At 45.6% G+C, this 71,286-nt stretch overlaps 1 protein-coding gene across 1 annotated transcript; it reads right to left on the bottom strand.

Moving 5' to 3' along the window:
- Window positions 1-11,450: 11,450 nt before the first annotated feature.
- Window positions 11,451-56,295, bottom strand: WNT10A (Wnt family member 10A). Its single transcript, XM_033160666.1, has 4 exons — window positions 55,758-56,295; window positions 41,299-41,561; window positions 25,734-26,110; window positions 11,451-11,986 (listed from the first exon to the last, which is right to left on the bottom strand). Exons 1-4 carry the CDS (start codon window positions 55,817-55,819, stop codon window positions 11,519-11,521), a joined length of 1,170 nt encoding a protein of 389 aa, XP_033016557.1. The 5' UTR covers window positions 55,820-56,295; the 3' UTR covers window positions 11,451-11,518.
- Between the last annotated feature and the right edge of the window lie 14,991 nt (window positions 56,296-71,286).

Raw genomic sequence — 71,286 nt, 5'->3', positions numbered from 1 at the left:
ATAACAACAATAAATTATGTTAGCGGCTGGATTTTTATTGTACCAACAATAAATCGCTTCCCCTGGGCTTTTAAAGGTTAAACACCTACTTTGCCATAGATAAATGTTCAACCCAGTAAAATGTTCAATGCATTAAGAATGTGCCCATACCACAGACAACGCCTTTCAGATGCAGGTCAGATGTTTTACATCTCCTGATATACAGTTGTTGTTAACCTGCCCTGGGACTGGCTTGCTATAAATACAAATAAATACATACATAAAACACAAGCAGGGCAGGTCGGATATGCTTTATAGGCACCTCAAATCAGCACTGAATAGCACTAACAACCAGTATGGAAATGCTCTCACGTTTTAGTAGTTGAATAAAATAAGTCAATATTCTTATCGCCGAATGAATTGAGCTGGTCCTTTAAAAAGAAAAAGAAAAATTCTGATTGGGGCCATAAACCCCAAGCTAAGAACATAAGGAGATCCAGCAGGATAAGGCAGTGGGCCATTTGGCAGCGGCCCATTTAGCATTTTGTTCTTATGATGCCAGCCAGATGCCCGCAGGAAGCACACAAGCAGGATTCGAGCACAACAGCACTCTTCCCTCCTGTGGGTTCCAGTAATTGGCAATCAGAAGCAGACTGTCTCCAACATTGGAAGGAGCTTTCAGGTTGCTATAGTGCAGCATGGTCTTGCTGCAGTAGTTTTCAGTTATGTCAGGGGTGGGGAGCGTGTGGTTCTCAACATCTGGTGGGTCACAGGTTCCCCACACCTGACTTAAGCAGTGAGAATCATAGAGCTGGAGAGGCCTAGTCAACAATCTTGAAAGGTCAACAACCCTGAAAGGCAGCCCAGTATTAGTGTTCCATTCAGCAGATGAGGGCCAAGAAAAGAATGGCTTGCTTAAGGTGACCTAGTGAGTCTCTGGCTGAGACAATAGTTGAACCATAGATTGTCCATCTCGAGGCCTACACTCTCATCCACTATGTTATACCAGCAATCCACAAGTACAAATATAACTTGCCAGGAATCAAGGTTGTCTCTGCCAGCTCATAACATCCTCAAGGCATCTCAACTTGCACTGACCTTCAGCCAGGTCTCAGATTAAGGAATTACAAATACTATTTCAGTTGGGCAGGAGCAAAGCAGAAGAGGCAAATCCTGGAAAAGGCAAGATGTCGCTGAGATGCTGGATGCTTCAAAGAGAAGGAAGTCACAGGGTCCATCTTTTCCAGCTTTCTGTGTGTTTTCAGAGTAGCCTGGCCCACTGGGCCCCCCATCCCCTCACCCAGCACAGAATTGGGCTGAGCTCTCAGAAGCTCAGAGCAGCAGGACATCCACCATCAAAGAGGATTCCTCCCTGGCCAGTTCCAACCTGTTTTCTGCCAGCCCTGCAGTACAGGGGAACTGAAATGGGCTGGGCTCTTCCAAGCCCAATGCAAGGCTTGGTCCAAGGCTACCTGGAAGAGCCTGTTGTTTGGGGGGCAGCACAAACACTCACATGCTCAGAGCAAACTGCCCTGTTTGCACTTTATTATTCCTATTAATCATGTACTTGGCATTTGCACACACTTTGAAGTACTATATTATTATCCCTATCATACAAGGAGAAGAAGGAGGCAATTACTAGGCCCGCTTTACAAAAGGGTAATTGAAGCCTCATCCAACTCCCCCCACCCCCCGTCGCAACCCCCATCCACTAAGTCTGCAGCTCAGGTGAGTTTTGAATCCAAACCCAGCATGCAATGCAGAGCACCACACTTTCTCCCTTGAGGAGAGGAGGAAAGTTGCTCTGTGCAGGTGGGAAAGTTATCTCATCCAGGGCAGCACACCATACATTGGAATATTGTTGTTGTTTATTAAATTTCTATACTGCCTTTCATCCAAATTGCGGTTTGCTCCAAGTGAGCACTAAAGAGTGGTATTCCTTGGGGGAAAGCAGCTGGACAAGAGGAAGTGTTGATAAGCCCTACCTTCTCTCTCATAAAGAATTTGGAATTTGTCTTTTTGAAAATGAAGCTTGCCACCTCGATTTTTGTTTTAAGTCTTTGTTTTTATAAGTCATTTAAAAAGAATTCAGATCTGCTACATTTTGAAAGTCTGTGGGTAAATGTTTAAAGCTGATTTGTCTTATTAAGAAATGACCTGGCATTGCAGCCCTACACTGCACCTGCAGTTTTGGATCTATGAGGCTCTACTTGTAAATGTCCCAATAGCAGACCACTAGCTTACTGATGTTAGGTGTCGTGGAAGGGCAGCAGATTGCTGGTTTACCCCATACACTCAAAGTATTTTTGTTGTATTTTTACTCCCAGGCAGTCATTTGTAGAATTTGTTACCTCAGATGTGAAAAAGGTGTATGATCAGTCTTGGGTACTACACACTTTGATTTGGGAGGAGGTGTGCAACTTGCTCCTCCACCTAAGGCAGCAGAATGTTTTGGTCTAGGTCTGGGAAGAAGGTCCCAGGTTCATTCCCTGACATCTCCTGGTAAAAGTGGGCAAGACTCTTATCCGATATCCTGTAGTGCTGCTACCCGTCAATATAGACAAGACTAAGCTGGATAGGTAGACCAAAAACTCTGGTAAAAAGCAGCTTACTATAATCTTATGCAAAGCCTATGCAAATAATGCCATCAGAGATGGGATCATCTGTCTCTAGACCCTGCTAGATTAACCTTTTAAATATGTTTTAGGGAAAGGGTTATTGGTTTGCTTTGTTTTTGCTATTATTATGTACTTTGTGGTTTTATGGTGTATTTTTATGCCGTGAACTGCCCTGAGATCTTCAGACGAAGGGTGATATACAAATTAATTAAATAAATAAATAAGATATGCATAGCCCTATTTAGTGGGCCTTTCAAGATAAAAATGCCTATACATTTTCTTGTGAGTAGGTCTCATTGATTCAACTGGTCTTACCTGCTCCATCCATCTGTGCCATGCAGGAGTATGTCCCAGGTGACCTGCAGACTTCCACATGCCATTATTATTGTTACTGATATTATTCATTTGATTTCTATGTTGCCTTTCTTCCCAACCGGGAACTGTGAAATATTTGTCTCTCCTGTGTCAGTCTGTACAGCCACAGTGGGCTTCCAACAGACTGACTTCACTCCCAAAGGCACACGCTTCTATTTTCTCCTAAGATGGACACCAACAACAGTCTGGCCCTCAGCTCTAGCACTCCATCAGAGAACGCTTTCCTTGTTAACTTGCCTGCCAATGATCCCCCTTGCACGATTCTGGGATGTGTTCTTCATCATCTGCAGAGTTCACACAAACTTCTAGTCAGACCTAGGAGTTTTGCCTTGATTCTTCCCAAGCTGGCTCTTTAGCTCTTGTTCAGTGAGCGCCAATATCTTGGCACCTCTTAGGCTGCATGGATGGGCCTGGACGGCATCCCACCTTGTTCCAGGCAGGCAACACTGTAAGGATCTCTGGGCCACGAGAGTCGAGAAGCCCCAAACCCAGCCACTGTGGACCACCCCCACCAAACACCCAACCTTGCCTCTGCATACTCTCCATCCCTTGGGCTGTAATTAAACTGCAGCTGGAAAGCCCCAGCACCCAAGAGCTGGGGATGGGGCCAACCGCAGGCAGATGCAGGCACCCACATGAGAGGGTGGATTAGAGAGTGAGGCCCCACCCGGCCCATTGATCTCCTCCAAGCTGATCAGCCAGAGCAGGCAGAGGCGGTAGCTTTTGACACACACTGCTGCCCCTCCTCTGCCCTAGTTTCCACGGCAACTACAGACACAGTGGCTTTGCTGCCCAGTCAGGCCCAAAGGCTTCTAGGCCGAACTTAAATAGGCAAGGCCTGATTCAAACCAGCTGTGGGAGCTGCTTTGCAGCACCAGAACTTCAGCCTGATTCCACAGCTGAGTGAATGGCACTGGGCATGAATCCATCCATATAGGTATCTCCTGCTCAGCACCGGCAATCTCATGATTCCTTCCAGTGACTCCTTCAGAAATCGCCACTCCTAGGTTATACGGGCAAGGAGCGGAGTAGAGACAAATGCATTTTTATTTTAAGTCTAATTTTAATTGAAATCAGATTTTTGTAATTAAAAATTGAGTATATGTGCCTTGTTCAAAAATAACCAGATTTAAGCAAAATTCTTAGTAGCAATAAGCATGTTGAAGACTGCTTTCCACTGTAAAAGAGAGGGGGTGGAGTGGGGGTATCGGATTTTGGAGGTTAAGTGCGGTAAATGCATTCATTTGCCATAAGAATGACTCTTAGGAGAAAGTTATAAGAACACCTAAAGTAAAAGGCATTTTCACCTTGGGCCAGTCACTGTCTCTCAGTCTAACCTACCTCACAGGGTTGTTGTGAGGAGAAAATGGGGAGGAAGGAACCATGTACACCACCACCCTGAGCTCCCTGGAAGAAATGTTGGAATATAAATGCAATAAATAAACAGAACTGAATCAATTTCACTTGCAATCATGACTCACAAATATGCAAATGCTTAACTGGAGCAGGGAGAAGTTTGGCACAAGACTTACTGGATCACCATTTGGACACCTTTGCATTAAAAAAAACCTAGGGAAACGTGATGAAAATTATGAGTAAAATGTGCACCCTGCAAAGATGTGGAATTCTGCTTGGAATGTTCCTCTCACTTTCATCTTCTTCTTCCAAGACTTCTCACTGTCCCCTTTGTATCTTTTTGTTTTCCAGAGTAGCTCTCCAGCCATGTTAGAACCTCCTTTGTTACCAAGAGCAGATTTAATCATTATGCTGAGTATGCCGCAAACAGCTAAATTAAGGACCTCGCTATGATACAAAGCACAGCTGGTCTACTCTCTTTGCCGAGCAATTTTAAAAATCCCCATATAGGGTGGGATTTTAGGGGGCTCTGGGGAGAATCACAGGCATGGATTTTTATTCACGCCCAGCTGTTCTCCAAGTACAAAGCCATTCCATGAATTATGTGAGAGAAAGACCCTTCCCACCCACTTTCCCTCTATCCTGTCCACTTTTGGTATGACAGGCATGCCAACTTTACCTTGCACTTTGCAGCTTTAGGGTCTTCAAAAGAGAAAGTGGAGTCAAAGACTGAGATCAGGTTAGCAGGGTAAGAAATAGAAGGTGAGGCTGGACAATAGTTATCCACTTTGAATGAAGACATTAGGAAGTAGAAGTGGGGAACCACAAGTTGGGGCTGGGTGATCCAAGGACTCAGAACATCAAAACTTTGTGCAGGGTCAGCCGTTAAACATTAGGCAGAGCAAGGCAGCCTCATGATTTTGAATGTCATGAAAGAGCAGTGCATTCCTAGGTTTTCATTTATTGTTACAGTACTTTACAGTATTGTACTTTACAGAATGTACTTTACAGTATTGTACTTTTATTGCCAGGGAGAGACATTTGTGGGATTTTCTGCCTTAAGTGCCAAAATAACACTATTATCCCAGAGCTACTATGCACCTTGACTTGGGGCTGGGGTGCTATTTGCTGCTATAACTCAGACAGCAAAACGTATTGGGCCTTGTGAAACAATAATGGAAGGTCTTTCTTTGAGCTACTGATTTATAGCCCTTCTTTTGGAAACGCTATTTTCTTCACCTGAGCAATAGAAGAGAAAGGGTGTCACTGGCCTTCTGGAAGACCTGGGGGACCTTCTTCCTTAGCGCTAGCTTTGCCTGTAACCTCCGACACCAGGAGCAGAGTTGGTTGGGGTGCTGCTGTGATTGCTCCCCCACCTTGTTTCAGATTCCTTTTCAAGCAAGAATGGAATATGTCTGCAGCTGGGCGTTCCCTGTGCATCGCCAGTGCCCCTGGGGGAATACCTCTCCTCTGATGGGTGTTCTGAGCAGGGAATAAATACCAAAAGCCTTACTCAGAGAGAGGGAGGGAGGGAGAGCTCTTACAATTGCTCACTACCTTCCTCCAGGAGATGCAGTGATCTCCAGCAAGGGAAAATCCCAGTGTGATATAAAAATATTTGCTGATCAGTGCTAGAACTTTCCAGAAACTGAAAGGAATTTGGAGTTCAGAAAAATTAGGCCAACAGGAGTTTGGGCTAAGTTTTAAAACTCATAAAGATGTCTGGGGAAAAGAACGGACTAATTGATTATACTTGCAATTTCTGAAGCACACAGACAACCCCTCATAATGAGTTTCAGCAAAGTGTGGTTTGTTCCACTGCTGCAGCACTAGACTGAAAGAAGCTGCACCTGTCAAAATTCACCCTGGACTCTTGCATTATCAACTAGAACTTGGTCTGCCCATATGCAAGAGATTTCCTCTCACCCACTGTAAAAAAGGATAGCGTTAACTCATGTGCATGTGTGTGTGCCACCAGTTTGGTGCTGTCGGATGCAACCAGATGCATGCCTGGTGTCTCCCCACTGTTACCAGTCCAACTAAGTTGTGCCTCCTGCCACATCCCAGCAAAGGTGATGTCAGGGAGATCATAGCATTGCATGCAAGACCCTTCTGTGTCATGCAGTTACTCCAGTGTGCATGATATAAAGTAGTCTAACACTGTGCTAAAACCTCTCATGTGCCCTTCCCAAAGAAGCAGACGTTTGGATTTTGCTTGCTGTCTGTTCTGCTCCCACGGCATGTGGCCACTCGCTTCCCTAGGCGGGTGTTTGTTCAAACTTGGGCTTATTGGTAAACACCATCAAATGGGAAATGGCTTCATTGGAACGCAGAGCTCTTTTTAAACGTGATCAGAAAGCAGCTTTGTTAATGGTTTTGCTGTAAGGTTGCCAGATTGCAACATGGAGGTGCCACTTTTACCTTCCTGGGTTCTGTCCCTCACCTTCTTCCCATTGACAAAACTAGAATGCTACTGGCTTTGGCACACAGAGGAGGAAGAGAAAGGAGAAGGAACAGGCCTTCCCACTGTACTGCTAAAGGTAAAATAAACCTCTCCAGTTTACAGCCCAGCAATCTTACTGATGACTTTTCTGACTAACAGCCTCAGACACATCAAAAGACTGCATTGGAGATTGGTCCACTGGGGCAAAAGGGCCATTGCCGTCTACCTGCAGCCAGCTCCCACCTGCCTGCTGTCACAGTTACAGCGGGTGGCTCTGCCTGTCACTGGCTCTACCTCTACCACCTAGAGAAGCTTGTATGACAAGCTAGGATGCAAGAACTTAGTTTACTGGCCCTTATGTAAGATATGTGTCATGTTCCAGTCTTTAAAATTAAATTGTTCAAAAGAAAAAAGGCAGGCAGTTCACCCAGTGTTTTGTGGGATATGGTGAGATCAGATGGGAGATTTGATCCATTTTGCAGCATTTATTTTGATTTAAGTTGGGGTTCTGATGTTTCATCAGATGAGCCTTTGGTCTGATCCAGCAAGGCTCTTCTCGTGATGTATGTCTGTGCATGTGTTGGCGGGAGGGATTAGTAGAATGCCTGCTGCTGTCCCTCCTCACAAGCTATATCAAGCACCCTCTGGTGTATGTTCCTTGCTGGACAGGTGAGCACTGTGCAGCTGTTGCAGGGGGTGAGCGCTGCGGGATTAGTAGCTTGAGCTAGGGGCAGGGCTGCTTTGGGAACGTGCATTATCATCAGCGGTGGCCAAGCGAGATCACAGGCTCCCAGCCAAACCCCCTTGCTTTGAGCTTGCCAACGGATGCCGAGTTCAAAGGGCTGAGGTGTGATTGATGTGTGAAGATAATTCTCTCCCCCCTGCTTTCCCCAGGAGCGCGCGCACACACACACACTCACTCCTCCTTTCCCCAGCCTGCAAAGTTGTTGTGGAGACTGCTGATGGGAACAGAGGGATCCAACATGGGTTTAGGAAGAGGCCAGAGCATTTAAGGATTGGGGCAGGCAGGATGAAGTGTGTGAGGGCACTGAGCTTAGACCCTACCATGAGGCAACTCTGGCCAACTGGGCTAGATCAGCCCTTCTGAAGAAGGCAAAACCGCATGTTTGCTTCAGCATACCCTCCAACATTTCTCAGATGAAAATAGGGACGTCCTAAGGAAAAGCGGGACATTCCAGGATCAAATCAGAAACCGGGACGGCTTCTGTAAATCCCAGACTTTCTCTGGAAAATAGGGACACTTGGAGGGTCTGCTTCAGGACTGAGAGGATCAGACAGATTTCGCCCCTGATACAGATACAAATGAGAAGGAAACATGGATGGGCTGTTGCTATCAGGATACATGTCGTGGCAGTGCCAGGAACTGATGAGACTTACATCTCATGGATCAGGCGTGGAAGCAGCAGCCACACATTGAGACCCAGGGGCCAAGGCTCAGTTTAAAAAGCACATTGAGAGACTAGTAGGGGTAGTCATTTGACAGGGTCAAGGGAGAAAAAACTGAGTTAGAGTGCATGTAAGGGAGAAAAGAAGAGAGAGGAATTAGAATGCCAGCAATGGCACAGGATCTAGCCAGAAGTGTGAGGAGGACCCAGGAGAACTAGAGGCAGTAGCAAGTGGTGGTAGGAGTCATCTTCATGGTTTGCACAGGACACAAAATGTTTTTAAAGTTGCTCCTGAACAGAGTATTCTAGACTCTCTCTGGCAGATCAGATGTAAGCTTTCATATCCAACTCACAACTTAACTGTGACACAGCACCAGTGGTCAGTATAGTCAGTATGGTCGGCAAGAGTCCTCCATCAACAGTTGTTTCAAGACTGAAAAGGGAATTCTCTGCACTCATATGGAACAGATTAGCAGAACAGATTAATCCATACCCAGTGGAGGCCGGCCCATGAGGATGAATGAGCCAGTGCCCTACCAGCCTCGGTCTGCCGTCAGCCAGCTCCCACCTGCCTGCCTTCTAACTTCCACCCCGTCCAGGGGGTGGCATTGCCTGCCAATTTCCTCTTCCTTAGTCTTTCCTATGTGGAACTCAAACAGAGAGACTAGAATAACTTGGCTCTGCCTGTCATTGGCTATGGATCCACCTATTGTTGGCCTTCCTCCTTACCAGCCACCACCACTATGCAGACCCATAAGCAGAGAGTTGAAGGAACTTGAGGCACCGGGCCAAGACAAGCAAGCTCACAGGGCTAAAGGATGAGCTACACTACATAAGACTTTGTAGAGGCATGGAAAACAAAGACGGCCAGCCTATGCAGATGTCTCTGTGTGTACATGCACATGCACGTATGTTTCTTCCGGACAGAACAGCAATAAGACCCAGGTGAAGGCAAAACTATTCCTGAGGTTGACATCTTTTTTATTGACAGAAGCTCTGGGCACTTCCACACAACACTTTATTGTGGCCTCTGTTCAGCATCCACATCCACATGATGGCGGCCTCACCAAAGTGCTACCCCATATTTTCTTGCTATTAGATTAGGATTTACCGTTTCGGTGGAAAATCTGATAAGTAAAACAAACAAAATTTAACAGGCACTCTGCTCCCGAGTTCCCCTTGCAGCCTAAGCACATCTTGAGCACATTGAGAGCTTGTAGGAGGAGGGGTTGGCAAGGTAAGCTTCCAGAGGTGCCAATATTGTAGTGAGCATTGTGGTAGACTTTTCTGCCCTCCCCAATTCATCCATCTAGAGGCCCTAGAGAATCTCGTGTGCCCCCTCCATAGACAGAAAGGCCTTCCAGGTGCTGAGGTTCCTCCCACAACCTTTGGCTGAGTGCAAATTAAATGAATAAATAAATAAATAAAAGCTGACAGCTCCAGAATGTGAAACCAAGATACCACCCACCACCAACCAACCTGTAGCGCTTTGGAGCCTTATGAAACAAGGTTGCAGGGAGCTCCTCCCTGGCGAGGCTGGTGCACCCTGCCCACTCTTCCCTTCCCTTCCCGTCTGGTGTTCCTTTTGCAGAGCCTCAGGGCCAACATTATAGGCAGGGTGGGGATTTATCAGACAGCACCAGATACCAATAGGGTGACTCATCGTTACCCAGCCCATGCAGGGCAAAGCGGGCAACAAGGGCTGTTTAGGATGCAACAGCTTGCTTCTCACCAGAATCGCCACCACACAAGCACAGACCCCGAATCCTTTGCACATTCTGCCTGTACATTGGGACCCCAGGCTGCCCACCTAAAAGGGTCGTTGGGCATTCGTAGCCAGCAAGCAAGAGCACCCAGTCTCAAATCATTTCTGTCTTGGAAAGATGTAACTTGGGACTCTTCCAGAGCCTTGCTACTGCCCCATTGATGCATGGGAAGCCTTTCCCTCCCGTTACTAAATGATCATTCTGCTCCTCTTGTGCTTTTCCAGATTAGGAAATGTTGAGGTCCCCCCCCCCAGTGTCACCCCTGCTCCCCTTTCCTAAGTACAGCAGGTTCTTGGACAGGATTAGAGACAGCACTGCAGCCTTGATCCAGCAAACATTTTCCGGCTGTGGCAGCAGTCCTCAGAATTTGCAAGTATCATGGCAAATGCCCCACAAAAATAAGCTCAGCAGTCCATGCATGTTGAGACCATAAATACAACATTCCCAGTGTGAAGGCTGCCTGATGGATCACCCATCAGAATGAGTGCCATGGAGCTCAACTGCTGAGCTTTGGATGGAGAGACTGGCATGTTTCTTTCCAGGGGGCCCCATGTGCTCTCTTTCCTGCAGTTCCATTTTGCAGATTTGGCATTAACCAAAGCACGCACGTGTGAGCTATTGTGAGATGCCATGCAAAGTAGACATCCCCTAGGCTTCACCCAACAACAAATCTCATGTTTCCATCATTACACCCTCAGACACACACCATCTCCGATTCACTTTTATTCTCACAATAATAAAATAATTTACCAACCACAGTTACCATCATACTACATGCCTGCAGTGCCTGTAATGGACACTGGAGTCAGAGGTCTCTGTGCCCCCACCCTTCAATCTCTTGTTAGGAACATTTATTTTAAACAAACTCAGCATTTTTAATTTCTCTCTCTCTGTGTCTCCTGAATAACAACGATACTAACGACAACCAAAACAGGTCTTGAATTGGTCCAACGTGAAATGTGGCAGCTGGTATAGCTCAGTTGGTAGAGCACAAAGCTCTTAGTCTTAGTGTCGTGGGTTTGAGCCCCATGTTGGGTGAAAGATTCCTGCATTGCAGGGCGTAAGACTAGATGACCCTCATGGTTCCTTCCAACTCTACAATTCTATGATTTCAACCCAGGATTTAAAAAAGAAAAAACAGGTATTTTGTTCTGTAAGGGCTGCCTGCCACCTGAATGATCCCAGTGTGGGATTTGTAAGATACATCATGGGGGGAGGACTGAGTGAGGTTCTGCAGAAGGAACCTAGGTAGGTGTCTCCTGGGCCTTCGAACCACAGCTGGAGATGCCAGTGGCCAGAAGCAGCTGGAGTTAATGTCAGGGATTCCAGCTAAGCCCACTGGTGTGCAGCTCTTTGTGCTTCAGAGGTGCCAGGCTCACGACTAACGCCCATGTACAACCGAACCCCTTGAGTGCTCATGCACAAGTCAGAAAGGAGGAGAGGAAGTGCCAGGGAGATGATGTGAAACACAAACGTGCCAGGCTGCCCAAGCCGTGCCTCCTGCTTCTTGCAGGGCTCCACTGTACCCAGTAGAAACCACAGAGTCTCTGGAGCGTCCAGCAGGGGCCACTGTCTTCATTTGCAGACGCTGACCCACTCCGTGAGCCGGCACTCCTCGCAGGCCACGAAGCAGCACCAATGGAACTTGCAGTTGCATCGCTCGCTGCGCGTCTGCCGCAGGATGTTGTGTCCCCGCCCACAGCACAGGCTCTCGCAGTTGTCCATGCCCGGGCTGGTCTTGTTGCATAAGCGCCCTTGCGTCCCCATGGAGTCCAGTGCCGGCTCCCGCTCGCAGAAGTCCGGTGACTTCTCAAAGTAGATCAGGTCGCTGATGCCGGCCCGGCGCCTCTGGCGGGCATGGCTCAGCTCCATCTGCCCTGTGTTCCTGTTGTGGGGCCGGATCAGCATGGCCCCATAGAAGCGCTCCTTGAGCAGGGAGCCTACAAGACGGAACTCAGGGGTCACCTGCCAGCACGTCTTCAGTTGGCAGCTCCCCGAGGTGCCGTGGCACTTGCATTTCCTCCGCATGTTCTCCATCACCACCTGCCAGGGGCACAAGCAGACAGTGGTTAGCAGAATTCAGCTAAGGCTTTGCCTTGCACCGCAGTTTCGTATTCCCCTCTAGCACACCTTGTTCCCAATGGGCAGCTTGGCTTTGCCATCTCTTGGAACCAGTGCATGCTGCTGGGGCAAAGGGCTCTCTATGCAGTTTTGCCCAGTTGAAACAAGTGGCCACACAAAGGGTTCTCCAATGGCTTGCTTCATCTTGCAGGGCCAAAGAGAGCCACCAGAGCTCAAACTGCTACTTTCACGAAGCCGGATAGCACAAATCTTGAATACAGCAGCAGCCCAACTTTCCAGGTTGAAAGAACAGCACTAAAATTGTATATAAAACATGGCTAACATGCAAACTAACTAAAAACATATATAAACAAAAGCATCATTACATACAGTGTTAGCATCAATAACTGTTTAACACAAATGTAACTGCGGGCTCGTCCACACTTCCGCTTGTACCGTCCCTAGAAAACACAGGTCCCAGCAGTTTTCCACTTGACCCACTCCTTTCCAAGGAAAAACACGCTCTTTAGCAATAGAATGGAACAAATGGCAATCTGGGGGAAACCCAAATTTCCATTTGCTCCGACTGAGCGCTAAAGAGCAGTTTTCCCTAGTGGAAAGCAGCAGAACAAGAGGAAGTGTGGATTAGCCCTAAATCATGTGTCTGGATGGGCTTGCCAAAACATTCATATCCACACTTCCCTTAATCCCTTAACCTTTACTCTTTCCAGGCACACTGTGATTTAAAGCTCCAAGTGCCCTTTCCCCTGTCCCCTCTGGAGCTTTCCCTGTGAAAACCTGCTCTTTAAAGCTCAATTGGAGCAAACATCAATCTGTGGAAAACCCGAATTGATGTTTGCACTGGTTCAACTTTAAACAGTGGGGTTTCATGGGGAAAGCTCTGGGCAAAACAAAAAGAAAAAACTGCTCGGACAGAGTGCCTCTGCCTGGAAAGAGCAGGGCAAAATGTAAGTGTGGATAAGCCCTTCGGCAGTATAGTAGAGACACCTGCCTAACGTCAATAGGAAGAGAGTTCCAGAGTCACACTGACACAGCCACCACATCAAAGTGCAGAATTAACATTCTACGGCACTTGTAAAAAGTGCAAGTTAACACAGATCAAAGTGATCCAGTAGGCACGTAGAAGGAAAGGTTTAGGAAAATTAGTCCCAAGTTGTTAAGGGCTGTAACAGCTTGAACTCAGCCTGGTACATCTGAATTTCAATAATGTGATTAATCATTGTCACCTATAACGGAGGGAGCTGAGGTCCTTCCGCATGTGGGATGTAGGTGCGAGCGGCATTTGCCCTTCCCAGGATTCCATATAAATAGATCCAAACTGTTCCCAGTTGCTATGGTGTTCATTAAGAGGTGGGATGAGGATAGTTTGTTCAACCCTGTATGGGTGCAGCTGTTGTACCTGGTTACATGCAGCGACGTGCGGTCAGGGATTACACGGCTGCAAGAGGGTAGGGCTGTTTGCAGAGTGAGAATGAAAGATGAATCTGATGCTCTAAAATTATGCATCAGTAACTCAGATTTAGACAACATTCGTATCACAGGACCTTTTCATTTAAAAAGAAAGAGAAAAAAGCTGGCTTTTTTAAAAGGTACTTCTCTCCCCCTCCTTTATTTTAGAGTCTTGCTGTGAAGTACACAGGGCACTAAGATTCTTCTGTAACTATAAAAGCAAGAAGTGTAAAAGCTGCCTTTCGTGATTTCTGCAGGAAAAAACTGAAGCTAAAATGCAATTTTAAAAAATTTAAGCTGCAAATATGAACAGCACAATGTGTAATCACCCCTCCCTCTCAAATGGAAAGGTGTGTGTGTATACTACAGTACTTCCAAGTATTGAGCAACTGCATAGACAAAGGCCACAGAAGAGACATTTGAGTTTTGTTTTGGATTCCAAATTTCTGGTTCTGCGAGAAGAAATGTAACTTTCAACATCCTGATTTGGTTTCCCAAGCCCTAGCTATTGCAACTGTGTTTATTCTGAGTTTTACTTGATCTGAAGCTCCATCTGGGACTCTGGAATGAAATGATTATTGTTATTAAAGTGGGCCCTGCCCAAGTTTATCATCTGAAGATCAAAACGAGACACATTAGGGAGGAAAGAAAAAGAAAAAGGGGAAGGAGCAGGGTCAATCAAGACTCTTCAGAGTGAAAACAGAGAAAATGAGTTGTTTGCCAGGTGGAAGGGCGAGAAATGGGATCCATGCAGGGAACAGAGAGTGCAAGTTTAGGACTGATTAAAGGACTGGAAACTGTAGAAAGAAGGGTCTAAGCAGCAATGCAGAGAGAAAGAAGAAAGGATTGATACAGAGGAGGAGAACATTGAGATATCTGAAAATTCTCACAAGAGGCTTAAAGCTAAAACAGGGAGAAAGAAAGACTGCTGCAAACTCATCGGGATAACCAGCATAAATGATCTCCCTCCAGTACAGGGAAGAGCAGCCTACTTAATGTATGACCAACCATCTCCAGGGTCTTGAGGGAGCATGCTTTTGCCCACCTACTTGGTACCTATACTGAATGTTCAAGTGTGTTCTCGGTACTAGAGAAAAAGTCCCAAAGCTGAGATTCACCGGGGGGTGGGGGGTGGGAGTGGAATCACCAACTAAAGAAGGGATGGGGGAAACTGTGGTTCTCCTGCTGCTGCTGAATTGCAACGTCCATCATCCTTGACCATTGGCCATAGTGACTGGGGCTATCAGGAGTTCAATAACATCTGAAGGGCCAGAGATTCCCTGCCTCTGAGCTAGAGGATCCGGCCATAGCATCTATCTCATATTATGTTTGGATCCAGCTAAGATGACTGGTTTGGCACTGGGATGCAGAAGACCTTGGGGCTAATAGAGAATTAGATGTATTGTACAACAGAAGCTTCCACTTGATTGGCATGTAATGAGGCCCTGAAGATTAAGTTAACTCTCTGTTTGACCTTCCATGTATGCTTGGAAGGCCTAGGTCAGGTGTGGGGTACCTTTGGCCCTCCAGGTGCTGCTGAACTACATCTCCCATCATCCTTGGCCACTGCTCACACATGCTGGGCTGACGGGAGTTGTAGTTCAGCAACATGTGGCAGGCCAAAGGCATCCCATCCCTGGTCCAAGTATATTAGGAGGAGAATGCCTGAAAAGAAAGCAACAGGGAGGGAGGGTCAACAGTGGCTTTGGTGTAAAGGGCAGGGGGCTAAGCCAACACTCATGAGTTCCTCTAGGCATAAAGATGGGCAACTTGGAAAGAAGCACCCAAGCTGTGATTCCCTGCATAAGATCATTTTAAATAAATGGAACAAGCCTCAGCCTGGGATGGCTTAATGCTGGATTCATCCTGGCTCAAGATGCGTGGGTGAAAAGACTCGTGAAGGATGTCCTTTTGCTGGCTTCCTGGGCGGAAGTGCACTTGTGTGAGGTTGCTTCTACCCAAGGAAAAGCCCATGTGCAAAGCTGGTGGGAGGTGCTATGGAGAGAGGGAATGATCTTTATCCAAGTTTGGATAGATTAGATAGGTGGCTAAGCAGAGAAGCCTACTTGCTGCTTGAATGCAGCTCGCCCATCACATGTTGTTCCCTCCCTCTAAGATCTGGAGGGAGCAGGATTATGGCCCCCTGCCTGTTATGTGTATACTGAGGCCTGGAGCAGTGGTGGAGTGTGCTTGTACCTCCCCGACCGTCAGGCAGGCATGTTCCAACCAGGGGAGAGGTGACTGCCTCCAGCCTGGGAAATCCCGTCTTCCTAATGGGTGGGCGAAGGCAGGAGAGAACTGGGACTGACTGAGTAAACTGATGCCACTTAGTCCAGACACCACTATTAAAGGGGCAAAAGCCCTGCCCTCTTTGGCATCTGGCTAACCTACACCTTATCTATAGACTTTGGGGCAGATCCTACAAATGGATCCACATAGTCTCTTTGCCTTTCCCTGCTGCTTGATGGCATGCAGGAACACAGCTCCACCTTATGAATTTCTGTCTAGCTCAAATGGCTATTCAAAGTACAACATCAGGAAACAACAATGACTGTTCTATCTTGTGTCTGTTCTTGGAACAACAGGCAAGAGTGGATAAGATGGAGGCCTTGGGAAGCCCAGCTGCAAGTCTGTGCCCAGCTATGTAACCCATTTGAGGGGCAATTGGCAACACACCATTTCTCAGCATGATATACCTCGCTGGGATGTGTAAGGAAAAATAGAACAAATGCTGTAAAGCTCTTTATACACTGTTCTTGCTACTGGCTTGGACTTACGGCAGTCTTTTCTGCTCTGTTTAAAAGCAGGAAACTATTAATATCAGTGCACCTGGGAGGCATTCCAATACATAGTAGATTCTACCACAAGCGAATTAAGAATGTTATCAGGAAAACTGCCAATGTCTGTAAGTAAGGAAGTAAGGAAGTAAGTAAGTAAGTGAGAGAGAGTGTGTATGAATGAATGAAACAGTTTGCTACCCACCGAGCCAAACTCAGTGTACCAGTGAGGTACATCTACCAGGTGTTTTGACAATCACCTTGCTCCTGCAGTCCCAGGTAGGGGCAAAAACAAGTGTTATCAGGCTCCTGGGAACCCATAGTACACTTTTTATGGCAAGTCACAAAGTGTGCAGACCTCCTCCATTTAGCTATATGCCACCTGGTCCTGCATGCATATTATAGTAATTGTCAGGCAAGTGCATGTGTAGAGGGAGAAAATGGGACTTTGTTTATTCTGTATATAATTGTGTACCAAAAGCCCTGTTTCCATTGGACACAACTTTCGGCATATTGGATTGTGCTATCTTGACTTCTGTTCACACAAGTTTAGCATAGAGCCCACACCCATTGTCTCCTACTCTTTGGCCAGATAGCCAGGCATTTGCCTGGTTTACTTCTTGCTTACTGTGAATTGGTTCAAATATCCAGAAACAGCATTGAGTGCAGCAGGACATAATAGCACATGGCTTTAAGTCTGAAGGGGGTAGGTGTGGGTCTGTGCAGCAGGTCACCTTCACTTACATCTAACAACCTGAGACAGCGGTGCTTTAAAAAATAAGACGCTCCATATTCCAGGGCAGTATAACCCTGATTAATGGGTGCTGGAAGCAAAGAATAGGGAGAGGCTAGAGCCTTTTTAGAAGCTTCCCAGGGTGACCTGGCTGGTGACAAGAGGACTGGACCAGATGGACTTTTGGTCTGATCCAACAAGGCAAGTTATGTCCTTCATGGGTGCAGCTCTAGCCTTGCTAGGTCAGAGTTTTCCTAATGCCACAGCAATGCCAGTTGCCACAGATCCATCCCTTAACCAAGCACAGCAGCAGCACAGACTACATTGCCAAGCAAGCTCCTCCGTGCCTCTTAGAGGGGCAAAAGGGGCCAGGGCAGGCACATGATACCAGCCTGCAGAGCAAGCCAGTGCCATCTCTCCACCAAGTGCTAGCCCCACTGCTTGCACAGATGGTAAGATGGCAAGATCAGCCACACACACCCCACACATGCTGAAAGCAGCAGGCACCACCCCCTGCTGTGCAGGAACACTGTAATAAAGGAAATTAGCACCAAATTACAGAGCACTAATAGGCTGGAGCCATTATCCCCCTTGCAACCCACCTAGTGGTTTGGAAACCATTTCCTGTGTGCTTCCCCTACTGGGGAAGGGTGCTGGGGAACAAAGTTCCCATCCTGCCCAAGGCAGGGGCTTCCCGAAGAAACGGCGGGAGGACAATGCTGCTCCCCCTCAGAGAAGCCCTCCAGAACCATATTTCCTAAATCAGAGCTCTATACCATGCAAAGGGAATAACAAAAGGTCATTCACAGCAACCAGGCAGGGGCATGTCTTCCTCTCCCCCACCTCCGCTCACTCTCCAGCCCATTATGCTGAGCTTGAAAGTACAACTGTTCAAAGGACACCTAATCTCAAAGAACAGCTGCACAGTACAATCCTATTGCATGTTTACTTGGATGAAAATCCCACCAAGTTCAATGAAACTTACTTCCAAGTAAGTGTATATATAGGATTGCAGCTGTAGTGGGTTCCCCCCCCCCTTTTTTTTTTTCTTTTTAAAGAAACAAACCATGAAGAGTCTTTTCTCTGGCAAGGGATCTACTGCAATTCTGTCAGCAAGGGACAGTTACTGCAAGTGGGTGGAACACCCACCAGCATGTTCCAGGAAAGGCTTTGCAGGAGAAGCCAGAATGTGGGTCTCCTTGAATAGTGCTGGTAGGAGCCAAGGTTTAGTTTCTTCACTCCCAATATTCTACCCTTTAGGTCACAAAGAAAGCATCTGGTGGAAAACTAGTCCCAGGAGGGAGAAGGGCAGAGGGAATCAAAATGCTTTTTTAAAGAAAAAGATGCTTAACATCAAGGGTCAGCAACCTTTTTCAGCCGTGGGCCGGTCCACCATCCCTCAGACCATGAGGTGGGCCGGACTATATGGGGGGGGATGAACAAATTTCTATGCCCCACAAATAACCCAGAGATGGATTTTAAATACTGTAAAAGCATACATTCTGCTCATGTAAAAACACCAGGCAGGCCCCACAAATAACCCAGAAATGCATTTTAAATAAAAGGACACATTCTACTCATGTAAAAACACACTGATTTCCGGACCGTCTGTGGGCCGGATTGAGAAGGCGATTGGACCGCATCCAGCCCACGGGCCTTAGGTTGCCTACCCCTGCTTAACATGGTAAGAAATTGGGGAGACAAGTATCCTGTCATCATGGGCCAGTTCTAAAAAAAATCCTATTAGGGCTCCTCAAAATATGCCTAGTTTGTTCATATTAAGGAGAACTGCCGCTTTATTAAATTAACTTGCAATTGAGAGATGTCCCATTCCTCCCTCCCAGGTCTCCCCTCTAAAACCCACCACAAGAACAAGCCCTTTCTATCACCTTGAGAGCCAGGCTACAGGTTTGAAAGGTCTTTTCTGAAGAATGCTCTCTTGTGGAGCATGTCCTATGCCAGTAAACTCCAGTGAGGGTAACTCAATGATCAGGGCCATCTTAAGCATATCCGGCGCTGTGGTTCAAAGAACCCTCCGCGCCCCCCGCCCCCCCATTTTCCAGAGTTGCTGACCTTTTTACAGCGCTGCCGGCAGCAGGCGGGCAACGGCTGGAGGGTGGCTCCTCCAACAGGGAAGAGGGGGAGGCTCTGGGCATGGCACTGCTTTGGGACAGCGGCTGAGGGCAGTGAGCTGATGCCTGGAGGTGCCGCGTCCAGCCTCCACCTCTTCCCAGGCACCCTCCAGAACTTGGCACCCTGCACCAATTGTCTCTATGGGCAAGACGCCCCTGCCAATGATAGCATAAGGCTGGCAGAGGTAGGCAGCAAAGCTCTGCGATCAGTGCCCACTGGCTAAGTCCGATACACCATTTCAATGCACTGTAGGAATACTACATTGGGGCACTGTGGGCAGCGCAGTCCCAGAACCCAGCATGGGGTACCTGGGTATTGATGTGATGCAAACTGTGCAGCTGCCATGTGTTATTGCCAGGCCCAATCACCATTCTTGGTTATATGCCTCTTTGACAGGGCCTTTTGTGGCTCCTGTGCTACCTGGATCTTACTCTGCTGTCTCCTGGCAGTGACCACCGTCTTCTCATTGCACGCCTATCAAACACATTGATATCATGTATACACAAACACACACACCATCATTCTCCTGCTTCAAAGCAATTTCATGTTAGTCCTAAGAGATGAAAGACAGCCACACATTTTGGCTGAATATAGCAGTCAAACACTGTTCTAGCAACAAGGTGAGCCTTTCTGCTCCACAGAAGTAAAATAAGTGCATTCTTTTTAACTGCCACTGTTCAAAAGAAGATCAATGGGCAAGGTGCATTTGTAGCCAGTGTTCAAAACTCCCATTGTTCTAGGCACATTTTGCAACAGAAAATTTCATTAGGGTGAGCAGTTTCTGGGCACGGTACTGTGCCTAAGATTAGAACTGCAGAGTGGAAGGAAAGGAAGACCTTTTTCTGCCTCTCCACTTCCAGCTTCTCTCTAAAGACTGGAGAAGAGACCCTCTTAAGAATATTAGGGGGTGGGCAGGGGAAGGACTAGACCATGTGAAAAATGAACATAGTATTTTAGTTTTAGTTCATTCATTTTCAGCTTTGTATTCTTGTTATAAAAAGGGCACCTAGACATTCTGTTTGTAGCAATCCCTCCCTCCCAGCTGTTGGACCTTCTTCGCCAACCGAGTTTACGCAGCGACTGGGGCGATGGAATAAAAACTTGCCCGCAATATCTTTGCTTACTTTATTTTTAAATAATAATCAAACAGCTGCAAAACACCCCTTACCACCACCATTCCTCATCAGTACTCAACAGCATTCTTTCAGTATTCTATAACAGTACACACTACACCACTTGACCAACTTACTGATAAATACAGTTTTCAAATAAACAATTACCCTATCACATTGCTGCATTTGGTGCAGTAGGTAAACTCCCCCTGCTAATTAGTTAAATTGTTAAAATACCTCAGGTGTGCTGAATTGTCAAAAGCTCACAGATGTGCTGCCATGCAGGTTATAATTACAAACACACACCTCTGAGTAGCACCACTGACCACATCAATATTAAGAAAACCCAACACCAGCTCCTAACACTGATACTGCATCCTAGTATGCGACTCACTCTAAAACCTCTTTTTTATAGAGACACTTTCCGCCTCCTTGTTTTGCTTCCAGTGTTTTGGAAAATGGGCAATCCTTTGATGAAACACACTCAAGGCTTTCCCTGCTGGTCACTAGAATTAAATTTCTGGCTGCCATTAGCAGTCAGATTTATCGACTCTTGGGGATCCAGCCCCTTTCCTCACTGAAAAATAGTATCTTTTACATCATAATATCTTATACGTCATGTATCCCCCTAAGATTTTTGATTATTATTTTTTTAAGGAGATTCCATTATCAGCCTGGGCATATTGTTCCATCCAAGTATCCCATACATAACCTAGATTTCCCTGGATTTCAAAAGTACTGATTCTTGTACCAACCTTGGTGGAACAATGGTTCTCCTAAATGCACAGATACAAAGAAGTGGCAGATTGGTCTGACTCTGATGGATTAGGCAAAGCGTGCAAGGGCTCCTTCCTCCTTGTCAAGGAGCCAAAAGGTCAGACTTAGGGCAGGCTTGTTTACAGGAGGAAGGCTTAACCTGTATTAGCAGTCATTAACCTGGATTAGATTTCTCCCATATCAACACAGCAAGGGCATTTGGACTGCAGATTTTACCATTCCATCTCAAAGGAATGACAGAGAGAAAGGAAAACACTTCAGGCCAGTGATTTTCAACCAGTATGTCATGGCACCCCGGGGTGCCTTGAATGATGGTTGGGGTGCCGCAGGCAATGCTGGCCTCTGTCCCTCTTTCCTTCATTCCCTGCCTCCTCTGAGGCCCTCTCGCGTCTCTGTCTCCCAAAGGCTTGTACAGCTGTTTGTTGCAGCAGCCCTTGGCAGTGCTTGCATGAAGCAGTCTTGTTTAACACATACGTGAGTTACCGGTAGTTCTCAGTGGTATATATCAGTGGGACAGTCACCTGCTTTTACTGAGGATTCTTAAAACAGTTGTACAGTATTGGACCAACTCCCTAACTCACTGCATACCTGCTGCTTATTGTGTGAGAGGACTCCTGCACTTTTTACGATTTACACAGAAGGCAAAGCTTCACCATGTATGGCTTTTCACATCAAAGTCATGCAGAGACAGAAAAGCCACCCATGACCTCTTGTAGACAATTCTTGTCAGGCACTGGAGCACTTTCAGGATCTGGATGTGCCAGCCTTCAATACTTGTAATTGATGAACTCATATAAATAGAAGTTGACCCTATAGGACTGGACATCTCTTTTGTACACCTTATTTTGAGATTATTTATAAGTAACATGACACAGTTCATGAGCTTCCTTCTATCCCAATGTGATGTATCTCAAGTACTGATGTTCACTGGGGCTGACTTTATAGTTAGCAATGGTGAATCCAAAATAGAGTTCAATTTACCATACATACATTGTGGCCACTTCAGGTAATTGGTAATTTAAACATATATCATAAAATAAGCTGATCAGCAAAAGACTGAAGGCTGTTATGATGTGCAACAATCCCAAATTACTGCAGATTGTCTTCTGAGTTCAATGACGCAATTTTTAGGAACATTTCTTTTTAGGAGAGGTAATAGAGGAAGTGAGTGTGCTGGGAGAAGTCATTTTAAGGTAACAAGCTTTTTTGTCTGCAGTCATGCACCTATATTATTTAATTTGCAATGTTAAGCACTGCTTAGTTTTCACTTGCATATACTATCCTTGAGGATGTCTGGGGCACTAAGCTATAATTAGAACACTATTCTCTTAAATTACAAAAAAATGCATTGTTAAGTAATCTTTCTCTCTAAAATATGGAACACATTATACTAATGCTTGAACTCCTGCACTGGCTTCCTGCTGCTTTCCAGGAACAATTCAAAGTGCTGGTTTTGAATTTTCACCTAAACAACTGAAGTTAAAATGAAATTAAGATGTCTCCAATGCCTACTTCTACACTTGCATAGAGTGGTCACAGAATACACACAGCTCTGTTCACAGGTAAATACACTCTTTATCAAGTGCAGCCAAAAGCTATTTTTGCTGAAGAACTTTGTCTAGCAATGATAGTAGCCTTAAGATGTCCTCCGATCAATCACCTTGCTGCATAAATTAATCCATCCAAATGCTTGCCTAACACTTCCAGACTGTTGCCATTTTCAGGTGAGATTCAGGTAGGATTCATATACTATCAAATTGGGTTGTGCAATTATAGTTGATTGGAAAGTCAGCTAACAAACCCACCTCCCAAAAGATAAGACTTTTGGAAATAAGGGAAGCGATGGGATAATGCACTGAAAAGTGTGGGAGGTTAGGTGACACTGCATCAAAGCAAGTGTGGGATAACACTTGCTTTGATGCAATGTCATCTAACCTCCCTGAAAACAAATCAGAATGAATGCTCAATAAACCTATCACCTGGAAGCACCCTGCCTCTAAGGGGCTTCCCCATTCTCTTCAAGGGAGTGGGCAAGTCCATGCAGACATCCCTCTTTTTTCTGTTTGCATGTTATTAGAAATGGGTGCATCAGATCAGATAGGTGTACCTATACAATGCAGGTGAGCAATTTGCAACTTCGTGTGAGTGGCAAATGGGAAAAACAGGTGGAAAAGGACAAGGGGGGGAGGAAGTGGGTGGCAAAAACACAGAAAGGGAGTAACTGCACCCACTTCTGACTCTACTGCTGTCTGACAAATTACTCGCATGGGAATGTGACCCTCAAATGTGTCCATCAATAGAAAAAAGTTGGCCTCCCCAGCTGTACAACTTAGAGGTGACTGCACAATTTTTGTTAGGCTTACTTCCACTGAAAATGTTCATTGCCATTTTCTTCCCTTAGCAATTAACTTCTTCATCCATCTTTTGTTATTATAAAACCACTTTCTAGTTGCAAGTAATGAATTAGTAATAGTAACTCTCACTGGATTTTCCTGTAGAACTATTACAGTGGTACCTCTGGTTATGTACTTAATTCGTTCTGGAGGTCCGTTCTTAACCTGAAACTGTACTTAACCTGAAGCAACACTTTAGCTAATGGGACCTCCTGCTGCCCCTGCACCACCAGAGCACAAATTCTGTTCTTATCCTGAAGCAAAGTTCTTAACCTGAAACATTATTTCTGGGTTAGCGGAATATGTAACCTGAAGCGTATGTAACCCGAGGTACCACTGTAGTTGTGGGGGAATAAAGAGGCTTGAACCTAGCTCAGATCATGGGTGGCCACCCACTCAAACTGTTCAGTATTTTAGCATTCAAACCTAAATCAGCAGAATGATGTGCTTGACTGAATCAAGCTTTTCTCGAAACCTCACAAATGCTCTTCTCCAAGATGGGGGTTAATGCAGGGGGAGGGAAGCTTCTTTGACACCTTAAAAACTAAAATATATTGTAGCGTAAGTTTTGATGGGCCAGAATCTACTTTGCAAGATGCATGTACAGATAGTATCTCTACTATCTGCAGCTCGATGGTTCCTCAGGGAACAACAAATATTCTGAATACAGAGCAATTTCAGAGATGTGCATGCAGAACATTAAGCAGATCAACAGCTTCAATAATCATGAGCTACTTTTGTGCAAGGAGATGGGACAGGATTTTAAAAGCATGTTGCAAAGAGCTGACTGTGGCAACACCAGCTGCCACTTTACAGGCTCCATTTCACAAGGCAGTTTACACCAGGAAAATACAGTGCTGGAACTGGTCATTGTACAGTTTGTGCATGTCAGATATGCATACATTTTAGCTAGTAAATTTTAGACCAATTCAGGGCTTCTAGACATGATGGAGGCTATGCTCTACCTCCAGTGTTAGAGGTCACATGCTTCTGAATACCAGTTGCTGGAAACTTCAGAAATGGAGTGTTTTTGTCCTCATGTCCTGTTTACAGGTTTCCCACAAGCATCTGGTCACCCACTGAGAGAACAGGTTGCTGGACCAGATGGGCCATTGGCCTGGTCCAGCAGGACTCTTCTTATGGCAAAAGTGAAAACATGGTCTTCTATATTTACTTTAAGAATTTGCTCCCTTGTGCCACTCATGAAGGTATCAAGGTATGAAAACCGTGCCTATGTTGGACAGGTTGCTGCTGCAGTTCTGGAGCCAGATCTATGCTCACTTCTTAGGGAAAGCAGAAATCTCCAGAGCAGTGTAAGAAAACAGAGGGTCCATCTCTTGCAGCATTCTCATGCACATTCTAGTCACGGTGGGATAAATAGTCAACAAATAGATGAATACAGTCCATGCCCTGCTTGCTCTAAGCATTCAGTGATTAGAAGTAAACTGCTTCTAATCATGGGTGTTCTATTTGCTTTCTAGTGAGCTTGGAATCAGACTTGAGTATGCGAAGCAATAGGGCCTTTGCTTATGGATTAAGTAGTTAAACAGAACAAGAAATCTCTTGCATTACCATAATTTTCTTGCACGTTCAATACACTTCTGCTTCATCTAAAATGCAAGTATGAGAAGCTGTGCATTGGGGAAGGAGAGATGAGGATGGCCCTACCATGCTATCATTTCTGCTGGTAAACAAACCACAATTGATGCTGTTGGTTTTCAGATTGCTCCAGGCAAGGATCAAGCACTGGCAGAATGCAAGCACAGTACACTATGGGAGGGCTTATCCACACTTACCTTTCCAGACATGGCCCACACTTTAAATCTTCATGTCCAAACACCATTTCTCCCCACCCTTCTGGAGTTTTCCCCATTGAAACCTGCTCTTTAAAGCTCAATCAGAGCAAACAGCAATATGCCAAAAACCCAACTGATGTTCATTCCCATTGAATGCTAAACTGTGGGTAAGGAAAAAGCTCCAGGGCAAAAAAAGAAAAAGAAAACAAATGCTCAGACACAGAGCTTTTAAGCACAGACTTGTGCCTGGAAAGAGCAGGGCAAAAGGTAAGTGTGGATAAGCCCTGACTCAAGTCTGCAACTGATTGCATCAGAAGTTGCCATCACATTAAATGCAGACAGCATTTCTCAGTTACGCCAGCCCTGTACAAACCATCTTGGACCAACCAGGTAGATGAGTGTCTCGAGCTGGAATGATCAGCCTCTTTTATTTCTATAGATCAGGAACTGTCTGGGTTATTGACTCCCTCCCAGAAACCTTTTCCCAAGCCTTGACTCCAAACTCCCCACCCAATCCGTCGCTGCGCTTTCAGCTTACCTGCCGGCCAACACGGTTGTTGTGCAGTCTCATGCGAGAGTGGATGTCTCGGTAGGTCTCCCGGGAATCTAAGAAGTCCTTGGAAAATTTCTCCCCATAGTCCACATCGGGGCTGCAGCCCCCCCACTCCCAGGAGTCTTGTAGGCCTGGGGCCTCAGCTGGCATGTGTTCCAAGTGCACTCCATGCATCATCCCCTTGCCTCGGTTCATGGCCTCCAGCTGGAGACGGTGCAGCTTGAGGCGGAAAGCTTCCTCATCCCCACGGCGCTTCTGGTCACAGCCACATGCCTGCAGCTTGCCCAGGGAGCATGCATTGGAGACAGCATGTACCACCCCTGCGGCTGCAATGGCATAGGCAAAAGCACTCTCACGGAAACCTGCAAGAAAGAGCACATTTCACTTAGTCACCATTGCAAAGCTCAGCACCCACATGAGATCCTCCATTGCACTTGCACAGTACAGTTGTGTGAAGGCTTAATGGCTTGCCCATGAGCTTATTCCAGGGATGGCGAAACCTGAAAGGGATGGCCCTTCAGATTTTGCTTGGCTACATCTCCCTTCATCCTACACTGGCTGGGGTTGATGGGAGTTGGAGTCCAACAACACCTGGAATGTGATTAAGATTCCCCAGTCCTTGTTGTGGCCCCCTGCTGTCAGACACATAGCAAGCATTCCAACAGGCATGGCCTTTTCAAGTCACAGCACTTTACACCTTTGGCAATCCTATCCCCTCAAGTAACAGAGGTTTCAGGCAAGGGATTTTGGGGGATAGGTAAAGGGTTAACCAGCCCCTCTTCAGTGCCACAGCCCTACCCTTCATCCAGCCCCACTCCCCAGCAGCTGCTTTTAACCAAAGAAAAAGGCATTTGGAGATCTGATCATAGATCTTCCATATCACACTGTCTTTTGGCCCATAGGAAAACAACAAACTATGTTCCTTGATAAAGATGAGGCGGCAGTTCTGATCCCAGCCCCTCAGGAGGACAGATAAGGGACTGGTGTCCTTTTATTTCAGACAGCTGCTCAGCTTCAAAGCTTAAGCACTGCCTGATTGTTCATACCCTTGTCTGATGGCCTAAGGCCTGTGAATGCTATCTTGTCAAACAGTCCCTGTCGCCTCCATGGGTGATTAGCTCCTAGACCTCTATATGTGCACATTGGGAGAGGAGTGTTCTTTGGCTCCTGTACCACAACTCTTGCTTCACAACACAATAGGCCACGCTTGTGAAATAGGTGAGTAGAGTTCACCTCCAGATGATTAAGGAAGAATGAGTTTGCAAACTGGAATAAATTTATTCCCCCACCCCCACCCCAAGCCCACTTCACTCGTGTGATCAAGTGAGCTATTACAATTTGTTCTGGCAGGGGCCGGGCTGGTGACTTTATAGACAGAGTCTGTACTAGGCAGCATGAGGACTATGGGAGAAGGAGATACAGGGAAAACAGGATCTTGCCTGTGTATTCTTGGCTTCCTCCTGACATGCTTATCTGAACATGGGGGTACAGGTGAGTCAGATCTGAACACAAGCTGTGGTAGCTCCACACTTTCACTGTCCAAATCTGTAGCAATTTCTTGCTCTTGTCACCCGCTTCAGTCTCTGTTGAATGATGTACAACTCCTACTATGCTGAGGCTACTGGTCAATAGTCCTGAGTTATGACTACCTCTTGGGTGTTAATGTTCTGGGGTGTACTGAGCCTCAGTCTCCACAACACAGTCCTCTTCCCTCTGCTACAAGAGGTTCTTCACTGACCAGCTGACCCAGATAGACAGAAACAGAAACATGGAGCAGTTACTGCTTTCCTCTCCTCCACCAGGATCCAAGGGGGCAAAAGGCAAGACCTTGCAGCTAAGGCTTCTTTGGCAGCCATGGTAGTTGCTGCCTTACACTTTCCAGAATGGAGTTCCATCCAGCATTCTGGGCTTTGAGCCCGGAAAGCCCTAGAGACGACCATGCCAGGGTGAGAAGATCCCACTAAGGCCCACTGCAGCAATGGACAAGGCAAAGAGCTTCCTGTTTAAACCAACCTTTGAAAACTAGGTGCAGAGTATGTTGACCACTAGACTGCTATCTGGGCAATCCATATTTTAATGCTGGTTCTAAATGTGTTTTGTTGTATTTTAACTATTGCTTTTGACTACTTTGTATTTTATAACAATTTGGGGGAAAGGTAGGATATTAATTATTTATTTAATATAACAGGCAGACTAGGCCTATGCTTACTTATTACCTTAAAGGTAAAGGTACCCCTGACCATTAGGTCCAGTCACGGACAACTCTGGGGTTGCGTGCTCATTTCGCTCTATAGGCCGAGGGAGCTGGCGTTTGTCCGAAGACAGCTTCCAGGTCGTGTGACCAGCATGACTAAGCTGCTTCTGGTGAACCAGAGCAGTACACGGAAACGGCGTTTACCTTCCCACCGGAGCAGCACCTATTTATCTACTTGCACTTGTCGTGCTTTCGAACTGCTAGGTGGGCAGGAGCTGGGACCGAACAACGGGAGCTCACCCCGCCACGGGGATTCGAACCGTCGCCCTTCTGATCAGTAAGCCCTAGGCTCTGTGGTTTAGACCACAGCACCACTCATGTCCCTTACTTATTACCTTACTTATTAGAAATTATTTCCCCTGTACACAATGGACCTCACTCCTAAGCTAAAAGAGTGCACAGGGGTGCAGTGTTAAGGTAGTTGTCCTTTAGTCCCCTGTGCTCTGGTGTCATACTGTTACTTGGATCTCAGGCTGCTGCCAGAGGCCAAACGTTGGGGCCAGGAGTTGTACTAGGTGACCTTGGAGATCCATTCAGACCCTCCAGTTACGAGCAATTAGAATGGGGAGGTGAGGATGGGAACTCTTAGGCACCATAGAGTCTCTCACCATTGCAAAGCTTGCCAGCTATAATTAGAGCACGTTTCTGGCTTTGGCTTTGTTTATACTCTCTGAGATGCGCTGGAGTCACGCAAGCTCCCACAGCAGAAGCTGCAGGCTGCAATCCCCATAGCCCAGCATTGTTTCACTGTGCAGAGGGGAATTTCCAGAACTGAGTTTATCAATGAGAGAAGACAAACTCTGCTCAAAAATGTGCTGCCAGGGAAGGTTTCATATTACAAGCACTAATACATGTGAGAGCGCGCACACACCCCATGACAAAATATCCTATGCACGCAGGATTAAGTATGTGTGTTTCATGAAGTATGCAAGTACACGTCAGATAGATAAGATTTGCGATTAAGTGTGTTTATGACGGGTTGGTGGTTTTTATTTAGGACAATAGAACCGGCCAATAAGCTGATTGCAATCTGGCCTAGTAAATCAGGCTAACCAGTTTCCCAACTATCCAGTATGTTGTTTTGGCTTAGACAGGCATTAATGAGAAGTCTTGGAATTTTAATTTGCAAACATTTAACTCTATTCATATATGCAAGTGAGCAATGACAGCTCATCTGCCAGGAGAGGTAGCAACCCTATAAACACCCCAGTTTTCTAAGCAAGACCCAGTGGAACCTGCCAAGAGAATTCCATAGGCCCCAATGACACCTGTTTGTTTAATGCAGGCTCCCCAACGTTTTGGGAAGTCGGGGACGCATACGGAAATCTAAGAAATCAAAATGGGCAACACAAAATACCCACTTCACAGAACAGGAACTGGCAATGCTTGGAAACACCCCCCCCAAAAAAAAACACCTATACCCTACCAAAACAGGCAACATCTTGCCAGCAGACAGCAACCATGCACCCTCACCAAATCTCCCAAAGTAAATATAAAAAGACACTCAATTAAAAAACAAGAAGAGCAGAAAGCTGTGGCAGGTTCCAAGAGAGGTGTCTGAGGGTACTGTGGTACCCTCAGACACTACATTAAGGGCCCCAGGTTTAATGTGTCAAAGTGGATTTTTGTGCCTGCAGCCTCTGCTCCCAGCTTTTCTCCCAGGTGGGCAACTGTGATTGCTAGTTTGGTATCATGACAGTCTCAAAGGCTGAGGAACCCATAGTGTTACCAAGGCAGCGCTGCGACCAAGCACCACCACTGAACCAGGGGTATCCTAGCATAAGATTCCAGAGATTCTGGGACCAAGAAGACAGAGATCCCTTAACTGGGAACTCCTGAGCTTGGACCAGAGACTGCATCACTGCCTAGGACCGGCATACTTACCTCCCAGGGGCCTCATACTATACACAGAGTTTGTGGGGAAACACGGGCAGCATGTCTGGCATAATCTCCCGTAGGGGCAGCAAAATGCAAGCCTCTAGGCCAAGAGCTGACCCTTTAAGGCCACCCACTTTTCAAGGCCGGGGTTGAACCCGGCATGGGGTTCCCCAACTGCCAAGGGATGAAAGGATTCATTATGGTCTCATGTTGGAACATGTTGCTCACTAGGAGCTCTCCTTGGTGCTGCTTTGCAACCTCCCCCTCCCCCCACCCCCACCCCATGGACTCTTCTTCATGACCTGAACAGGACACCAAAGAAGAAATAACCCAGAGGCCAGAAATGAGCACCAGGTTGCTTCCTCATTGAGCATTTAGTGTCAAATTGCCATTCGTCGTTCACTCACATTCTGGAATCCTCTCATGTTTTCTCTAGTGCTGCTTGTATTTTTTTTTCCTTCTTACTGCAGAAGGTCAGATACTTTTGAAAGCAGAAGAGAAGGCAAAATATCTACCAATGTAGATGCTCTTGCCACTACTCTTTTGCCTGTTTTTTGAGGCAGTATCTGATTATCAGGATGGTGAACCGATCACAGTTCAACACACATTCACTATAACCTTTGTAGCAGGTACCATTTTATAACCCCATTCTAGTGCTAAGACAACTTTCTGACTAATCCAGAACAAAGATCACCCTGCTTCAATTTTCATCATGGCTATCTCAATTAGAATTTCCAAACCTATGCAGGTAAGCTCCACCGAGTTTGATGGAGTTACTCACAAGGAAATATACTGAGGTGATGTTTATTTTTTCAGTAGTAAAACAGACCAGTGCAGTTTTTGGTTTTTTGGTTTTTGTTTGGAAAGCAAGTGAAAGTAATTGCAACAGCCTACCAACAAGTTTTTAGACAAGGGGGGGGGGAGGTTGCGTTCCTTCCCAAGCCAAACAACCAAGCGAAAAGTGAGTAAGTAATGACATTTAGTTTTAGCAAATAAAATAATGCTCTTTCTAATTGCTTTCGAACTATATAGAAAAGGGGAGAAACACTATAAAAAGCCAGGAAATGTAAGAAGGAACTGAAGTAGGACAGAAGACTGCGGCAACTTGGGGAGATATTGGGAGGCTAACAAAAATGAGGTTGGGGCCACATGTTGTCCACCTATGGTAGAGGGTGAGAACCCTTTCTGGTCACCACCATTTAGCAACATGCTTTCCTTCTTAGAAACTTCAAAACAATCCAAAACAAACACATTTCATGAATAGCAATGAGCAATCATGCTTAGATGAATGAACTGCTAGCATTCAATAAATTGATTTTATTTTAAAGCAAGGCTCACAACTTGTTTTCTAAGTGGCCACTCAGCAAATTTGACCTTCCTTTCCCCCATTATGGCAGCTATGCAATGCCCACTGTTATGGAACACTGCAGAATATACAAGAAAAACCTGTCTGGAAGCAGCCCTCATTCTGCATCCAAATATTCCTAGCTTCCACCATCATTCTCTCTCTCTCTCTCTCTCTCTCTCATTTCCCAGCTACAGCTTCCTAAATTTCTGGACCTCAGTTAATGTCCAAACTTCCTAATTTCAGCATTCACTGTCCTGCCTATTCCACCATCCTTGAGCTGTGAATTATTTTCCTTTCCTTTTGATTGAATTATCTGAACTAGGCATGTGACACAGTTCTCTACTGAAGCTATGCAGGTCTGGTCCTGTAAGCTGCCTGGATGGGAAACTTTCTCTGAACCATATGCAAGTCTTTCCCAAGAGCTCTGGAAAGATGAAATAAATATTTGCTATCAACAGTAGGCTAGGACCTCTCAGTCCCAGAAGCCCAAACACAACATTGTTATTTATTTAACTATTAAACCAGGATTTTCATCCCATCCAAAGAAAGGAAGTGCAGAAAGCAAGTGCTGTAGTTGTGGGATGATAGGTGCTCAGTATGTTGTTCAAAGGCTGCCACGGACAGTATTGCACAAATGATGATCAAAGAGGCCATGGGGTGGTTTGAACAAAAAACAAAAGGGAATATCAAAGTAAATGTGGAAGGGGGAGGTTTTGCATTCTCTCAGCAAAGGCAAGGTGAAAACCACCTGTCGAAACTCTGAGGAAGTTAACTGAAGGGTGGTGATCTTTATTAGCTTCTTTGGGAATACTTATTGCAATGCATACAGGATTGCTGTTATTTTATGTGCGACACATTCTGCTATTATTACTACTGAACATTGATACGCAATGATTATTGCAATGATTATTTGTTACTAAACAAACCCTATAAAAGTTATCTCACGAACAAAATTATACACTGGGAGAATTGTGATCAGGTCACAGTAGTTTTGCAGTGACCACCAGGAGAGGGTGTGATTATTTTCAGGGCTACAGTTCTAGATACAGTCAGCAGCAAACCCTAAAAACAACACTTTTGGACAGGACAATAGTCAAGGCCAGAATTAGAAGGAAGGAGTGTTATTCCTTTCACAACAGCTACCCTACATCATAGCTCAGTGGGCAAGAAGCCTGCATGAACAGGTCCTCTAGAACGAGAGGTCAAGTCCCACAGTGGTGCCAAAGGTTGCACATATGATGTACACAAATCTGTACACAGTGCACTTCTGTTGGTTTCAGTATGAAAGAAACAATCATTTTGGAAGAGAACGGAACAAGGGACAAAGAGACAGGGAAGAATGAACACATCAGCAGCAACTCACAGTAAAGAGACAGTACCTTGAACAGGCTGGAAATTCAGTGGGAAAGAGTAAGAAACTAGATTTAACAATGTTATAAAGTTACTGAAGAAGAATAGAATTGAACGCATTAGAGAGGGCGTGAGGAAGTCCCAAGTTTGAGAGTTAAAGATGTAAAGGATTTTAAGTAATGTGTGTGTATTGGGTGTATTGTGTTGTCTTGTATGGGGTGTGGGGTGTGTATTTGTAATTGGTTTAATTTGGAAAATCCAATAAATTTTTATTTAAAAAAAAAGGAAATTCAGTGGGAAAGAGTAAAACAATGGGAAACAGAAGTGGGTGAGTTTGTCCTTCACACTTATAAAATGGAAACATAGTGACTACAAGCCACTAAAGTCCATCTTTGGGCAACCTGCTGGCAACAATAAGTTTAGATGGGAAAAGGAGACAAAATGTTCAGGTGGAGCTGCAGCACAGGACATATTGTCTCCCCCTGCTGCATGTCCCATCCTGAAGATGTCTGAAATGCAGAATTGCTGAGAAGTGCAGCTTACCTATCAGATGACCAACAGGAAACAGAGACAGGCAGTTGAAACAGTCATCGCTTTTATTGAACCAGGTCTCAGCTTCACATCAACCGCGGAGGGAGTTCTGACAACATCTCATAAACATGTTTTTTTATTTTATTTGCGCAGGACCTCCACGCCTCTTGAGGACTAGATGGCTGGCAGGCAGCCCAGCAGCAGAGGGCAGCTTCACCCACCACTAAACCTCCGCAGTGGGTATGCCTGCCACCTGCTACAATCCTGTCTGCAGCCCACTTCCAAGAGACAGGCAGTCCGGGGGTGAAAAAAAGGAGGAAACCCCACACTGGAACAGCCAATTCCCCACAGGTCACTGCTGATATAGGCCTCGCTTGTGGTCTACACAGCATGCTGGGCATTGGTTGCAGAAACATCTTTTTCTCTGGGAGTGTAGAAGGACCATCTCCACAGAGGTGGAGATAGTATCTAAGAAGGAGCAACAGCTGCCAAGAAGCAATTCCTGTGACTGGGTGTCCATGTGCAGCTGGCACATTAAAGTTGCCACCCACCCAGTCCTGCTCCCCACTCTCCCATCAGCAGTTCCCCCTGATGTCACCTCTTGGGAAATATAATGCAATCATTGAGACAATAGTCATCTATCCTGTGCAGGAAGCTGCCGTGGAGCTCTGTCTCTGGTTAAAGTTTGTTCTGCTTCGTGTATCCCCAAGTCTGCTCCTACAAAAAAAAGAGCCATTAGTGTTTAGGTGGAGTGGAGGGGTCAGTGTTTACTAAACATGGTTGTGTACCCTATAGCCTTTCTCGGGACATTGCAGGAACTGATCTACAGAGAGAAGAGGGTTGTGATCTGCAAAAACTCCCTGGCCTGCAGAGTGCATTATTGCCCTGTGTGGGAGACACAGCCACAACCATTTGGAGCAAGAGTGGGCTGTTAAGCCAGTACACTTTGAACCACATTGCAAAGGAAGACTTTGTGCTCCTGGGTGCTTTTTTGAGTGTTCAGGACTTCTTGGGCTGCTCAAGGGAGAGGGGTATATAGGATATTCAGGAGTCATACTCTGAAGCATAGGCTCTGCTTTCTTGACCAAGGTCTTGTCTTGCTTACCTTGCTCTGTTCCTGCAGCCCCGAATGCAGCCAGGGTGTAACAGTTCATCTCTGCAGCAGGAGGACCTGTAACGTTCTGAGGGCGGACAAGTGTCATTCATTTGCTCTTTTCATATTTGTGCAAAAGTGCTCCCCTTAAGAACACAAGAAGCACCTGCTGGATCAGGCCAATGGCACATCTAGTCAAGCATCCTGTACTCACAGTGCTCAACCAAATGCCTGTGGAAAATCTCCACCAAGTTCTCACTTGGATGACTGCAACCTTCTAGACATGGGGGCAGACTGATGTAGCCCCATGCTACAACATCACATACATGCCATGCAGCTTAATCTACAAGCTGACCTCCTTTACATGTATACTCCTGTGCATGATTTGTTCCCGAATGAATCACAACCCTATCCTCCAGCACATTTTTGCAGGGTGGGCATATAGAGCATAAGTGTCATTACAACATGGTGGAACCAACTTTTGAGGGAGCTCAGAACCAGGTCTCAGCTTCACATATCTTCTCATGCTTGTTTGGCCCAATGTTTGCTCCTTACACCTGCATTTTGTTTTGCAAGTGCAAAATGGCATAACTGCATAGGCACTGTCATCTGCCAGCACAGCAGAATTTAGACTGCACTGCACATGTCTCTTTCATAGGATGCAGCACGCCATCTGTCACCATCCCGTTTCCAACAGATCCTCACTTTTGCAATGGGCTGTAAAGGAGCTTCACCAACATGAACAGCCTGCTAGGAGAGGCTGTTTTTGCAAGTGTCTTTTGTCTGCTAAATATGTAGGCAAAGAAATTCATACTGTGAACATCTTGTTGACACAATGTACGACAATTACCAGAGAATATAATACTGCTGGAAGTTCCCACAGAGCTACAAAAATGCAGAGGAAAAACTACACACCCATAGCTGCATAAATCCTGCAAAATAATGAGATGTTGCTATATGATAAAAGTTTTGAGCACGCAAAGGTAAATCTGATTTTCTGTTCTTCTACAACTAATTGCTAAAACGTCTCTCCAATGGAGTTCCTCTTGGTATACAGCATCTGAACTGACTGCAGTGTGCCCTAGTAACAGAGGGCTCCTCAGTTAGTTCCATGGTTCCTCCGGCAATGTCAAAACTGGGATGATTTCCTGCCCAGGGCGCAGGGAGAGTCTGCCATGTCCCGAGTGCTGCTGCCTACTGCTTCCCCCTTCCCAACTCCTCCAAAGGCTATGCAGCCAGCCAGTTGAAACATGCCTCCCTTTCCCTCTCCTCTGCCCCATCTCCCTCGTTCCCTAATTAAACTGCAGGTGAACCCGCCAGGGACTGGCAACGTGCCAGACCTTGAGCTCTCTGCTGCGGATCTTAACTTGCCTCTCTCCATCTTCCAAAGCAGCCCCTGAGACCTTGCTCGCTCTAGCTGCAGAGGGCTGTGGTAGGAAGGTAAGAGACAGCCTCCTCTTTGCAGGACTTCCTAGGTGGAATTCAATGTCGCTCTTCCAATTTTTCCATCTGCAAAAGCGTTCCCCCCCCCCTCCTCCCTCAGCATGCCTTTTCTCCAAGCCAATTTCAGGGGCACTGGGGGCATGCAGGGTGAGGGTAGAGTCCTATTGTGCAAGCTGATGGAGTTGCTTAGGTGAATCCTACCCACTGATAACTATATATGCCTAAACAAAGCTAATGGTCAATTTCTTTCGCATCATAACAAACTTGAAATATATGTAGGTTACCCCATTTTACAGATAAGGCATTGAGGCTGAGAACCAGTGAATTCTGGATCCATGGCTAGGCAGAAGTTTTAACATTCTAGGACTGCAAAAGAGCTGTGGGAAGAATAGCCTAGCAATGAGAATCAAGGACAAGCCCTATGCTGAAACATATTTTGGGAGCCCCTCAACTCAGCCTAATGGCACTCTTTTTCACCTGACAGTTTTAACAAAGATGGACACAAACAAATGACACACACCCACCCTCCTGACAAAAAGGTGGGTTTGCATGTGGCAATGAGGTGCTAACAGGATATATACAAGTGGGTTGTGCATATTCTATGGTTCCATTGTCTTGCGTGAAGAGACATTTGTGTGTGTGACTCACTTGCGCATCGTTTTACACTTGTTTCCATGCCACACAGGAAAGGTCTCATAAGCACACATTGCATGTTACAAACTCTTCCGTTCTACCCTGTCCTACCCTTGTGCCTCCCAGAAAGCATTGTGATTGTCAGTGCACTGGCTTTATTACCAACTTCCACAGCTAAACTGGGCTTGGAAAGATAGCCGCTGCTCCTAAATCATGTGGTAACAGCCGCCATGTCCTGATTTTAAGAGAATTTTGAGGAGCCTAATCCCATTTGCAGGCAGTTGGTAGGAGCTTTGGGAAGATTCAAAATTTAGGATGTTGTAGAGAAGGCCTTGGTTGGCTGGGATCCTGCTCTGTAGAGAGTAATGTAACATTTAAACTGGTACTGGCAAGAGCCCAGAGAATCAAGGAACTATTAAACAGATTCTCTGGACAGGATTTAATAGCAGTAATGTTTTAAGTACCTTAATCAGATAGAAGTATAGCTGGGAGCTGGAAATTGTTAGTTTCTTATGAGAAAAGGTAGAAATGTTAAGAGGAGAATTAATCATAAGCTCCCCCAGGCTGGGGAAAAGGAAGAAAGCAATAGGAGGATTATTCATCTCCTCGTGGCCTTCCTAAAAACAAACATTATACAGTTGAATAACTGACAAATCTAAGGTAGACAGGGAGAAAGAGAGCAGACTACTTTGACTGATCTTCCTGTCCTCTACACCCACATACGAGGGAATCCATTCTTTCACTATCCCAACTAAGCTTGTGTCAAACTCATGTCCAGCTAATGATCTTCAATATCATGCTGCAGAACATGCCAAGTGATGTGCACCAAAAGAGGTAGAACTTGAGGGACTCTCTAGACTGGTGGTTTTCTGCAATGTATCATTGGCACCATAACAGTACATTAGTGGTACATTCATCACTTTCTTTCTCTTTGGAGATCGCTTGTAGTCGAGTAAGATTGTCTTTAATGAAAACAGTCTTAACAGTGAGTCCGTGACTGTGGAGGCCAATTCTGGATCCACACGTCCTTCCACCGTGGGGACACAGGTTTCCGTGTGCGGGAGTTGATCACAGTGAGGGTTTGCCAAAAGTGCCTTCCTCTTAGCTTGTTTCTCCTTTTCGCCCTGAGTTCATGTTTCTTCAAAGTCCACGACACCTTTGGTAAAGGCTGTTCTCCAATTGAAGTGCAGAGTGTTTTGTTTGTTTAGAAAGCCATTGTACTACCAACTTTATTGTACACTTGCGAAACATGGACCACTTATAAATGCCATCTCCAACTCCTCGAAAGATTCCATCAACAGTGTATCCCAAAAATTTTACACATCACTTGGGAAGACAGGCAAACTAATGTCAGTGTACTGAAAGAAGCAAAAATCACCAGTGTCAAAGCAATGATTCTTCAACATTAACTTTGTTGGTAGATTCATACTGGTTTGTTCACACACCATTCGGCTTTATTAGTTGTTCTGAGATGCTTCCCCAATATGATTGCACTGCTGCTGTCTGGAGGGGACCTTTCTTAACATTACAGACCCTAGAGCTGCCAAAACTTTCCAAGCTTTGACTCTCCAGGCTGGAAGAATCTGGCCACATTTCATTGGGACCACATGGTCCTCTTGCTGACAATAGCATCTGAGGTCAGAATGCAACTATACTTTATTCCTCGCCCCCAAACATTGGAATGTAAAAGGTTAGCTATATGCTACATGCAAATGTGCAACAGCCGCAGTACCATTTAAAAGAAAAAGAAAGAAAAAGAAGGCAGGCTGAGGGAAGTGGAATTTAGAATGGAGAAATAGGAGGAGGGAATGCTTAACCCTTGCTCTGTCCACCATTTCTCCTCCACAGATCATACTTAGAGGCTCAGGGTTGGCCCAATACATTTTGGCACCTGAGGCAGACCCCCAAATGGTGCTTCCCTTCCCAACAGGGAAAAAGACGTGGGGGGGGATCTCCATTAGGAACAAAGGGGGCAAGAAAGACTAACATTGGGATCTGCTGCCTCAGTGGATCCTGCCGTCTGAGGCAGTCACCTCACCTTGCCTCATGGGTGGACCAGCCCTGATTAAAGATCTACATTGGGATCTACTGCCCCTGTGGATTCTGCCACCTGAGGCAGTCGCTTCACCTTGCCTCATGGGTGGACCAGCCCTGCAGATGCTTCATTTAGCACCCCTACCCCCTTTGGGGGGCTATCGAAGGAAGGAAGGAAGGAGAGAAGGAGAGAGAGAGAGAGAGAGAGAGAGAGGGAGAGACTTCTGTGCAGAAGTAGTATGAATAATGACAGGTTGAATTAAGGAAATGCTTGGCATAAATAGAAGTTGGGGGATCCAGGAAGCAATGCATTAAGAATGGCAAAAAATATTTCCATGGTGTGCAGTATGCAGTGCATCAGCTTCTATCATGATTTTTCTGCAACAGTTTACCAGGGAGAAATAATAATCAAGAAGCACCCTTATTTTATTGGATCTGGCAAGACACAAGCATTTATATCAAGCATCTTTGTTCCCACACTACAAAACTGCTTCCCAGTCTTCAGAAGGTCTTGTTACCAGAACTTGGGCATCCATTCAGTTCAGTCCACCTAGCTGAGCTAGGGTTGGAAGGAGACTGTTTTCTGCAGCCAGTTCCTCAGCCTTGAGAGACTGATGGGGCTCTCTCTCTCTCTCTCACTTGGTTGGAAGAGATGATGAGGCGTAAAAGATCAGGGACTGGTATGGGGAGGAATGGAGTGATCTACAAATTATTTAAAGTGAGGAGCACGCATGGCTGAGCTGATGGCAGCGGATGTGGGAAGAGGCATGAAAGATTCAAGGGATCTGTCACTTTAGGTTACCAAGAACCATCCTTGTAAGCAACAGAAATTCCCAGGTGAGACACAGCAAGACACAATTCACCCTCACCCTTACAAGCAGCATTAATGCAGGTGACAAGGGACTCGTGTATCTGCCCCTTGCCATCACTCTGCACACGCACATCCTTGTCAAGGTCCAGGGAACATTATGGAATTCTACTCAAACAGGCTCTATTTCGATTGAGGAGTCAAATTCTTGTTCCACGATTCGAGCAAAAGCAACAGAAAAGAGCAAAAACTTAGTAGCTTTGTATGGTCCTGATCATTAGGAGGAATGGCTTCATAAGCTTTCTGGAGGGCAATGGTAATGGACAATGGAGGGTAAAGCAAAATAGAGGGTGCTGCCCTGCTTTTACAACAGACTGGGGCAGGGCCTGCACAGTCACAATGGTTTAGAGGATTTACAGCACAAGCCTATAGCACATTTACTATGAAGTAAGCCCAACAGGCCTTGAGCCCGGATAAATGTGTATAGGGTTACAGTCTTCAGCAGACAGTCGTTCCTTCTCTTGAGGGAAAGCGGGGAATTGGGATAGGGGGGTGTTCAGGGATAGGGATCCCTAAGAGAAAAGTATCAGAACCTGCAGAAATGTGACATTGCCAGGATTCCTTGGGGGAAGCCATGACAGTTTAGAACCAATCTACTATATCAGGCATGTCCAACTCCCAAGAGACTGTGTTCTAGTGTTCTACTCCCAGTATCATTGGAGGGAGGAGGAGGATTGCCTAGAGTTGTTGAGCTTTCTGGGGGGGGGAGGATTGCAGAGAGTTTTTTAGCTTTCCCCCCGTAACTTTTTGTACACAATGAGGATCCTGCAATCTACCAGGATCAGCCGGGGATCTACCGGTAGATAGCGATCTACTGGTTGGACATCCCTGTACTATATATTTTGGGAAGTAGTTTGTCTGTTTGTTTTCTATGCATTGGACACCTCTTGAGATATGCCACCAAACAAGTTGGGACAAGTGTTTCAGAGGTGGAGGTAGAGCTCACTGTTGATATTTGAATGCTGGTTGCCATTTTGAGTCAAATGGTGGACCTAAACATGACTTCAGTGTGACATAGTTTTGGCTGCATCTCAAGACAACATTGCCAAACTCAGGATGAGGCTTCCTGAGGTGGGGTTTATGCCAATGTTTGGGCGCCAAGCATCATTTTGAATCAAGACACAGTGAGCACACAGCAAACACGAGTGTGATCATGGCCTAAGTCTCCCTCCTTTTGGTGATTAGTGTCAACAGTGTGCATGCAAAGCAAATAGTCCTTCTGCACTCCTTTAAATCCTGAATTCTCAGACTATGCATAATATTATGCAGCATAAGTTCCACCCACTAGTGAAAGTCTGTGTGTGGAAATTGTTTCATTCAGCTAGTAGCAAAATATTTCTTTAGGGCTTTCCATCTGATAACAATCTGAAATTACTAAGGCCTTCTTAACTTTGTCCTCTGCTAAGCAATATTCTGAACAAAGCTTTCATATTGCTTTGTAGCTAAGAATGGGTTTGGTATGTCTTGAGGCTAAAGAAAGAGTGATAGTGCTGAACACCTCTAGGCTTCTATGATGCATCTCATCCCCCTCAACACCGGTAGGTCTACCAATCAGCTAGAGTAAGGCAGGGCCACTGCTCCTCAAAACTGTCACAAGCACATTGGTGCTTGCTGTGGGATAACAGGATTCTGGTTTATTGGTGGATCACCAAGTGCCTTCTAGCAGCTGGGATTCTTGCAAGGAATGCTGAACCTTAATGAAATCCAACAAGGCAGGTTCAGGAACAGAAGAACATACACAAGACCAATTCAGCTTAATGTAAACAGATCGTTCCCAAGAACACACCCCTGAATTGTAAATCCGACCACTAAATTGTAGTCAAACAAACAGACGTCAGCCCACCTCTGTCCAAATCTAAATGATTCTTTTTCAATGTGATCAAACTATCAGATTTCCATTTCACAATAAAGCACCTGTGGAAACCTCTGTATCACAGGTAGGCCTATTCATGAGCTTGCCTTAAAACCCAGGAACATGGTGCCAGATTCAACAAATCCCCATTCCATCATTTCTTTCGATGCTCTCAGATTTATAGCCAGCCAAGCGCCCACAAGGATATGATCATTTTTGCCTGCTCAGAGCTTTCACAGAGCCAACGGCAGGAAGAGAACTCTAACCTCTGCTGAAGATGATGCTTTCATAGGGGATCTTGTTCTTGGTCTCCAGGCTCGAGCAATTCCAGCGCTGATCGCGGAACTGGTGTTGGCACTCGTGGATGGCGATCTGGATGCCTTGAATGGCAGAAGCCGTCACGTCAGGATTCCGCACGCACACCTCCAGTTGTCGCCGTGTCAGACCAGGCAAGGTCAGGCACACCGTGTTGGCATTAAGCACGGGTTCCAATGGCAACTTCAGGCCCAGAATCTCATTGGATAAGGAGCTGGGAAGAAAACAGACAAGTCAGTGGTGCCATCACCATGTACACCAAAGTGACCTAAAAGCTAACATTCTTCTTCTTAGAAAGCAAATATCAAGATCCAGGATGGGCAACACCCACTGCTGCAACTATTTCTGGAGCTGATACTGCAAACTGCAGAGGAAAAAAGGAAACCTTTTAGCAAGGGAAACTTTGCAATCTCCCTTGAAAGCTGCTTCCAAATCGTGATTGTTCTTAGAGCTAGAACATCCCTGGTTGAAGCTACATAAGTATGTTCAATTTGTATTTCACTAACCAAACTGCTTCCATGTTGGTTATGAAGTTTCCAGTGTATAGTGCATTTTTTATGGAAAATACCCTACTGAACTACCTTGTTTTGTATTTGCATTCTATAAACAGACTTTTCCTTGCCCCTTATGAATATTCTTTTACCCTGAGTTTTTAGAAAGTAATCCTTACAAAATGAAAGGAAGTAATCCATACAGTCATACCTTGGGTTACATACGCTTCGGGTTGCGTACATTTCGGGTTCCGAACTCCCGTAACCCGGAAGTGTTTCTCGTCGCGTGCGCAATCCGAGCATGCGCAGAAGTGTTCTGCACGCTTCGCGCATGCGCAAAGCGCGTTTCTGGTTACGTACAGCGACCCAGAACGAATTGAGTACGTAATCCGAGGTACGACTGTATAAGTTTCTACCTTTTTAAGACAAAGGGCACGATTCAATTACCGGTAAGTTGTTGCATGTGTGTAATGAGGCCTGTTCCTGCAATGGGACTCCCCCCCCCAACTCCTTTCACCCCACCCCCAATGCCCTAAATCAGCAAATGGTAGAAAAGTCTCATTATGTGAGTGGACCTCATTCCCCGGAAGCATACCCCACTTAGCACTATGCTGAATTCCAGACAAGTACCCTGGGTCAATATAGAAAGGGCTACAAAGATAGCCAATAGAGTTAAAACACATAATTTAAAGTCTTTATTTCTTAACTTCCATAAGCAAATTGAACAGGTCCACCATCACCATTGGAAGCCTTGCACAGCCCCCCCCCCCCGCCCCAGTTTTGAAGTTTTGCTATCATGAAAGCCAGATAACTATTTACCTCTTTTAAAAAAAAAAGAAAGCTGAATTTATCTAAAGACCAGATTCCCAAACTGTTTGTGTTGAATGTTGTTGGCAATTATCCATTAGGTTACAGTGGTACCTCCAGTTACGAACTTAATTCCTAGGTCCGTTTGTAACCCGAAACTGCTTGTAACATGAGGCACACTTTCGCTAATGGCGTCTCCCGCTGCTGCCGTGCTGCCGGCGCATGACTTCTGCTTGCATCCCGGGGCAAAGTTTGCAACAAGGGGCATCTACCTCCAGGTTAGCGGAGCTCGTAACCCACAGCATTCGCAAGGAGGATGGTACGTAACACGAGGTTCCACTGTATTGTCCAAATGCTAAGGTCTATATCAGAATTTTGCCCATAATTTGCCATATTCACACAATATGTGATGAGAAAAAAGGCAGCATAAATATTAAACAAAATAGTTACAAATATTACAGTATATAGCAAGTTACTGAAAGCCAACTTGGCACCAGGTGAGTGTCTCAAGGGCATTTCCATGTTGCATGGAAGGGAATCTTATTAGATGTTGGTATCAGGCAGAACTTTCATTTATGTTCTTCTAATTTGGTGACTTGGATGTTTAATAGCAACAGATGTTTCAGATAGCTCAGTAAAGCATGAGACTTTTAATCTCAGCGTTGTGGGTTTGTACCCCATACTGGGCAAAAGATTCCTGCATTGCAGGGAGTTGGACTAGATTACCCTCGTGGTACCTTCCAACTCTACAATTCTGTGATTCTATGAACTGGAAGGTGTTCCCTCAGAATTGTCCATGATCTCTGCATTTTGGACCATATTTATTTCTTTAAAATATTTCTATATTGCCTTCCATTAAAATAACATCAAGATGGCATACAATAAAATAATTCCATGCAAATTCATTTAGCTGCGTTTTCAGATTTTTTTTCCCCATTGGATGTCCTTAACTGGTTTTTATGTAAGTTGCTTTGGGTCCCTCTGTGAGAAAAGTGACAAACAAATACCTGTATAATAAATCAATAATTCAAAAAACAATTCCGTACGCAATAGAAACAATCCTATAAAAATAGCACATCTTGAATACAGTAGCCATGAACTGTTCAACTGTTTACAGAGATGAGAGAAAATTTAAGTAAACAGATAGGTTTTTAACAGCTGGCAGAAGCTCACCATAGCAGGTGCCTGCCATATCTTGGTAGGGAGCTGATTTCACAGACGGGGGGCCACCATGGAGCAGGCCCTCCTCTAAGTTGCTGAGAGATGAGCTTCTGTAGGCTGCAGCATAACTAACAGGGGCCCCTCCCAAGATCTCGGTGAATGGGCAGCTCAGTATGGGGAAAGGCGTTTTTTCAGATCACCTGGTCCTAAGTTGTCCAGGACTTTATAAGTTAAGAACTGTACTGTACATTTACTGTGACATACACAGTGCCATGATATTGTTTCCTATAAATAACTCTCTGCTTTTTTCTTGTCAACACAGCAATCAGCTTTGCAGTTTGATTCAGAGCCTCATCTACGATTTGTCAAAGGGGGAGAGAACCAGCCCATGCTCCTGTGTCTAAATATTCCCAGCCCTCCCACAACCACCTCGATCTGTGAACAGCCTAGCGAGTTACCAGTCCAGGTGAACAGAGGGAGCGAGAGAGACGCAAGTTAATAGACAAGAAGGCTTTAATTACACGGCAAAGTGCTCCCTTTGGCGGTTTTAAAAAACAGGGACTCCCGACTCGAGCCTCTAATGACTCAATTTGAGGGGAGATGCAAAAGGTGCTTATAACTCACTAATGACAGTGCTTGATCAAAGGTGGAGGAGTGAGGTACTGAGTTCTCTACACCAGCTGGGTCATGGGTTTCACATCGGCAATAGAAACTGGCCTGTTCTCCCAGCTGGAGAATTTCCTCTTGCTCAGATCACGGCCATCACTCATATTTGTCTACAAATCATCTGTTTTAGAGCAGGACTACACCATTTCTGTTCAGCCAAGACAAGGCTAGCACAAGTCATGGGATAGGCTCTTACATATGATCAAAACTGCCAGCCACCCACAATCTGCATAATGCAGGTGGCAGCCGCCTGGGAGATTCTGTGTCACTTTTCTAACCGTGTAGCAGCAAAAGCATAACAAGATGGTGAGCATGTGTTGCGTAAGGATGAGTGACGATCCCAGATTCCTGTGGAGCATTTTTCCACACCCTGCCACCATTCTCTTGGTGCTGAGGTCAGAGTTACCAGCTTCTGCAGAGGACTGGGCTGCTGTGCATTTAATAGTTGTGTAAGAGGAAGGTTTCCACCTTGTGGGGCTCTTGGTACATCATGCTGTGTACCTTCTCTCTACACAACGTGACTCTTCCTTAAACTCCAGGTATCGGGAACCTGTGGACCTCCAGATGTTGCTGAACTACAATTCCCATCAGCCCCAGCCAGCAAGGCCAATGGCCAAGGATGATGAGAGATGTAGTCTGGGGGCCAAAGGTTCCCCACACCTGTTCTGCTGAATCTGGCAGCTGTACCAATACCTGACCTCAAAAGGTTCCCCATGCCTTCAGAAAGCTCTATTGGCAGTCAGACAATTGGCAGCTCAAGTTTCTACCATCACCATAACACAGCTCTCTGCATACAAAAGTCACCTGGGCCCATCTGAACTCAACTCAGGGCTGGCATCAGGAGTTGTTGTTGTTCAGTCATTCAGTCGTGTCCGACTCTTCGTGACCCCATGGACCAGAGCACGCCAGGCACGCCTATCTTTCACTGCCTCCTGCAGTTTGGCCAAACTCATGCTAGTCGCTTCGAGAACACTGTTCAACCACTGTTCTGTCGTCCCCTTCTCCTTGTGCCCTATCAGGAGTAGTAGGTTTCAATGGACATTTGCTGAAGCCCATACGCTTGCCCACTCTCTAGAGCCTCCTAGTTCTCCTCCTCTCATTGGGGCAGCCTGCTCACCTGCTTTCTCTGAACATCCAAGCAATGGCAAGTGGAAGGAGAGAGAGCAGGGCCCTCCACTTGCTTTGTCCCAGGGTATGGTCAGAAGATACATGAACCCACCACCTTCCTGAAGCTAAGCATGCCTGGGTCTCTTGAGTGACTGTATGGATAAAACGCCCCTTGCAGGCAAAATTAGGACCTCTGGTGGTCTCATTTGGCCTAGAGGCCAGTGATTACCCATGGCTGCTTTAATAAGTGGGCTAGTTAGTATCAGCCTTTCTGCCACCAACACGTGTAGAATGAGTGGCCAAGGCAGAAGGGAAAGAAGAGTCAGGCAAGACAGACAGGGATGGCAGTGGATAGTGGTGGGGTGGGGGTTGTGATAATGGTGGGAGGGGCTAACAAAGCATCATCAGTGGGACACCCTGCCCCCTAAGGGCATCTTGCCTAGCAGCCCCTCAAACCTGGCAAAGTCACCATCTAAAACAATTATCAGCCTCTTCAGCAACCCTAACATCTCAGGTTTAGCTATGGAAACCTTCGCAAGTCACAACTCATGTTTATCCACACTTACCTTTTGCCCTGCTCTTTCCAGGCACAGGTCTGTGCTTTGACACGCCATAAAATCCAAGCGTGTGTTCCCCCAGCCCCAAGCTTTCCGCATGAAAACCCACTCTTTGAAGCTGGATTGGAGCAATTGTCAATTCAGGTTTACCGTGGATTGACGTTTGCTTCAATTGAGCTCTAAATAGTGGGTTTCTGTGGGAAACGTTTTTTTTGGGGGGGAGCTTGAACATAAATCATGGACAGTGCTTGGAAAGAGTGGAGGAAAGGCAAGTGTGAATAAGCCTTTGGGCTGTAGACCACACTTCTGTTTATTCTGGATCCAGTGCTCTCCTACTGCTGATTTGGGAAGAAGTACACAAATTACATTAGTTACAATCCACCATCTATCCTGTATCTATCCCTTTGTTTCTTATGAAATGTTGCCTTTAGATGAATCTTCCCATCATGCCAGCTTCATTATGAATTGAGGAAAAGGAACGGCCTAGCTGAGTTCTACTTCAGTAATGTGTACACCACCTTAGTTTCCTATTCATTGCACAGGTGTGTCCTCTGCATGATGGAGAGTATCCCCACTTCCAACCACCTGCCAGTCCTTTATTTCCCCTCAGCTAATGAATCCACGCTTTCCTCCTGTGAAGAGGCTTACAGAGCAATTGTATGCACCAGGTACATGGGAGCAGAATATACAGTATGCTGCTGCTACTACGGTAGCAGAATAGCCCCCGTCCTAGACTTGCTGAGTCCAGGGAAACACACACAAACGCAGAAAATTGCGGAACAGCATAAGAAAAGCTGTCATGCTCTCAGCATCCCTGGAAGTTTAGGGAAGTTTTTAATGCTTGATGCTGTATTGTTTTTAATATTCGGTTGAAAGCGCCCAGAGTGGCTGGGGAAACCCAGCCAGATGGGTGGGGTATATATTATTATTATTATTATTATTATTATTATTATTATTATTAACAGCAGTGGCATTGGTTGGGATAGTGTCTAGCCTTTGCCAAGTGGGCTTATCTGCATATGGGGATGGGGCATCTTCCCTGTATGGGGGAAACCCCACCCTTCACTGTTGGGGAGGAACAGCAATAGAGTTCAGATATATGAGAGGCAGTTGCAGTAGTTATCCGTTAAAGCACCTGATCCTCTTTCCCGGCATTTACCTGTGTGGACTGCTGTCTCCTGGCCTCCCCAGGTGCAGAAGTCCCTGCTGGGTCAAGGGCGTAGCCAGGATTTATTTTTGGGGGACAGGCATTATGTAAAGTGGGGAGAACCAAATTATCTGTGATGTAATTGGTCAGTTAGTTTGGAATTTTTATTTATTTACTTGATTTAGGGGGACAGCTTCACCCCACCCCATTCCATCCCAGCTAAACCCATGTGCTGGAAGCTGGTGTCAGAAGTCCCAAGATGAGGTGCCTGTGAGCGTTCTAAGCAAAGATCCGTTCGCAATGCGCTCAAGTTCCCATGCATTTTCTGGAGGTGGGTTGTTTAGTGCAAAATGCTCCCTTTGTGTATCAAGTGCCCTTTCTCCAGAGCTTCCACTCACCAGCGTTCCCCCTTGTGGGTTTTTAATGTGTATGCAGCATAGGGACAAATTCTATCATAGGCACACACATCCTGTCATCAGAGTTGTGGTCTCTTTGTGCAAGGTTTATATACTGGCTGTCACATATATCCATATCCTATGCTCCACTGTGACAACATGATGGGGTGGCCATGAGTATCCGGGCAGCTTAAAAAAACAGAAACCAAAAACCCCTCCCATTAGTTAACAGGAGGGAGATTTCTTACTCCAGGTCTGTGGGGTGTAAAGTTGCAACAGAGGTGTGATCGTGGTCTTGAGGAGATGGTGCAAGTTTGCTCCTCCCTGTGCCATCCCTATCCTGCCCACAACTCCCCTCTGTTTCAGTACTTCCACCAGCACAGTCTCACTGGCAGAGCAGATTTTCAGTGCTCTGTCAATGTATCTCCTGTTTTGTCAGCACAGCAGGAGTTCTGCCAAATCCTATGCCTTAGCAGCCAGCGAAGCTGAAGCACAGGATTGCTCTTTTTTTATATGACTCCAACGCCTATGGTGGTGCTAAACAACATTCCTTCGACTCTTCCTTGATTTGTAAGCACTGTTAAGGATATGCAGGTGAAGCACCCCCCATGCTGTTGGCCTACCAGCTATCATAGGTGTGTCGCTCTCACAGAACAGGAGGCACCAAATAGAAAAAGCAGATACCTTTTGACCTGTTCAAGACTTTTAACAGCAGCCCTATGACGTTTTTCTTCAGACATAGTCAGGTCTCATTTATTGCAACAGTCAAGATTCAACATATATCAAACCGGTGCACAGCGACTTAAGGAGACCTGAGGCTAAGCTGCCAAGAAAAGGCAAAGGGTTGACTTCATACTTTACCCGGGACCACACACAAAATAAGCTCCACTCTCCTGTCTTATAAAAAGGAAACGCAGTAGCAAATCTGCAATATGTCACCCCAACACATCCAGATAGTGTTGAAATCTGATTACAGTACCAGGCATCAGACGCCATGTACACAGGATCACACCCTTGTTTAACTAATTGGGAAAAGCTAACATCCTCTGCTTCTGTACTGAGACAATCATTAACACAGGTTGGAATCTATACATCATCCATGTAGGCAAACCACTTACCCTCTTGCCATGGGAACTGTGAAAAACTTGGGATGATTACTAGTTGTCCCGTGGAAACCAATCCACACTATGACTACAATCTTATGTGTATCTATGCAAAGATTCCTGCATTGCACGGGCTTAGACCAGATGATCCTTGTGGTCCCTTCTAACTCTACAATTCTATGATTCTATGAAAGATCCCTGAAATCCATGGACCTTATTTACATCTGACCATACTTAAGAACAGGAGGCAAATGTATGTTCACCCACAAACAAGTCACCTAGTTTTGCAAATATATTGGGGTGGTTTATGCCTCTTCCAGCTCCTACTCCTGGCTGCATGTAGCATCCCACAGAGAATATTACTCAGGGAACGTTCCACTCCATATTTCCCCACCCCAAAGTAATAAAAAGCTCATCCAATTGGTGTAGTGGACAAAAAATTGTACTTCGATCCATGGGCCCCAAGTTCAAGTCTCATCCCTATCACCAACTCTGTATAGTACTTATTTCATGCATTTATATCCCACCTTTTTTCCATGGAGCTCAAGTCGGTGTACAAGGTTCTCCCCTTTCTGATTTAATCCCCACAACAACCCTGTGAAGGCTGAGCAGCAGTGACTAGTCCAAGGTCACCCAGTGAGCTTCATGGCCAAGTAGGAATCTGAACCCTGGTCTCTCAGATCCTAGTAAGACACTCTAACCCAGGGGTAGTCAACCTTTTTATACCTACTGCCCACTAATGCACCTTTCTTGATGGTAAAATTTCTTTACCGCCCACCAGCGCTTGATGGAAGGAGGATTCAGCTTGTGCCGTAGAACCCCCTATCGCCCACCTAGAATCCTGAAATACCCGCTAGGGACCAGGTTGACAACCCCTGCTCTAACCACTACACCACACTGGCTCTTGGGCATCACTGGACCCTCTGACCCTTTAACACATCTGTAATGCGGGAACCGCAGAATACTGTAAGAGCAAACACAAGATCAGAAAGTAGGTACATTTGTAAAGACCCATTAGAATAGTGAACTCAAGCTCCTCACTCACCATACTCCCTTTTCCACCCATACAACCACAGCCCAACACTGCTTGCTTGCTTGCACACACACACACACACACACACACACACACCTCTCACACATAAAATACACATGCATATACATACTGTATGCCTCCTTACCGGCAACTCCTGCAGCCAAGCTGGTGCCAAACATATTGCTCTGCTTTCCTTTGGGCCATATCAGTGAGGTTGATAGTGGGGTCTTGTTGCCTGGGCAGCCCAGGGAGGTCACTTCAGTGCTGCTTGCCCCCTGGTGTCACCCCCCTGGAGACGGAATCCATTGTCTCACAAGACAGAGGGATGCCGACAACAAGTCCATCACATTGTCTGTTCTATCTACTATACAACTGCATAAGCAGATGCTAAGCAGAAACACTCTGTAGACATTAATCCATGCATGTACACAACCAATTCTCTCTCTCGCCCACCCCCACCCAGTGGTTTGCCTTACATGCCACTGTGCCTCAGTTCTCCTCTATGTGTTTCTTATAATAGATCTGAAATGCATTTTTCCAGACCTTCACCTGGGACATTGGTAAATTCCCCATGGATTAAATGCAACAGGCCTTCTCTCTCCCTTTGCAGCTACATCCTGGTGGAGAGTGTCAAGCAGGCGCTGCCCTGATATCTTCATTGAACAGAACCTATGCACTCACTTGGGGTGGCTCATGATGGCCAAGGGATGGTTGGGTTGGATTATAAGAGCCCAACCCACTATCAGATAGAGGGGGGTGTGACTGGTTCATTCGCACTGGGCACAGAGCCTCTGGGCCCCAGGGGGCATCTCAAGTATGATTTAGAATGAAGGGCAAGAGGCTGAGGGGTGCTGAATTTTAGTATCACATGGGGTGCTGCTGAACTTTGAGACTGCCACTATCATCCCCCCACCTACATTAGCCTTAAGCATCCTTCCACTGTTTTACTGTTGAGAAGCAAGTGTCTGTCAGTTTAGGAACTGACTATAGGCTTTTTCACTCACCCCTTTTGGCAAGCAAGTTTGTGCTATCCAAGTCTCACCCGAACCAGTGTCCTTTCCTCCCCCTCACATCCTGCCATCCAAATAACCGACATAAGGTGACATCCCTCCTACCCCTCCCCTGCGGAGATCATCCCCCACCCCCGCAGAAGCAAGACTTCCTTAATCCCCCTTTCTTCATTCTCCCTCCCCAAATAGACATTACAACACACACACACCCCACATGCACATGTTCTTGTCTGGCCGTAAAAGCACAAGGACTTTTATGGGGGGGCAGGGTAGATCCCAGCAAACAGACCCACAGAGTATGGGGAGAGGAAAGGTGAAGTGTCGAGAAGGGCAGTTTACCATGTCTGCTCTTTGTATCTGATTGACCTGTGCTCCCCCCACCCTCTCACTCTATAGCACTAAATGAGTTGAAACACGATTTCACAGTGAAAGGCCCGCAGGTCACAGGCTGTGGTTGCTACTGCTTTAATTAATACAAGTTCCAACGGTAATAAATTATATTTTTTGGAGGGGTAGCAGTACGGGGTGGAGAGAAAAAAACTAACCCAAAACTAACTATTACAAACAAAACAAAGCAAAATGGAGACGGGAGGGGGGGGGGAGGAAGTATATATAATTATTAACCCTTCCCCAGACTCTCAACACAAATGTTTTGTGATGGGGGGGGGGGGAGAGATTCAATCAGGAGGCAGATAGTAGCACACAATGATGAAATGAGGAACATTTCCCATTTATCCCGAAATGGGGGAAGGAGAGAGGGAGCTGTGATACCTGTTTGAACTGAGGTAACCTTAAGAAACATGAGGCTGAGTGCACATTATGCGTTTCAAGTACATTCAAATGACATTTTTCCCCACAAGGAAATCTGGGCACTGTAGTTTCTTAAGGATTACTGGGAATTGTATTGGAGGGATAAACTACAGCGCCCAAAATCCTAAAGGGTGGAAAATGTGTTTCCAATGTGCTTTAAAGGTACAGATTCATAGAATCGTGGAGTTGGAAGGGATCCCTGACGATCATCTAGTCAAACCCCCTGCAATGCAGGAATCTCAACTAAAACATCCATGGCCTCTGCTTAACCTCTGCTTAAAAACCTCCAAGGAAGGAGAGTCCACACTTCCCAAGGGAGACCATTCCATTGTCAAACGGCTCTTACTGTCACAAGGTTTTTTCCTGATGTTTAACCAGAATTTCCTTTCCTTCGGAGCAAGAGAAAACAAGAAGATACTGGAAGATGGCTATCCTATCTCCTCTCAGTCTCCTCTTTTCCAAGATAATAATGTACAGGCAAGCCTGAGTCTTCCACTTCTTGATGTGACCTCAGTTCAAATAGGTGTCGTAGCTTCCCCACAATTCAAAATAAATGGGAAATGTTCCTGCATCATCACAATACAAAATCAGAAGTTTGTTTGAGAACGTGTGATTTGACCACCTATACTCATCCGAGACAGTAGATTCTCCTATCTGGATGCTAGAGCCTCGAGGTGTTTAGGCAAAGGCCTTCCCTGCCACCAACCTCCCTCCCAAGCTCTAGCAACATGTCGGCTCCCAAGCCTTGATCATTGCCTCTGGGCTGCAGACTGTAACGGCTGGCAGAGATGCCAAATTATTTTCTACCTTCAACACCTGTGTGGCAAAAGGCAGAAATGTAGCAGGTGAATTCCCAGCACAGCACTGCCATCCGAAGCAAAAGTTCTGAGGCATTTCTGCTTTTCACCACCTCTGCTGGCACGGCAAGAAAAAGCGGCCAAAGACTGGACAATTCACCCTGTTCCCAAGGCAAATGACAGCAAGTAACAATTTTTTTAAAAGTATCCACGTTTTACTGTAATCTGAATCAGGTGCATTTGACTATTTCCAAGCAACCAGACTGGATGTGCTCTCAGAGCAGGCCTCCCTTCAACCTGGGGCTTATCCACACTTACCTTTTGCCCCATGCTTTCCAGGCACAGGCCCAAACTTTAGCGCTCCATATCCAGGAGCTCTTCTTTCCCTGCAAAAACCCACTCGTTAAAACCGATGCACAACAAACGTCAATTTGTGTTTTCCGTGGACTGCTGTTTGCTCCAATTCAGCTGTAAAGAGCAGGTTTCCATGGGGACAGCTCAAGAGCAAAAAAAAAAAGTGCTCGGACACAGAGCTTTAAAGGGCAGGCAATGCCTGGAAAGCGCAGAGGAAAAGTAAGTTTGTCCTCCTTTCATTATTGGATCCCATCAGCCCCAGCCAACATGGAATTATGGGAGCTGTGGTCCCAAACACAAGACTGGAGAAGGCTACTATAAGCCATTCATTATCCCCTTATTTCACTGGTTGTTCCTCCTATGTGCCCCCACCACCACCCAAATGTAGTGTGGTCATCTGATATCTAAGAGAGAGCAGGACTAAGGATAAACAAAAATGAGCAATGCACTTATTCTTACCAATTCACACTCCCAGGAGAGAAGTGACTGTACCCTAGGTGTCCCCACCAGCTTTACCGGTAAATGGGTATGACAGTCTGATAGTTATGAGGCCAGTCCATGCCCTGTTTCTAATTTGTGTCTGTGGCCCTTCTAACCACAGCCTCTTGATAAGGAGTAGTATTTCCTTTTGAAATCTAACATCACAGCCAGAAATCTAGTAGGCTATCCACTGCCTGACTCTCAGTTGACAGCAGAATTTGCAAGATCGCTCATGTGCAGAGGGATGTGTGGCTCAGGGTGTTAGGAAGTGCTCACTTCCCCCAAAACCCATTCCAAGACATGACTTCTTCCTTGCACGTACAGGAGCCTGAGAGAGACAGTTACCTTGCATATTATTTACCAAAAGGGAAGGGACTGGCCCAAGGGCTCCCAGGAAGAGCCAATGTCAGAGTCTGTGCCAAATGCAAGGCTCACTCTGAGCCCCAAAACAACCAGGCCCCAAACTCAGAGGGGAGGCGTTTCTGCTCTTTGGCACTGATCAGGCTCTAGCCCTCAAGGAAGGGACCTGCCCTTCGAAGAAAACGATTAAGACATTGTGTGTCTTTCATAACAAGGCAGCTCAGAACAGCGCAGCATTTCTCCCTAATGAGAGCAGCCCTCTGCATGCCTTGGCGCATGCCTTTCATCCATGCATCCCCGAGCCTTTTCCAAACATGATGCTGATTGATTGATTGATTGATTGATGAAATCATCAACCCCCCCCCCACTTTTTTATATAGGCATGTGTATATATGAGAAAATGCTTCCAATCCCACTTTGAGAAACACAAAGTACGTAAACATTTTTCTCCTCTGTTTAAATAATTCACAAAGAGGGAACAAAGTGGCTGCTAATCCCACAGAATGATACAACAGCCAGGACTCCAGAAGGGAATACAGGAATCCAGTTTCTCCACTAGACCCCAAATTCTCTCCCTAAACTGGAAAGGTAATGATCACCCATCCCACATGCTTTGAACGCTGCTTCCTTCCCATTGCTAGAATAGATATTGGTGATTATATCCTCCAAGTTTCCTCTTTTTCTATGAATGGATGTTCATTTTCTGCTGACAACTTCACTGTTAAACCTATTTTGGGTTAACACATTTTCAGTACTAATGCCACAAGCACTGGTCCTTGTGGGTAATTATTTATTCACTTTCTATTCCCACATACGCACTTTCCCATTCCCAAAAATCTCAACACGGGCAATCCCAATTGATCATCAATATAAACCTATACAGAAGGTTAAAGGGACAGCGAGATGGAATAGAAACTCAAAGCCACCCAGTGATCTTCAAGACTAAGCTGAGGATTTGAACAAAATTTCTCACGCCCAATCTTAGAACTCAAACCATGTGCTTAAACTCCAGGCAGATAATGGGGTGGGGTGGGGGTTGGTTCTGCAGCACTTTCACATATAATTTACATTGGGTAGCTGCAATGAAACCAAAAGCCATTCAGCTGAAATCTTGGGACTACAGAAGGATCCAATGCACCCTAACAGGTTACCCAATCAAGAAAGAAGAGAAAAAAGTGAGGTCCCTAATAGACTACCCGCGTAATAGAACACAACCTATGATAACACAAAGAAGGGCAGATCTTACACAAAGCTTAGCTAAGTGTAGTACAACTGACTTTTGGGAAACAATGAGATTTTCACCTGCTCCTGCACACCAAAAGGATCCTGTGCTGGAGAATGAGTAAGGCCCTCTTGGAGAAAAGACTGCCGAATTTCTGCGAGTCTCAAATGAATGAATTCAGCACGACCGAAAAGAGCTACCCATCGCCTCAAGCAAACTGGTGTTTTGTTCTAGTTGTAGATAGTGTCAATCTTACCCAGAGGATAAAAACCAATGGATTTTGCTCTGTACATGGCATTGGTACTCTTAAATTCTGTTCCCGGCTCCAAAGCGGGAATTGTGACTGGTAAATGAGAGCAGACACCCAGGAGTCCGATCCCCCAGTTTCTCTAGCACCACTTCCAGGAGAAGAGGCACAGACCCCTAACCCCGAACTCAAAAACTGACAGAGGAATGGAGGCTCTTCCCCAAAATGTTTTCATGTCAGAGCAAATGCCCATTGGCAAGAATTTCACCATTACGGATGGGGTGAGAGAATATGTCTGTAGAGGGAGATGACAGCCCGGATTATAAGGTGCTGGGGGGGTGGGGGAGAGAGGAGGCGTGAAATAATCCTGATGACTAGAACCACTCGTAAAAGAGACAAATCTGCTTCGACACTGCATTCCTGGGAGAGTTGTAATTATAGAAACGGCTCCCAAGTGACATCTCCTCCAAGCCCTTGGGGGTTTCGAGGGGCTGCATTAGGAGGGGATATGTAATTAATCTCCTCTTAGCATGGTGCGTATGCTGGGGGCATTGGAGGGGGGAAGGCTGTCAATTCTGGGCTGTGTGGTAAAGGCCTCCCCAACGAGTGGAGAGGGTTTGGAAAGCGGGGAAGCCAGAGAAAACTAAAAGGAGACGGTCTTACCTTTGGCCCCAAAGACTGAGGAGAAGCAGGGGGCAGAGCCAAAGAAGCAGCGTTTGTCCCATCCTGGCTGCTGGAAGTTTTAGTCTGCCTACCAGCTGGTTCTTCTTGTTTAAGGGCTAGTAGGGTGGGGATGGGGGTAGGTTGTCTCTTCGCTGCTTGCTTGCTTGCTGCTGCTGCTGCTGTCGATTTGCGCTCTTTCTACTCCTGTCACTTTCCCCTGCTCTTAGGACCTCATTGATCGCCTTGGACTGGAGAGGGAGGTGTTTTTGTTTTTTCCGACAGCTCGTTGCAAAGATTTGCAAGCCCAAACTGCAGCGAGCACCTCGGGCCTGCCCTCTCTCTCTCCCTCTCTCTTCCCCACCCTTCTCGTTCCTTCACCAGGGCAGCTGGTTTTCGAAGAGGCGTCGAGGGTTAGTCGTCGTCGGTGAACGCAGCAACGGGCTCCACGGTTGTCCTCGGAGCTCCATGCGGGCAGGTCCTCCTCCTCCTCCTCCACCCCCCATCCGAGAGCGCTGAGAAGAAAAAGAAGGAGGCTGGCAAAGATCTCTCTCTCTCTCTCTGCCTCCCTTATGTACACACCCTCTTTCCTTTGCAACTTTGGAACCCCCCCACCCGGCTTGCTGAAGTTGCAAACAGGGGCTGCAGCGGCTCTATCAGGGCAGGGTAATCTTTCTCCGGGGGGAAGGGAGGGGGCAAGGGTGGGGTCAGGCCGGGCCCGGCGGGCACGTGCGGCCCCCGCAGCCCGCCCCTCCACTCATCGCTGCTGCTCCCGCAGGGGCAGCTGGCGACCGGGCCGCGGGGAGGAGGGCGCACGAGGCAGCGCGCCGCGACCGGCGACCACGGCGGAGGCGGATTCTTCTCGGCCTGGACGGGACGGGAAGGCAGCAAAAAGCTCTCCACGCGCAGCAACCGCCGAGCCAGCGCCCCAAGCCCGAGTCCCGACACGCCCGTGCAGGAGCCCTCGGGCGGGCAGGCGGGAAAAGGACGGGCCAGGAAGCGTGTGCCAACCGCACACCCTGAGACATGCACCCTCGCACACATACGCACGCATCTGCAGAGACGCGCACAGCCATCCCGTGCAACCCCGGCCCGGCCACACTTGCGCGCCCACCTCCTTTGCAGAAGTAACGGCTCCAACGCTGCATGCACGCCCACACGTGCACGGCCCAACTCTGAGAACACGCGCACAGGCGCGCATCGCCATACACACAGCAGGATGTATATCCGGAGAAATGGGCGCACAACACGTTCGCGCAAAACAGGCGGAACACCCAGCAGTGAGCAGTCACAAGCATTATTTGCATAGATTATTTATATGCTGCAGACTCAGTCCATGTATATTTTTTGCTAACTACCCACCGGACTTTCCAGTCTGGGCATGCAGCTGCATCACAGTGTGTGGCCGAAACACAACTGCAGCACCTACCCGACACAGTTGCAAATGACCAAACAAATGCATGCACAGCTCTGCAATCCGATAGCTCAAGGCTCGCACACACATCATCATCATCAAGCCAGTTACGTACAACCTGTTCATATGCGTCCTCGTGTAAACAAAGAATCTTGCAAACAGGGTCCGTGGATCCTTCTAGGAACGCATGTATATACAGCCTTAGCTTTTCCATAGTCACACATACAGGTGCAGGGTTCATGAGTTATGTTATTGCTGTATCCTGCTCTAATATCAACAGATACAGGGCAGTTTAGGAATATTTTAATTAATAGACAAATTGCCTTCCCCATATGTTGTCATTCAATTACACAGCCCTGCTCTTTAATCTTTAGATAGCTAGGACTTGTCTGTTCTAGGCAGATAGATGGAGTGGAGGGAGGGGCTTGCAGGTCAATGGCTGCTCCTGCCTCATACATGAGTCTGGACTCTAGATGGTGTTCCTAATGAGGCCTTGACTATTCGGTAGGTGTTGTAGGATAACCAGAGCTATTTGGTTACAGGTAGGTAGCCATGTTGGTCTGCCATAGTCAAAACAAAATAAAATTAAAAATTAAAAAAATTCCTTCCAGTAGCACCTTAAGAGACCAACTAAGTTTGTTCTTGGTATGAGCTGTTTCAGTGTATCTGAAGAAGTGTGCATGCACACGAAAGCTCATACCAAGAACAAACTTAGTTGGTCTATAGGTGCTACTGGAAGGAATTTTTTATTTTATTTTGCTCAGAGCTATTTTGGTTTCTAAAATCTTTAAAAATTATCAGTTCCCATCATGGTAATGAAATAGCCCGGTGGGGGGGAATGGATGGGTTTGTATTTTTATTAGCATTATTTGTACCTACATTTATGACACTCAAGTACCTTTAATGTGCTTCAAATCCCTGTTGAGGATTTGAGAAATACCTGCATGTCTGCTGCCATTCCTAAGCATTAAGAAATGAGATTATTGGCCTGAAAGGCTTGTGGAAGTTTACAGTCATTGATCAGAATGCAGATAGATAGTGTTAGCTTTATACTTCCCTTTAGTCCAGGGGTAGGGAACCTATTTCAGCTTGAGGGCCACATTCTCTTCTGGGCAACCTTATGAGTGCCACATGGCAGAGGTGGGTGGAGCAAGAGGCAAGAGTAGGCGGGGCAACAAACGTAAAGTTTACCTTTGTGCAGTAGACTACTTTTCTACACCCTCTCACACGCACCCTCTCTATTCTCCATCCAAACAAACTGGAAAGCATTATTTACCCCGATTTCTTATTATTGTTACCGGTACTTTATTTACAATTCATCTTACATCCAAAGGTCTCAAGGTGAGTTGCATAGCAAACAAGTAAATATTAAAGACACACATGAAAAGTGACCACACTGAACATCCCCCAAGTAAATATTTCCCACCATGAAATTATCAGAAGCAATCACAAAACAGCAAGCAGCTAAAAAAACATCCAAAAAGCAAGCAAGGAACAACTATGAACATTCAAATACTTGGGTGCATTAAAAAGTCTTAGCCTGGAACTGAAAAGGTGTTGGAGCCAGACATACCGTCCTGGGGAGAGCATTACAGAGATGTGGAGTTGTGGCACAAAAAGGTAGGGGGGACATTAACAACTGCTTAATTGCATGTCATCCTTATTCGTGTATATATTTTTAATTTTTAGAACAGGAGGGAATGGGGAGCAGAATGCTTCTCCCCCCCCCCCCCATCTCCAAGGACACATTCCAGCTTGGCAAAAATACGGAGTGGCGTGGCGGCAGTAAGAGTATGGTTGGAGAGAGTTCCAGGGGCCAGATGGAGAGCTGTGAGATTCCCCACCCCTGCTAGAGATTGCCTTGTCTTCTCTTGCTATATATTGGGCCAAAGTCTGTGAGCCCTCAAGCTGCCGATTGAGAGGAAGGAGAAGCTGCCTCTTGATGCCTATGGAGAAATCAACTGCAAACCACAAACGTAGATTGTAGACTTTACAAGTAGGGTGAATGTGACCATGTGTAAGAGGAGCAGCAGAGGCAAGGATGCTGGCTTCCCTCCCCTCCATCATCATTTCATTTGCCTTCCAACTTGGTAATGGTGACTGAGAAAGCATAGGAGCCAACTCCTAGGGGTCAAGGTACCTTCGCCCCTCCCCCAATAAAATATTAGAGCCAGGCTCCCCCCCCCCAAAAAAATGTTTATGGGCATTGCCATTCCTGAGTGGATAGAGCAACCAAGTAATTTTGTTGTTCCCACAAGGGGACAATGACATTAAAGACCTAGCAGTTTGAAAGCACGTAAAAGTGCAAGTAGATAAATAGGTACCACTCCAGCGGGAAGGTAAACGTCGTTTCCATGCGCTGCTCTGGTTCACCAGAAGCAGCTTAGTTATGCTGGCCACATGACCCGGAAGCTGTACGCCGGCTCCCTCGGCCAATAAAGCGAGATGAGTGCCGCAACCCCAGAGTCATCCGCGACTGGACCTAATGGGCAGGGGTCCCTTTACCTTTTATCTATCTATCTATGGTGTGCATACACCATGTCTTGTGATCAACTATGCAGGGCAAGGCTTACCTGCCCCCCCCCATATTTTATTAAAATGGCCCCCCTGTGAGGATGGAGCCTCCACAGACACAAAAAAACTGCTCACCAGTCACCTTCCCCACAAAGCTGAAATGGTGATGTGGGAGCTAACACACTCATCCCCAGTACACAGGAGAGGGCTGCAAAGTCACCTCCCCAACAGCAGTGTGGCTGCCTCTTGGGGCAGGGGTGGGGCAGGACGCGGTGAGGTTTGATTTCTTGTGCAGCCCCAACCTCAGCGCCCCACCTACCCTGCACCTCCACCCACCATCCAGGTAAGGGGCAGTGACACTGCTGTCAGGGGGGCAGCTCAACAACAGCTCCTGCCAGTATTTCCCCTTACATGTTTACATTGCCCAAGTTTTCACTCCTGCACAGGAGTTATCTCTTAGTCTAATCTACTTTACAGGCTTCTTGTTGTGAGGATAAAGTGTGGCAGGGGTGTGGGGTGTGAACCACACGTTGCCACCCTGAGTTCCTTGAAGGAAGGGCAGGGGTTTAAAACTGGAATAAATAATTTGCCCGGGGGATTGATCAGTTAAAGTTCATATAAATAATGACATTTCTTTTTTAAAAAAAAAACAACAACAACCCATAACTACCAACCATGGTAAAAGTGAATACATATTTTTCTGTTTATTTTTCTGAATGCTAGCATGCACCTCTGTAGTCTTCTGTTTCATAATAAACAGCTTTTGATACTTGTGGTTTCACCTGAGAATTCAAGGGTTTTGGCTCTGGCATTGCTCACTTTGAGACCTCATGGGCTGAATCCACATGAAGGTTTGGGTGTTGGACAGATGTGCATCCAGTGAACATATATCCCCCCATCCCCGTCTTACTCCTGCTGTGACTAGATGGCTCTGCTGCTCAATGGATGCTCACATAGATGGAGCGAAAGGCAGACTTGGGAAATTGTTAATGTGAATTCTGCTGTGAATTCTGTAAATAATAACAATGATAATAATAGGGAGAAGCTGATGCATTAATATAGAAATTTAGAGTGTCCAAAATGTTTCACACACACTATGCCAGTAATCTAGACTATGAAAGGTAGATCAGATCTGTTCATATCACAGATGGGGAAATGTCTTGATCAGGGCCAGCCCAAGACATTTTTCTGTCTGAAACGAAAGACAAGATGGTGCCTCCTGCCTATTCCAGGTACAGAAGCTGACCAGAGTGCAGAGGTGTACCTAGGCTCCTTTGTACTCTTGGCAAGGAGTTGTATCCCTGCCCCATATCCTTGTGCCCTTGACAATCACCGTCTCTCTCTGTCTTTCTTCACAATTTTTGCACCCTCTTGGGCCAACTTAACCAACCTCTGGGAATGCCCCTGCTAGAGTGAAAATTGAATTTGCCTTCAACTCTGATGATGGAATAGCATCCCTGGGGCAGCAGGCTGGTTCCAGGGTGGGCAGGATAGGCGGTACAAAAAAAATGTAATTCTGTCTTCCAAAACAGTGCCGGAGGGGGAGGGGCGGAGAGAAAGAGAGAAACAGCCAAGGTGCTTCCCCTACTACCCCCCATCACCTGCCACCTAAGGCATTCATCTCATTTTGCCTAATGGTAGGGCCAGCCCTGGTCTTGCCAAAGGGCCTAGCAGTGCAGTCCTCAGCTGAAACTGCTAGCTTGTATAATGCACTGACTCGTGAGCATTCTGCAAATATCTGCCTACCTGGCTCAAGTACTTTTGACGCTTTCCACCAAATTACCTAACATAGTTTCAGAAATGAAGTCAGCACTAACTGTAGTCCACAAAATGCTTTTTTGCCATAAGGAACGTGTTTGTTTTTAAGGTGTCACAAGACTCTTTGTTGTTTCTGTTGGACTACACAGCAACCCAGCTACCCACTCTGGAAATTGTTATAGAGCTATGCAGCAGTGAGAACGTTGGGAGGATTCAGTTGAAACTCAGAATGATTTCGATAAAACTTTTTAAGGATTAGCACATTAAGATAAACTTTTGCAAAGACAAATCAGGTACTTAACTACAAAAGGAGAGAAACCTGGCGAGGCAGCAGCACCGAGTTTCTGTTAACCACAACCTGAACATGAGCCAGCAACTGTGGGGCTCTTGCATAAGAAAAGGTGAAAGAAAAAGGCAAAGATTGGGCTGTGTTACAAAAGGTTGGCGCTTCAGGTAGGAGGCCAGTGCTCTGCTTTGCTCAGTTCTGTTTATACCTCTAACTCTGATAAAGAATGTTATGAGGCTCTGGGCATCCTGTTTGAAAACATCAGGAAGAATCAAATGTAATAAATGATTGAATAATAACTGGAATTATTAAAAAAATAATTTTTATCTTTGATCTTGTTATTTATTATGACAAATGTAGGAAGCTGCCTTGGTCCGAATCAGAGCATTTATTTATTTCATTTATAGCCCACCTTTCCCTCCAAGGAACTCAAGGTGGCTATGTAGCTCTTCCCCTCTTCACTGAATCCCCATAACGCCCCTGTGAGGTAGGCTAGGCTTAGGGTTGCCATATTTCAAAAAGCGAACATCTGGACAGAAAAGTTGTTTAGCTTTTTTGCAAAATCACAAAGAATTTGGCCATTTTTTAGGAAGATCAGCAAAATTTAGCCAATTTCTGCCAGGACACTGCTTCAAGATACAGTATTCTGTGTATGTCTGGGAAATTCCTAGCAACCCTAGTTAGGCTGAGAGGCTTTTAGTTTCTCAGTGGGATTTTTCTTCATTAGGAATCTCGTGACCCAAGCATGATAAATTCCACGAGGTTGGGGAGTTCTCTGGAATGGAGAATCCTTAAGCACTTTGGACCACAGTGGATATGGGATTGTGGGGTTTATGTAGAATCATCCGGAATGGCAGTGGGGTTTTCCTCTGCTATTTACAGGTGTTCAAATAATCCCTTTCCTCTCTATAATCACAGCCTTTGTATAAATGGCCTGTGCTGGGTGTTTAAATGTGGTGCACCATGACAATAGCTGGCTCTGCATTTTTCCACCTAGGCAAAGATCCATGTTTTTCTGTAGTCGAGATGGGAACTGTTATTACTTGGGGCTATGACTGGGCTATAACCTTATAACTCTACATTTGACCCTTATGCAGGCAGATGCTAATCTGCCAAGGATGCCCTCATTTAAGAGAATAACCACAAGCCTGCAATTCTGCCTGGTGGATTTTTAAAACAATCCGTCAACCCTGTGTACTTCAGGAAGCAGCTTAATCTCTCTACATGGGACCCTCAGAAAAAATAACCACTGAATATTTGTCTCCAATGAAATTATAGAATCTCTTTATCTGGAGGTTTTCGAGAGAAAATGGGTGATTGGCTGCTGGGTGCCATTTAAATTTAAGGAATTTGCTGGGTTTGACCCACAAGAACTCTTCTGGATGCATGATTCTATCAATCTGTGGAAACAGAACATTACTATACAGACCCCAAGAAACATCACTGTGTCGATGGAAGCCTCTCATGCTGACAGCAAAGCCCTTGCATACACAAAACATCTCGCCCTGTCTTAAGCAAGCATGACTTCGGGACAAAGCAGATTCTGTACCACTGAGCCACAGCCATCCCCCTAAATTTCAATCTCGCTCTTGCTATACCTAATAAAGACTAAAATATATCCAAATATCCAGCCCCTCTGGCAAAACTTTGACATCCTTCCATTTCTAACATGGCAAGGGCCAATGACTATGCTAGATGAAAAGCATCTGCAGTGCCTGCTTGGTTTAAGTAGCAGGATCTCAACCCCTTTTTTGGTTCTCTTGTTGTAAGCTAATGAAAGCAGGCTCTACAAAGAGGCCCAGAAGGCAGCAAACATGGAAGTGTTGCTTCATCTCTGCCACCTGTTGCTCCAAACCAGCATACTGCATAACATTCAATCTGAATATTATTATTATTATTATTATTATTATTATTATTATTATTATTATTATTATGGCTGACTGGCAAAAGCTCTCCAGGGTTTCAGATAAGAATCTTTCCCAGCCCAACCTGTAGATGCCAAGGACTGAACCACTGAGCCACAGCTCTTTTGCAATATATAATTGCCCTAAGATGTAATTCATCAACTAAACGCCAGAAACTAATGAAATATTTTAAACTCCTTATTGTTGACAGTTTTGAGGAGGCTTGGCCTTTCCATCAGAAGGTAAATCAACATTTATATCAGGGATAGGAAGCCGGTCGCCCTTCAGGTGTTCTGGACTACAACTCCCATAATCCCATGGCTATGCTGATGGAAGCTGGGAGTCCAGTAATAACAGGATGGCCACAAGTTCCCCATCTTCGATTTACATACACAGTTTCAGTGAAGTAGTTATCAAGGTGACCCAGGAGAAGTCACCTTTCAATATCAGCCTTCTAGTTACAAGGCGAGTGTTTAGGATAACAGATTTGCATATAAGGCCCTTAATGCCTTTCGAGGGTCTCGAGATCTCTGATAAAACCTTAGCAATAAAGGGGCCTTACTCAACAGCACTGGCAGCTGAATCACAGAAAGTGCTGGATTTTCTTCCAGACTCACCAGAGACTTTCTAATCTGATCTCCCTCTATAGAGATGGGGTTGGGCAGGATAAACAATCAACAGTGGAATTAAGAGGAAAGTCTTGAGTTCATTCCATTGAGAACACCCCTTTCAGTGCCAATCTGCCATGTCCCAGATAAAGTACTTGTCTTTTGTATCCTCAGGAGCAATGAAATCTGAAAATTAGGCCTCACCCTCTTCAATCCCTCTCAGTCTGGCCTGTAGGAAGCTTCTTTCACTGTGACAAGAATTCAGGCTGGAGGTAGGTGGGAGGAGATAGATGATGGCTGCAGACTCAGCATACATTTAAAACACATTCCCCCTCCTCCAAAGAGTCCTGAGGAAGGAATAAGAGGTGAGATCCTCCTGTGGATCAGGAATTTGGTCAAGTAAGAGGAAACAGGGAGTAGGAATGAGGACAGTTCTCCCAATGGAGCAGGCCTGTCTAATCTGTGAGGCAGGGTGAGGCAGCTGCTTTGGATAACCTTGCCCGCCCTGCTGCCTCTGCTAACAGCAGCACTGGCTTCTGAAATCTTACAAGAGCTTTTCAAAACTTTGTGAGATCTCACATGAGATCTCAAGAGATTTTGGTGAGATTTCACGAGATCTTGCCAGAACTCGCTGTCCCTTCGCAACCCAAGTCAGGGAGGCTGCAGTGGCATGTCACGTTCCTGTTTCACCTCAGGCAGTGAAATGGAATGCTACGCCCCTGCCCTGGCTAGGCCCAGAATTGTTTTATTGTTTTGCCTCAGAGATTGAACTTTATGAGACACCATTTGAATATTATTTGAGCCATAATGTGTTTGTAGCTACCTAAGCCGCGACAGGTAACTTGGACATTCATCTGAGTTTCTTGCTCAGATTATGTGTGGCACACCAGGGGCCTATCATTTCCAGTAGAAAATCTCTGGATGAAATATACCTTTCGAAGTGAAATGTGTGTTGTTGTTTGGAACTGAGGGGGTTGCAGAACATATGTTGGTCACATTTTTGGGTACACACAGACATATGCCGATGCAGACAAGCATTTTGATACCCCCAAACTGAACAACTGAAGCAGAGGTGTTTTTTTTATTGCTAGTTTATTCACAAGGACCATAAGTTATTAATTAAAAACTGGTTTGATCTTGAACAAAATTAATAAACAGATTATATTTATCCTTCTTCTATTAATAGCCTTTAAAAAATTACATTTCAGGGAATTCCCACTAAAACAAAATTGCTAGGAAAGTGTGATTCTTCAAACTGTAAATTTGCTTTTCGGCATTCTCTCCTCCTTCTCCATCACCCATACTTGTTGCAGAAACCACTTAAAGTCTCTCCACAGTCTTCAGTATCAGTCACCTCCTTGCTTGGTACCAACTCCCACCTGAGGACCACACTACCTGGTTAGGCCCACAACTTCCCCTGCCTGTGGGAGACCACAACAGCTGCTTTGAGAAGTGCAGATGCTTGTGGGGATCCTAAATACACACATCAATTTCCAGTCAAATATGAAGGGAAGTGCTTTGATCTGTCTCCAAACCTTAATGACATAATTGGTTCCAAGTGAAGATATCCCCTTCCTGCTGCTGTTTTACTAGAGCCAAAGAGATGCACTCAAGCAGCAGGTCTTTCTCTCCACCCCCAGACACCATTACAATCTCTTCCCTTAAAGTAGCTAATTCACAGAGGACCGGTGCGCCTAAGTAACTACAATGTTGGATGTGCCTCCCATTCTGCATCACTGCCTAACTAAATATGTTCATTGTAGGGACATGTGCTTCTGTCTTTGTATGTTGATGAAATGAAGGCATGAACCTGGGCTCACTATTTTGCTCACTTGTGGCCTTATGGTGTTGAGTGTCTGGCTGTGATGTTGCTTGGAGCAATATTGCGCTCTCTCATGGACATGCATTGCTCACAAGTTACTCACATGCATTATGCTGTTTCCATGTTTAGTGCAGCTGACTTATGGCTGCACAGATTTGTGTTCTTACCAGTGGAATCACTTCATTTTTGCTGTGCACCCATTGCCACAAATGACCAAACACTTTGGGGCCATTCCTGATTCTGGTGGTACTTTCTGTGTGTTCTACAGCTGAGAAGAGAGGAAGCACTTAAGCTGTTGGTGATTCTTCTGTTGTCACTCACTGTGGTTGTTCCTGGCAACCTGGCAATTTGGCTATTCCAGTAGAAATGGAAGGAAATTCAATTCTGAGAAAATACCTACTGAAAGAGATGTACAGGTATACTAAGACTGTTAGCTGGTTCTCATTTTTGTTTAGGTTTTACGTAATAATAATAAGTGAATAGGAAGGAAGGAGGTGAAATATTTCCTAGTCTCCATTTTAGAACATAGTTGATTATTTTAATGCATGTTGACAATATGGTTTTGGTTTCACATACCTAAATACACTTGAGAAGACTAATGAGAGATGTCTGAAGTTTCTGCAAGAAATTACTAATAATTTATTCCAAAACAAAAGTTGTAGTGTTTCGTAAAATACAACCAGAACCCCTGCCCCAGATACAAACAGACTACGGATGGGCATGTAATTGAACAGGTCAAAACCTTTACATTTCTGGATATACTTTTCCTGGAAAATGCTCCTGGCTACCCCAGCACATTGTTAAATTTAAAACTTTCAAAACTTCTTAAGCAATGTAGAACTTTACCTGGGGAACAGGTGGAAGCTTAGTAATTCTGGCACTGAATATATTCACAAGAAAGATGACGCCATAGCTCTGACAGCTCTAGGTATGGGGACATGAAAGCATTAGTTCCCTTGAAAGCCTTCAAAAAAAATTTTGAAGATCATGCCTTGCTCTGCCTCAAGATATTCCAGTAGCTCAACTATGAACAGTAATAGGCTTTAAGACCTGCTAATGAAACCCTTATTCTGCATTGGCTTAAGCCCTGCCTTATGAAGAACCCACATTCTTTCTAGCTAGGAAAAAAAAGTTAATGTGAACTGAGTGCAGCAGTGTGTAAGCTTAGATCAGCAGGATGGCCTAGATTTACTTCCTTAAGTAGAAACAGAGGCAAGGCATACTAAATTTTGATTAAAAAGAAGAATTAACAATTACAGCATCCATCAGGGCATGAAGATGAATCATTATTATTTTCCCATCTACAAAAGGGTCCAGTATTGTGATACCTTTCTTTTATACTCTTCTTCAGCGACGGCCTTTGGTAATATTTCATAATATGGTGACCTGTGCGAGGCCAAAATTTGACGCCCCCAAATGGATCTTCTCAATTATTGATCTTATCCATTTTGCGCCCCCTCGGCTTTGTGCCCTGTGCAGGGAAACTGCCTGCACCACCCTAAATCCAGCACTGCTCTTCCTTACACATAGCCTTTATTATGCCTCCAAGATTTCCAGACATTGGAGGGACGTTATGGCAAGCTTTCAGTTAACCAATGTTTGTGTAGAGGATATTTTTCATGGAGGTGTTTCATTTATACCTTCCAGAACACCATTTTTTTTGTTCCGGCATCCCAGTTTATAGCCTTGGGAATGAGCTGAACAAAAAATTGTCCTTTACTGAGAGATCAAAAGAAACATGTGTGTCACCCGCCCAGTTTCTTTATTTGCTGTGGCAGTGCAGAAACTAAAATTAACACTGGGAACTGTCATGGTGACACTTGTCATTATCCTAATTTGATTATTTGGTTTATTATTTCAGTATTTTCACCATTTATATTGTTTTAATACGGTTTTATACTGTGCAATTAGGTTTGTAATGACCTATGGTTAAAAAATCATATAAACTTGAACTTAAGGCGGGACAAACCCGAAGCCACAACCATACAGGGTCATGTTTGACGTAATTCTGTATTTCTCTGTCTTCTGAATGCTGGTTTGTATCCAACGTTAGCCATACTTAGAGTAGACCCTGACATAATGAACTTATGCACATTATTTTCAATGGGTCTACTCTCAGTAGAACGTATTGAGAAACAATCCGTAATAATTACATTTCCCCCCGGTCTTCTGAAATTGGTGACGTGCCTAAAAAACCCAACAACTGTGCAACAAAGAAGCTGAGGGACTTTAATTTCAGGTGGGGCTTTATGCAGTACACACCATACATTTAAAGTATATGACTTCCCTGCAGAGTCCTAGGAACTGTGGTTTGCACCTCACAAAGCTACAACTCCCAGCACCTCCAAGAAACTACATTTCCCAGGATTCTTGGGGAGAAGCCATGTGGGAGGAGAGACAAGTTTCAATAGCACCAGGAAATGAACTGAAGCTGGGGAGGGGAGGGGTGGAATGGGGGGCAGGAAACTGAGGCAAGCAACAGGCAGGTCTGGTCCTATGATACAGGAAGCTGAAAAGACCCACTTCAGGGGGTAACATGGTTGGTGGAGTGATAGATGAAGGCAGAATTTGTGTCTGAATGGCAAGGCAAGGCAAGGCAGCAATGTACAGTATTTGAGTCTGTTGCTGCATTACTTGCATCTTATATGGTTTTTATCGTATTGGTAAGTAAAGTCATATGTGATAACTCAAACCCATTGTAGGAAAAGGGAAATTCAGCGATACATACAGGAGACCTTTGCTCTTGGAACTACAGGCATGAGAGTCTGGGAGAGACTTAGAGCAGTAATAGCAAAACAAAAAAAGCGCTGCTGGATCAAGCTAAAGGTCCATCTAATTCAACATCCATTTCTCACAGCCAGTTGCCTACAAGCAGGACCTGAGTGCAAAAACATGCTCCTCCCTTGCAATTCCCAGCAACTGGAAAAGGGCAGACGAAATACTTCTAGGTGGGGGGAAGATCCTACAAAAAGAAAACCCCACCCTAAACCCAGCTGACTGCTGCTTCTGTGTGCACCTTCCTGCCCAGTGTCAGGGAGCAGTTTGGAAACCACAATTCAAGCCGGATGATGATGATGATGATAGCAGGGAAGTTCCATTGTGACCTGCAATGAACCCTCTAGTAACGCCTGGGGCAAGAAAGCCCAGAGGAACCCCTTTTGCTGCTCCCACCATGCTGGGAGAAACCTCTCATTATCTGCCTGTGTTGTGGTGAGGCTGACACATGGCTTCACTTTGGGAGAATCAGATGTTCCTATCCCCGTCATGGTACACTGAGCTACCCGCTCTACACATCCCGGCTGCAGCACAGGGGGAAGCAATGAACCAACAGAGGGCAAGTAGAGGTCTATGTTTATGTGCCCGCATGCATGTTTGCCCATATGTGCCCACAAGCAGCATGTATGTGCTCATGTGTGACTGCATGTCCGCAGCTTCCCATCTGACCAGAAGCCATACAATACTAGGCTTTTTTCTTTGGCGTGGGGATCTTTTTTCAGTTTGAATTTGCATAAATATAAATTTGGTATATCTTTTTTCATCTGAGGCTGCTGAGCAATCAATATGCACTGACAAAATGCTGCATGGAAGCCTGTGTTCCACTGACATAAATTGTATAGACACTGGCACTCAGACTCTTAGGTCTTCCAAGTTTTATCTCTGCTCCCCTCTAGCACTAAGGTTCCCAAGGCCAAGGCTGTCACACCTCTCATGAGATCATAGTGTGTAAGCCAATAACAGATGCAGGTGCATGATTAATCTGCATGACTACCAGGGTCAGTGCAACATCAGAGAAGATCAGCAATCAAGAAAAAGGCATAGAAAGATGACTCAAAGGCAGTGATTAAAAAATTGCAAGGGAAGTTTAACAAGAAACAATTCCTCATGCTGACAGGTCCTTAATACTCCCCCAAATCCCACTTCTGATCTCATCAAAACCAGGCCAAATACTATTGCTTCCAGTTTTTGGTAGATTCTACACCTTTCCTCATTACTAGAATCTTTGCACCTGGTAAAGCCATCAGCATAAATCTGATGCACAGCTAACCAGTCCAAAGAGGCTTCATCCTTAAGATGGAAGTAGGAGCTGCATCAGGAGAAAGCAAACAGACCATGTTGACCCATTCTACTAGGGCGCACACACCTGGAAGTTCACAATAGCAACGCTGTCTAAACCCAGTATGCTTCTTTCTCAGCAACATGCAATGCTACACTAAGCCCTTGGCGCCCTCTGGTGGGAGAAAGGTTCTTCTTCAAGCAGCCATCAATAAGTTACTCAGGGAAGAATTCTGTGTTTCATGTCTCCATACCTGAGAAATAATGAGGGTTCTGGCATTAATTTATTCTTATGAAGCAGGGGAAAGGAAAGAGAAAGAATTGGGGGAAAGAGAAAGAATTGATGAAATTATTATTATTATTATTATTAGACCTCCCCCAAATTGACACACGTAAAAAAGGCTGCTGAATGATTGTGTGTGATGACTCCTTGATGAATGTGTGTGACCTACCTGCACATGTCACTTACCTGCTGGGAGCGTCACTTGTTCGTCTGCACAAGTGAAGTGCTAGAGGTTTTCCACAAGTGACTTTGACAATGTAAATAAGGAGCAATGTTGCAAAGCTACAAAACAAGTATATAGGACATGCCTTTCATACCAAATCAGTCCAAATCCTAACTGAGCGGTCTTGACATCTAATACATCACCATTCAACCCCAGCATCTCTAACTCCACAGGAGCTCTTGACCTGCAAGAGACATAATCTCTCAACACTTGGACATGCTCCCAAGGTCACTTAACAGTGATGCATTAATGTTAGGCAAAGTCACCTTCATACCACTCTAAATGCTCTGATTAGATAAGAACATAATAAAACCCTGTTGCTGGTTCAGACCAAAGGCCCAACCAGCCCAACATCCTATTCTTACAGTGGAGCAACCAGATGCCTATGGGATGAACAAGAAAATAGTTTAAACTTCTAGTTTAATTACTCATCTGTATTAAGTGCGCTTGTGAACACTTCCTTTTGCAACAATGGATTAAGACACTATTAGTTTAAATAGCTTTATTAATGCAGAGAGAAACAGCAGCCCCTGTGGGATGTAAACACAGAGCAGCCAAACACAACACTCCTAGAGAGGACATGAAGGTAACTCAGTCCTCCAGGCTTAGCTTCCTGTTTACCTGGACTGAGTTACAGGAACCAGAAGTAGGTGTGGTCTTACCTGGG

Source organism: Lacerta agilis, chromosome 1, assembly GCF_009819535.1.
Source record: "Lacerta agilis isolate rLacAgi1 chromosome 1, rLacAgi1.pri, whole genome shotgun sequence".
Lineage (NCBI taxonomy): Eukaryota > Metazoa > Chordata > Lepidosauria > Squamata > Lacertidae > Lacerta > Lacerta agilis.
The sequence above is the reverse complement of the archived record's forward strand: the minus strand, read 5'-3'. Positions and strand labels throughout refer to the sequence as shown.

Coding starts and splice junctions, on each gene's coding strand:
- WNT10A (XM_033160666.1), bottom strand. CDS start 55,819: ATGGGACAAACGCTGCTTCTTTGGCTCTGCCCCCTGCTTCTCCTCAGT. Junction 41,562..55,757: donor CTCAGTCTTTGGGGCCAAAG/GTAAGACCGTCT, acceptor TTTTCTTCCCAG/CTCCTTATCCAATGAGATTC. Junction 11,987..25,733: donor ACAACCGTGTTGGCCGGCAG/GTAAGCTGAAAG, acceptor TGCCCCTGGCAG/GTGGTGATGGAGAACATGCG.